This window comes from Wolffia australiana, chromosome 3, assembly GCF_029677425.1.
Source record: "Wolffia australiana isolate 7733 chromosome 3, ASM2967742v1".
Classification (NCBI taxonomy): domain Eukaryota; kingdom Viridiplantae; phylum Streptophyta; class Magnoliopsida; order Alismatales; family Araceae; genus Wolffia; species Wolffia australiana.
The window spans coordinates 9,494,426-9,566,110 of NC_135837.1; the positions used below are offsets into that span (position 1 = coordinate 9,494,426).

The 71,685-nt window shown below is 41.8% G+C and overlaps 4 protein-coding genes and 1 long non-coding RNA gene across 6 annotated transcripts; 4 read left to right on the forward strand and 1 right to left on the reverse strand.

The window, feature by feature from the left end:
- The first annotated feature begins 2,173 nt into the window (after window positions 1-2,173).
- On the forward strand, window positions 2,174-3,468 carry LOC144700879 (calcium-binding protein PBP1-like). Its single transcript, XM_078572444.1, has one exon. It carries the CDS (start codon window positions 2,308-2,310, stop codon window positions 2,668-2,670), a length of 363 nt encoding a protein of 120 aa, XP_078428570.1. The 5' UTR covers window positions 2,174-2,307; the 3' UTR covers window positions 2,671-3,468.
- Window positions 3,469-5,672: 2,204 nt separating this feature from the next.
- On the reverse strand, window positions 5,673-9,915 carry PSB29 (photosystem II reaction center PSB29 protein). The gene is made up of 5 exons (XM_078572442.1): window positions 9,596-9,915; window positions 8,069-8,339; window positions 6,793-7,009; window positions 6,132-6,247; window positions 5,673-5,934 (listed from the first exon to the last, which is right to left on the reverse strand). Exons 1-5 carry the CDS (start codon window positions 9,768-9,770, stop codon window positions 5,847-5,849), a joined length of 867 nt encoding a protein of 288 aa, XP_078428568.1. The 5' UTR covers window positions 9,771-9,915; the 3' UTR covers window positions 5,673-5,846.
- A 13,477-nt stretch (window positions 9,916-23,392) lies between these two features.
- LOC144700880 (Protein kinase superfamily protein) lies at window positions 23,393-29,050 on the forward strand. The gene is made up of 5 exons (XM_078572445.1): window positions 23,393-23,596; window positions 23,945-25,244; window positions 25,665-25,934; window positions 27,202-27,357; window positions 28,757-29,050. The coding sequence occupies exons 1-5, from the start codon at window positions 23,568-23,570 to the stop codon at window positions 28,874-28,876; spliced, it is 1,875 nt and encodes a 624-aa protein (XP_078428571.1). The 5' UTR covers window positions 23,393-23,567; the 3' UTR covers window positions 28,877-29,050.
- Window positions 29,051-32,372: 3,322 nt separating this feature from the next.
- LOC144701504 (uncharacterized) lies at window positions 32,373-33,779 on the forward strand. Of its 2 annotated transcripts, none has more exons than XR_013581013.1 (5): window positions 32,373-32,443; window positions 32,536-32,739; window positions 33,088-33,164; window positions 33,306-33,380; window positions 33,466-33,779. It is a non-coding gene; the product is annotated as an uncharacterized LOC144701504 (long non-coding RNA). The 2 variants fall into 2 exon arrangements; XR_013581012.1 differs by having other exon boundaries at window positions 33,108-33,164; window positions 33,466-33,772.
- A 13,150-nt stretch (window positions 33,780-46,929) lies between these two features.
- On the forward strand, window positions 46,930-50,086 carry LOC144700881 (putative GPI-anchored protein At4g28100). The gene is made up of 2 exons (XM_078572446.1): window positions 46,930-47,701; window positions 49,696-50,086. The coding sequence occupies exons 1-2, from the start codon at window positions 47,129-47,131 to the stop codon at window positions 50,059-50,061; spliced, it is 939 nt and encodes a 312-aa protein (XP_078428572.1). The 5' UTR covers window positions 46,930-47,128; the 3' UTR covers window positions 50,062-50,086.
- The last annotated feature ends 21,599 nt before the right edge of the window (window positions 50,087-71,685 follow it).

The window sequence follows — 71,685 nt, forward strand, 5'->3', positions numbered from 1 at the left end:
TTCATGAAAGCGCCAAGAGCTTCAGACCTTTTCTTCAGCAAGGCAACATAAATGGGTCGGCTAAAATCATTAAAAAATAGCACAAAGTTTTAATGTACTAATTTTTTAAAACTTTTTTTAATGTACTAAATAAGTTTTTTATTTAGAATTATTCAGTGTTTCCAATTATAAATTTATATTGAAGTTTCCAAAAATATTCTATAAATTTTGAGTAAATTAGGTTAAATGGGATTAATATTATATGACCTTCCTATGATTATTTTGAATTAATTTTTGCAAGTTTAATTTCATTAAATTATATTTAATTTATAAAATAAATATTAAAATTCAATAAAACAAAATTTAAAGTTAAATTTTTTGTATTCATTACTACTTCGCCGTGAATTCAACCTTTAATTTCCCTATTCTTAAATTTTGAATATTGTTACATAAGTCGTATGCCTTAAAAGAAATTTCTAACCCTAATGTCTGGCTCACTAGCAGTATGGCCCGAAAAGGTTCAAACACCAAAGTTGTGCCCTTACTCTATAAGGTCTATGTTTCATCATGTTGAGAAGAAATTTAAGGCCCTAATGATTTTACTTGCAAGAGGTTTATGTTCAAGCGTAATTTTGATCCTGTAGAAGCTTTCAATGGGAATGGTAAAATGTGAAGGAAGCTCCCACAAAAATCTGATTTTCAATTATTTTATCTTGCATGAGCTTAACTTAGAGTCATTATATATGATTTAATTGAAACTTGCTATTAATTGACTCACTTATCATTAAAGAGAGGGCAGTGTGAATGGATCAGAACAACATTTTAAACCATTGTCAAAGCTACATTGAGCTACAATATCCATTAAGTCAACGTTGAGAGCACCTATTTACTTTACCTAATGAAAATCACCCTTCAAGTTTTTTAACTCCTATAGAAGTGGTGTGCATCAAAGTCTCATGTCTAAAAAATGTATTATAGTGGAAGATTAATGCTTTGAAAAGACATCTATGGCCAAAGATTCCATATGCCTAAATGTGTGGTGAAAGCTTCTTAGGCTCATGGAAGGCTTGTATGTCCTCCTTTCTAGTTTAAATAAGAGTTACTAATTAGAGTCTAATATAGTAAACTATTATTATAGTTACTAAGTTGATACTTTGGTTGATTAGCAGTGGCCACAACTTAGTGCAACTTAGTACAAAACTCTGGATGAAACTCCCAGACCAACTTAACACAGACGAATTTCACAATATCCTTGGACCTTAATCAAAAGTTTTTCAAAAGATGTTTGTAGCGCAAGTGAGACCAACTTAGCCCACATGAAAACTTCTGATTAGGATCCAAGTAGTTTTTGTTTTTTGCTTGCGCTAAGTTAGTCCCTCTCTCTCTCTATCTGTTTATTTTTCTCTATCTATATATATATATATCTATTTATCTATATATCTCTCTCTGTCTATGTCTCTCTAAATTTATCTATCAATCTCTATGTTTCTCTATCTTCTTATCTATCTATTTATCTATATATGTCTATCTATCTATTTACCTATATCTGTCTATCTATTTATTTATCCATTTATATCCATCTTTCTATCTATCTGTGTCCATATTTTTATCTCTGTAAATCTATATATCTATCTTTATGTAGAGCTATGTATTTATCTCTCTGTCTCTCTATCTATTTAATCTCTCTTTATCTATCTATTTATGTATTTCTCTATATGTATCTCTCTATCTATTTATGTCTATCTATCGGTCTCTAACTATCTATTTATTTATATGTTAGGTATCTATATATTAATTTATCTATCTATGTCTCTGGCAATGGAAGAAGGCTTTGTTAAAGGACATGTATCACAGTAGTAGAAAGAGATCCAGATTTCCCTCGAGTCTTCCATCAGAGATGACTGTTACAGCCATGAACCAGTCAAAGGAACAACGCAAGCCTAAGAGGAGACAGTTGTCGAGCAAGATCAAAAAATAAAAAGCTTTGAAACGCGGCCATTAGCCGACTGGTCAGCGTTAGCTTAGCCGTCCTACTTAATCCCGAAGCATCTCCCGTTGAAAACCCATCAACTCCAGCAATTAAACTGTGGTATTTGATCTCATGAGTGACGTGATATCGACGAGACCGATGTGTTTCGTGGCTCCCAGCCTCCCACCGCTCCTTCCAGGAACTTGCATTTTAACAGCCTATTTTAACCCATCTCTTCCTCCTCTTTCTTCCTCCTCAATTCGGCTTAGTAGAGAAGCTCCTCAGCCCCCATCTCTTCCTCCTCTTTCTTCCTCCTCAATTTGGCTAAGTAGAGAAGTTCATCAGCCAAGGAAGAAGAGATGTCGAAGGAGGGAGCGGCGGTCTTTGAAGACCATCTACCGATCATGGCGGAGAGACTGGGAGGAGAAGGGCTGATAGAGGAGATGTGCGCTGGTTTCTGGGTCTTGGCGGACGCTGAGAAGGGGGTTATAACGTTGGAAAGCTTGAAGAAGAACGCGGGGGAGATGGGTCTTGGGGGGTTATCGGACGGGGAACTGGAGGCCATGCTCAGGGAAGGGGATATTGATAGGGATGGAGCTTTTAATATGATGGAGTTTTGCGTGCTCATGTTTCGGCTGAGTCCTGAGCTCATGGAAGAATCGCGCCGGGTCGTCGGCGAGGCCGTCCGGCTTGATTTCCTGGACCGGAAGGGCTTTGCTTGATCTCTCTCTCTCTCTCTCTCTCTCTCTCTCTCTCTCTCTCTCTCTCTCTCTCTCTCTCTCTCTCTCTCTCTCTCTCTCTCTCTCGATCTATCTATCTATCTATCTCTCTCTCTCGATCTATCTATCTATCTATCTATCTATCTCTCTCTATCTATATATCTATCTATCTTTCTCTCTCTATCTATATATCTATCTATCTCTCTCTCTCTATCTATATATCTATCTATCTCTCTCTCTCTATCTATATCTCTATCTATCTATCTCTCTATCTATATCCCTCTCTCTTTTCTTTCTTCCCTATCTCTCCCATCTTCCCCCTCTCTCCTCTCTCTTTCTCCCTTCTACCCTCTCTGTCTCTCCCTTACTCTCTCTCTCTCTCTCTCTTTCTTCCTCTCTATCTACCTATTTCTCCCCCACTCTTTATCTCTCTAAGTCTCTATATCTCTTTCTTTCCATCTATCTACGTATTTCTCCCCCGCTCTTTATCTCTCTATCTCTCTTTCTTTCTATCTATCTACCTATCTCTCCCCCACTCTCTGTCCATCTATCTATCTATCTACTTATCTCTCCCCCACTCTCTATCCATCTATCTATCCATCTACATATCTATCTATCTCTATCTCTATCTCTCTCTGGTTCAAACGGTGGTAATTTTTTTACCCGCTGGAGACGACATCCCGAGAGGGTGGTGGCACCATTCTTGCTGCAAAATTGACAATATATTTGTAGCTTACTTTTGTTTGTTCTTGAAAGTTAGCCATTCAATACAAACTAAAGAAACATTTATCTCTCTTTCTATATATGTACTCTTATGTGTAACGCATACATCTCTATGTTATATCAGTCTTTCTACTGACGAGGAAGGCGTAATATTCATAAAGATGGGCACAAAGAAAGGAGAAAGAGGGTATGCCTACAATTGGCGCCGAGAGAGATAGACTGAGGGCGAGATAAACAAGTGTCTCTCAATGGCTTAACTATGGAGAGAATATAATAAAGATTACTTAAAAGGGGATAAAGAGAGATATATATATACCACAAAATAACTCTGAAGTAAGTTATGGGCAAATCTTTTTAAAAAACCGGACTTTTTATGAAAATGGGTAGAAATATAAATATGCATAGAGAGAGATATGGAAATTGATATATATATGTATATTTATATTTTCCTATCTCCCTAGCTCTTTATCTCTATTTATCTCTCTATTATATATGATATACAGAGCTAGAGAGATAGAAATATATAAATATGTATACAAAGATACATAGATTCTCTATATACATATATAAAGAGCAAGAGAGATAGAAATATATAGAAATTATGGAGAGAGAGAGATAGGCAGAGTTATATCTTCATTAATTGGCGTCACAGTGACTTCATTTTCAAGAAAAATCAACGCGGGAACCCATAAAAATGAGGCTAGAATTCCTACTACGTGAAGATAACAATTATACATCTCTCTTTATATCGCAGGGCATTTAATTTTTTCCCAGTTGAAAAGTTTGATCCAAAATTAGAGGAGCGAGAGAGACACTTCAGAAGATAACTTCATCCATGGGTGCAACTACGGCCAAGCGATAACGATAGGGTTGAACATACAAGAAACCAAAAAGGCTACGTGTCGCTTTCTGGGTCACGGACAGGTTCTGAAAACCCTACTGTTTCCATGAAGCTCACCTGGACAACATATTTATGTAATTGTCTAAATTTTTTTTGATTATTTATACAGTTGCAAGATATATGATGAACACGTTGGATACATTTTATGAGTGATTGTGAGTTTTCATTCGTTCGACAAGGAATCATATGTCATAGAATTAACATTCATGTATTTTTACTTTCTTCATGAATTCACTAATAAATATATTTTAACTTAAATATGCACTAAAACTTTTATATGTTTCATTTCATTTGATGTATTTCATCTTTATTTAATGCCAATGTCCAAGTCAAAGATTTTTTTGTGATTCAATAATGTGTTTTCTATTCAGATGGAAAACCATTATCGTAGTTTGAACCTTACAAAGTTTTAACTGGTACTCATAAAATTTCTTCACTTTAAAATATGATAGACTTGGATATTTGTCATATTTTATTAACATCTATCAATTGTTTATGAAAAATAACCTTTCAAGCTATATGTTTTCAGTTATATTGAGTGACTTTTATTCTTCTGTCATGCGTTTGGAAGTAAAAACGGAATTCGTACAAATATTTCAAATAAAATTTTGGATCAATGAAAAAATAAGGGAAGTATTTCAACTAATGGCAAATCTATTTAGTTGCAAATCCATCTTTTGGTTCTAACCATCTTTGCATCATAAACTGTGCACGTACTGTACTCAATTTCCATAAGATATCTTCAATGTCAGTCTGTAGTTAAATTACAATTCTTCCCATGAAGATGTTAACCTATTTAGGTATCCCCTAAAGAACAATACAATGGAGATTCCTTTCTTAGACTGAGAGTCTCTATTCATTTATTTCTCATAATCAGCATAAAATATTTGTATGCTATCTTTCTTGCATAGCTTAATTTTTATTTTAAGACTAATCTGATTTGTGACTTCAAGATGGATGCATTCTCCATAAATGCTCCACATTAATATAGATATGTTAATTCTTATTTTCTTCTGCAGTAAATGGATTGCTAGTTCCTCTCAGAAGTCCACGTGGAAATTTTGATACCAACAAAACAAAAACAAAGTGCAAATATAAAATATCTAGAGAGCTGTATTGGTATGAATAGAGGAAGTGAGACTTGAAGAGACTCTAGAGAGCAAATATATCAGATGTTCATGTATTTTTGCTTCAAAGAAATCCCTCTGGCAGAATTAAGTTCCAAGTATCTTCTTTTGGGTTAAAATTGCGAGCAAAACTTGTCAGAATGGTGCTAACATGATGGTCGTTTCAGGTTAAAAGGTTTACCATAAGCACAAAACCATGAGCCCATTTCCTCTCTCTATCTCTATCTCTTGCTTTACATATCCTTGAATCCATGTTCTCAGATAAAATTCCAGCCGATTTCCCAAAAAGAGTAAGTACAGTAAACATGAGAGGGTGTAGGTAAAGAGGGAGAGAGAGAGGTCTAGCTGTATCTCTTCATTGTTTAGGGTATTTAAATACAAAGGTGGCAACAAATAATTGTACCATGTTGAATTGGCCTTCTGCTCATTCACAGAATGTCATCCAGGCTCAAGAACTTGGTGACAGCCTCATTTGCCTTTTGGGATCCTTCTCTTTCCTCTCTCTTCTTTTTCTCCCTGTAAGTAAATAAAATCAGTATTTTACGAGAATCAGCAGGATTCTATTCTTTCGAGAGAGATTAATAAATGATGTATGACAGAAAAAAAGATAAACAGGAGGAGAGGTAGATTAAAAGGTTGTTTAAGAAGAGACAGAGCTAAACTGATCATAGAAGAACATAAACTTGGAGATACTGAGAGGGGGAGGCTCATACCTGTCTACGTACTCCTTGAGAAGCTCCTTGGCCTGAACCAGTTTGGAGAGAAGGTTGCGGTAGACATCGAGATCTCTGTCCACGCTACGCTTATCTACATTCAGGGCAGCGCAAAGCTTTCCCATAAAAAAATAGCAAATATCAGAGACTACCCATCACCCTCCATGGATAATTCATTTATCTAATGAAAAATTAAAAAATATCACTAGAATATTTGAGACAATAAATAACAAGACAAAACATATGAAAATGATAACAGATATAGCTTTATATTAATCCATCAGGCAGCTGGGATGAGGACCCACCTCTTCATCTTTGCATTATATTAATCCGAACAAGATATAAGGAAGATGATAGAAAATTTGAGACAAAAGATAATAAAGATAAAATTAGCGACATATTCCAATCTATCATGCAACCCTGATGGTTACTAACTTGGACTAGTCCAGCCTAATGCAGCAGATCTGGAACAAGAAGTTCGGATTATCTAAAACTAGGTTGACTTTAGAGGAAAGAAAGTGATCATAACGGTAAATTTTAATTGACAATGCCAGACCATCTGAACATCAAAGTTCAACAGGATAGAAAATAAGAAATAGAGTGGGACAGAGAGAGACAGAAAGACAGAGAGACAAAGAAAGAGAGAGAGGGAGGTGAGTACCTTATCCAAGACAGCTGGTTCAGTGGCGCTTGCCAATTCTAGCAGACGGAAGAGGCCAACAGCGAAGAACCGACTGTAGGTGAAGCTACCTTTGTTGGATGCCCTTTGAGAAATTTCTTTTAAACTTCCCTCAATGTCCCCCTCTCTTGAAGGAAAATCAACCAAAGAAATCGAGTTCTGGGCACGGGCCCATTCTTCCATCTTCTTTGCATCAGATCTGTACCAGCCATGAGAAAGAAAATCAACAGACTTACATCATCCTATAACGGCAGTCTGATAATGCCTTCTATCAGAGATAGTCAATCAGAAATTCTACAAATTCGTCATTATCATTGTTATCCCCAAATGGCATCATCATCGTCCAGCTTGGAAAAATGATGATAACAATGACGACCACAAATTCAACAAATGACATAAAATGAGGATGATGCACATGATGCCCCATGAAAACTGGATGGCTATGATTGAATGATCTCTCTTAGCTTGGACACTGATGGACGATGATAATGATGATCATAACAATGCCGAATCTTGAAATCAGACAATGAAGATGACATTTTTTGAAAGAAAAGATAATGAAGATGATGATGCCAATTCGCCATCAACCTGAGGATGATTTGATAATAATGACGATGGCTCTTGAAAACCATGTAGTGATAATGATTCGCCATCTTCACTGTCATCATCCGTCATCACTTTTAAATCCAAACTCTATTCAAGATGTTATTTTTAATTTTATTACAGGTAATGAGAGAGGCAGTGATAGAGTTTCAAGTTCATTATATGTATCGTATCTATGCAGACGAACTCGTCCTACTCTATGAGATAAGAGAAAGATATAACAAAAACAGATAATATCAAAGAACTTATCTTCGCCCTGTGTTCGAAAATATCTGTGACTGAGCCCATAGCCAAGAGGGATTGAGAAGATTTGACCAACGATCAAAGGTAAAAGAAGAAGAGAAATTTAAAAAGGCTACAACACACCCATCCAAGTGATAATTTCATCATAATTCAAAAAATAATTGCATTATGACAACAATCAACATCCAAAAGAGGTAAAAAAATTCAAGGATTAAGACAAAAGAGCCATAGCATGGTGTCTTTTATACATGTTTTGATCAAAGCTGGAAAAATATTGTTCTCGCCTGCATTTCAGTGAATTATACCAATTTCATAAGGCAATCAAAACCAGAAAAATTTCAATAAGGCCTCGATGCTTCTATTGAAATCAGAGAAGTATAAGATGGTCCATTATTTAGACAATGCAAAATACCTGTAAACTTCAGGATCCTCGTTCAATGCTGCAATATATGCCTTGAAAATAGCGTCTCGATCATCATTGTATGGATATCCATCCATTAATTGATCATAGACAGTCACAAACCCAAGTGCAAAGACTGGATCATACTGATACGTCCTTTTGTATCTAATTAAATGTTGTTGAACGAGGAGTTCTTGCAAGACGGTGTTATAAATGCTGGGGATGGGCCGCTTGTATCCCTTGAGGAAGTTCAACTTGGTGTCCGACACAGTGGGTAAGGCATCTGGTGTTAGAAAAGAACAAATTAAATAAAGACACAAAAGGATAACGTTTTCTATGATGCAGATTTAAAGAATAAATCAAAGATACGGCACAAGGACAATGGTTTCTATGATACACTTTGAAAGAACACATAAAAAACATTGCTGAAAGAATATCGGTTTAGAGGATGCACTTTGCAAAGAGAAAGTGAAACATAATGATACAAGAACAATAGTTTCTATGATGGACTGCAACATGTCAGAGTTGTTGAAAAATGCAAACTTCTAAGCCAATTCACGGGACTGAAACAAAAATTGGCCATTAAACAAAAAAATCGGGAATAGTTGAGCAAAGTAACAACGAAAACTTTACAAACAAACTTGAAGGCATTTAAAAACAAGCGAATGGAACCACAATCATGAAACATAAAATTGAAAACCAAAATTTGAATTTAATCGTAGCGGATAAAGGCAAGGAGAAGAGATTAATCAAAAGTTCAAAACAAAAACTCAACCCAGTTTGCGCTAGGTACAAATGGATCGTTAAAAGTGAGAACGAGACCACAGTTAGAAGAAAATTAGAAGGCATTTAGAAAACAAAAAAAAGTGGAAAAAATAAAATAAGTATAAATGAAACGAAATCATAAAAGAAAGCTGAATCCTCAATTCTCAAAGTTTACGGATAAATCACCACTTTTACAGACATGAAATAGCTCAAAAATAAAATTGATTCGTTGAGGGTAAAGGCAAGAAGAAGAGATTAACGGGAAACCTCAAAACCAAACGTCATCCCATTTTCTTCAAGGTCCAAATGAACCATAAATGAGAGAAAACGTCTGAAGTTAGAAGCAAACATGAAGGCATTCTAAAAACAAGCGAATAAAAATTAAGATAAGTGATAACGAAGCGGAATCCTAAAAAAAGAAAAAAAAATCGTTGAGATTGACCGTGGAATAGCGCAAATTTTGAATTACTTCGTTGAGATCGACCTAACACCTCAAACGCGAAAGTGATTCAAATCTTTTTCGATGTATTCCACTCCATCATAGAAAAAAGAGAAGCAAAATCAAAGGCATTTGGGAAAAAAAAAAGCAAATGAAAAACAACTGATAAAAAAGAAAGATGGGTGCCCAAAATCTTCAATAACAATTTGAACCATGGAATAGCTCAAAACAGAGTTAATTCGTTGCGGATAAAGACGACAAGAGATAGACAGAAACCCTAAAAACCCAAAGCTCATCCCAAATTTTTCCAAGACACAAATGCAAAACAACTTCACCTCCGGAGGATGCGACGCACCGGACGACCATCTGAGGAGCGGACAACTCCACCTTCCCGCGAGATCCCGAAAAACTAACAAAAGAAAATCCGTAAGAGCGCGAACCCATCATGGGCAACCTCCTATCTGACACCTGGCCCATCGCCGTGAAGGGCAGAGACGAAATCGACGCCATTTTAAGCCTTCCAAAGCTTCTTCCGACGAACCCTCCACGATCAAGACGAGATCTTTCTCGTTACCGTCTTCGATTCGTCGCCGGCGGCGGAGATCTCGTCGGCAATCGCATTCCCGAGCTGCGTCTCGAGCGAGAGAGAGGCCAGAAAGAATGGTATTATCCGACCCGTCGAGGAAGAAGATTTATGAACTGGCCAATCAGGACTCGACACGTGGCAAATCCCAGGTGGGCCCATCTTTTCTATGGTTGTTTTCAGTGCCAGGCAAGCATCTCATCCTCTTCTGTACTTGGTCCATACCTGTACTGCCAGTTAGGAGTCAAAAATATTTTTCAAAAATCTACTAATTAACATACTTATCGCCGTTCTAGGGCAGGAAGCTCTTTTCTCTTTGCTGAGTTTAACCTAATAAGAAAAAAATACTAAAGTTTGTCGGTATACAAGCTGACTTTCTTACCTGGCAATGGGTTGAAAAAATTCATTCTTACTCACCATCCTAGAGTATATTCAGTTGATCAGGTTTTCCGGCTAAAATTCATATTAATTTCAAGATTCACTTACCTGGCAACGGGTTGAATAAATTCATTTTTACTCATCATCCTATAATATCTTCAGTTGATTAGGTTTTCATGCTAAAGTTCATAGTAATTTTAAGATTTACTTACCTGGCAATGGGCTGAATAAATTCATTTTTACACATCATCCTATAATATATTCAGTTTATTAGGTTTTCCTGCTAAAGTTCATAGTAATTTTAAGATTCACTTACCTGGCAATGGGTTGAATAGATTCATTTTTACTCATCATCCAATAATATATTCAGTTGATTAGGTTTTCCAGCTAACATTCATATTAATTTCAAGATTCACTTACCTGGCAATGGGTTGAATAAATTCGTTTAGACAACCTTTTTTGATAATTCTGAGATATTTTGGCATCTATATGATTCAGGCGCATAGAAATAAATAAATTTGTTCTTATTCGCCATCCTATAATATATTCAATTGATTAGGCTTTCCAGGTGAAATTCATATTAATTTAAGGTCAACACTTAGACAACCTTTTTTGGATAATTCTTAGATGTTATGGCATCTATTTATGATTCGGGTGCATAGAAATAAAAAAATTACAAGATTCATTTCTTTTGGCGTGTTCACATAATATATTTTACAATTGCATCACATAATAGACACTCCGATATTGGATCTTGTGACAGTTCTGTACTGTTTAGTAAGCCTATAGCTGATATGTACTCAAAGCCCTCCGACACTTTTATTGGGCACAGTTCAGAGGAATCACTGACTATTCTATCCCAACATTGGCATGTGTTTTACGCCCATGACCGGCTTACCCCAAATATGTTTTGATAAGCATGAATGTGCCTTGCATCCAAACATGAAAATGTCATATTTAGGGGATAATTCTTAGTGAAATCATGCAAACTAGGTTATCTTAAGATGAAATATGACATTTACACGAATTTTGAATCCTAAACCTATCATGCATTGTTTTGCACACTTTTATGCTTAATGTGTTAGACTAACCCCATTTTACCTCCCTGAAGTCAAATGGTTTAATTCTCGCACCATCCATGAGCATCCAAGGGAACATGAAAATGTTTTAGCTGTGGACACAACTATGCACACGAAGAGGAACATACATGGCATCGACCTCGAGGAAAAACCTAATCAGGATTTTAAAATTTTAATGGATCATCACTCTCTGCTTAGGATGATCCATACTTTTAGGAAGTTAAACTGGTTTAAATTTTCTATGCATGGGGAATTTGGACGGACTGTCGAGTTCTTCATGAATAGGGCTTGTTCTAAATAGAAATAATTCCCCATTTTCTTCTTGAGTTGGTTTTTTATGATTTAGAAATGTAGAGAATCAAAATCTTGTACCATTGGAGAAGGTTTGAAAGAAAAAAAAGATATAAATTGAGGGAGATATGGGGATTTTAAGGTACGGGGGCATGTTGGTAATTTGAGGATAAGCTTTCTCATTTCTTCCTCTTTCAATCTACATTTTCTCAGCTTTGATCTACTCTAGGAAGGATCAGTTACTCTAAAATGAAGCATTTTTACCCTTCTCAAACTAAGCAGCCTCTATAAGACCACTCATTTTATCTATCCTCAGTGCTTTTTGTTCCCCTCTTACAATCAGACTACTAGAAGAAAAAGGAGAGGATCCATACTGATTTTTGCATTTTTTGTGTTGAAGATCATCATGGTCCTCAGTTCATAAAGAGGAACATGATAGAGATGATTCCAGCATGGCCCAGACTAGGATTGGCACCACTAATGGGGTTTGTGTGAATGTTGGATAGGTTCCTTGGTTGTAATCTCCCCCGTTACTAGTTTAGATGTTATTCCTTCTTATTTTAGTTAGATTAAATCATTTCCAGCATAATCTTCTATCAATCACTCTGGCATCGGCTCTCGCCATTTATTTTCTCTATCACTACACCATTCAATAAAACCTTGAAACATTATCATATATGTAGCTAAGTATGTAGTGTTTCCAAGTCCACATCCTATGTTGTCAACTTGTTCATCAGTAAGATATCCATCATCCTCCTAAAATCATCTTCATTAAACCATAAGTGTCTCTCTCTCATTATATAGAAGTCATCCAATTTTGTCACCTAGGCTCCTTGAGGTTCGACCCTTATTATTGATTCACAACAATGATAAAAAACTCACCACAATCAGTTTTATAATGCTCCTACAGGACTGCTCTGCCACCCACTAACCCATGAAGCACACTACAGCCTACTCAATGACACACTGCATATATCTGATAAGCCCCTAAAGCATGAAAGAAATTTAATAAATCCTTAATATATGTACATATTCTGTCTTAAATAAATATTTTAAAGTAAAATCTATTTTTTTGGAAAAATCCTAGAAAAAATCAAAATAATTCAGGGAGAATATAATAGTAATTTTTTCATTAATTTTATGCATGATATTTATATTTAACTTTCATAAATTAATTTAAAAATAGGAAACTCCATGTTTATGGATGAATAATGATTATTTGTACCATTAAATAATTTCATGCACTATTTGACTAAATCACATCCATAATAAGATGATAAATGACATATAGACTCATGATTTGAATGAATGTTATCACAAACCCTGCATAAATCATCGCTTGACCCTATCAATGACAGTGTAATGAGAAGCTGCATTTGTTAAATGCCTCAAGAATATGATTTTAGAGGCATAAATATACCATCTAATGAACTTTGAGGTCTATGTTGAGTTTCAAGGGTACTTGGAACTCAAAGTGTCAACACATTCCGACATGTATATGGCCATTCACTTCATTATCATAATCAGGTATTTCTCTAGTCTACATTATAGTAGAAGTACAAATGGTAATAGTGAGTTCCCCAACTCAAGTCTAAATCAACAATCACCTTCTACTATGAAGAATGGTGAAAAATGTATGACCAATATCATTCCTTTTGCATAGAGCTACAAGGGGAACAACTAAAACACATGAGTGGAAACTTCTCAAAAAACTACAAGGATGAATACGAAAGAGGCCAAAAGATGTAGATTTTTTAACTTATTGTCACTTGGATTTTCTTTGACTATTTTTTGTTTCATTATTTGGGTTTTTCCTGTAGGGAACAAATGTTAGGTTAAGTGTGACTCCTTCATTGACGTTGTGCTCATTCCACCAAAAAGGTTTTGTATCCCATCATGGCTCAAGGAGCTCAGAGGTTCCTTTTGTAATCTCCGCCTCCTTGATCCACACATGATCCCTAACGCATGTTTGATGTGGGAAAAAAATATGCAAACTCAGAAGTTCAATATGTTTTTTGATGCCTTATTCGATGGAAATATATGTGGCCAAAAAGCCAATCACACATTCCATATCCCGTTCCATGTTCATTAATAGAACATATTCATTATAGTGCACATGTGATACTTATAATGAAGTCCATGAATACATGATCGGACTTAGTGAATTATGATGAGATCACAATACGGAGATGACTAGTCTTTAAGCATGTGTTCTAAATATTCCTATATAAAGGATCCTGGGGAAGAACTTCTAAGTATCATGATAGAATAACACTATTTAGCCGCACTCATATGATATGGTTGTTCATGCAGCCATTAGTGTAGAGACACTAATGATAGATAGTGGGTGCTCTTTAGTGGAAATAGTTTGCTGAATTGATTTGTACGAATCCCTTAATGGTATTATACTGAACTATCAACGATGACCATGATAGAGTCGTGTCATCGTGCTGTCCAGGGTAACCCTAGGACGAATTCCATACTGACATCGTCCCACGGACGCTTGGATACTAGTAGCGGGGTGTATAACTTGGTGCTCTTCAAGCACATGCGCGGCACTAGGTGACGATATTGCCAACGTAGCACTTCAGGCTTGGCACAATATAATTGATATTCTACTGTGGCTATGGTCTTGTCGCGGCCAATGTGTTCATTAAGTCCTCTAGCGTGACATTCCCAAGTTCAGAAGTCACGAAGTGACATGAGTAGCACACACAGCCTATTTCGAAGAACAGGTAACCGTCGGTGATGACGTAATCCTTAAACTCACGTGACGCCTTGCTAGATCTCCGTGACGATAGGCCCAAAATCAAGGCAGCAAGTGTATCCCTCTCGAATCCATTCAAAACCTAGAATCTTCATCTTCATGAATTTTAGCACGTGCGCTCGTCAACTGAGAGCACCAGTGACGACGTTGTCCTTTTTCTTCTTGTGTTTGATGACGAAGGTAAAATCCTGTAAATACTCGATCCATCTCGCGTGGCGATCGCTTAATTTCTATTAAGAATGAAGGTACTTGAGTGCCTCTTGATCTGAGAAGAGTACAAAATACTTTGAGAGGAGATAGTGCTGACAGTGCTTCAACGCCAAGACGACAAAATAGAACTCCTTGTCATAGGTCGAGTAGCAGAGTCTTGCATCGTTCAACTTCTCGCTTAAGAACTCTACAGGGTGCCCTTCTTGGCTAAGTACACCCCCGACTCTGACGCCATAAGCTTCACACGTAGCTTCGAAGACCTTCCTGGAGTCAAGCAGGCGGAGGACTGGCACCTAGGTCATCATGAGCTTCACTTGCTGGAAAGCTCAGCATGGTGTATGTGTCCAAGTGAACGGCTTCACCTTAAGGCAGTCGGTGATTAGAGGTGTGATAGAACTAAAGTTATGTATGAATTACGGATAGAATATGGCAAGTCCGATGAAACTTTGTATGTCATAGATGTCAGTCGGCAAAGGCCATGACGTCATGGCTAGGACCTTCTCCAAGTAGGCGGCGATGCCCTAGGATGAGACGATGAATCCTAGGAACGTCACTTCGGGGGGAAGGAAGCTACATTTCTTCGAGTGGGGGTATAATTGTTCTATGACATACAGACATGTTGGAGATGTTCGTCTCACATGTGGCTATATATGAGGATGTAGTCAAAGTAGACGACGACAAACTTTGCGATAAACGTGCAGAGTGCTTCATTCATGAGCAGCTGGAAGGTACTCGGTGCGTTGGAGAGGCCGAAGGGCCGAAGGGCATTCATTCGGCACGGCGCATTGGAAGGTACTCCATCATATTACCCGCCTTTAATTTTAAAGGTGGTCTTCCATTTGTCCTTGCGATGAATCCGAACCTGACGATATTCACTACGGAGATCTATCTTCAAGAAGATAGTGGATCCGGCCATCATGTTGAAGAGATCCAATATGCAGGGAATGTGAAAATGGTACTTGACCGTTATCTTGTTGATGGCTCGACTGTTGCAACACATTTGCCATGTGCCATCCTTCTTCGGGGCCAAAAGTACGGGGACCGCACATGGGCTGAGGCTCTCTTGGATGAGGCCTTTCGTAGCTCTTGGACTTTTTGTAGCAATTCCTCGTACTTCTATGGCTCCATTCGGTAATGGGGCAGATTTGGTAGTGACGCTCAGGGCACGAGATCAATCGTGTGCTGTATGTGATTCATTGGTAGTAGTTCACCGTGCAACTCTTCGGGGAATATGTCGCTGAACTCCGATATGAGGGCCTCGACTTCGGGTGGTTGGGGAGCTACGAGTGAATCTAGGGAAGCATCGAGAGTGACAGTAAGGCACACTGGCATGTCATAAATCTCGTGTCCCAAATCTCAAGCGAACAAGGTGCCACATACGACCACTAACCCTAAAGGGTTGGTCGGGACCGTCTTGTTTGCTAGTTTTATGGTATACGGGTACCATGTAACCTTTTGTCCCTGGTACATGAACGAACACGTGGTCGTCCTTTCGGCTCGAGTGACGTCATAGTCATATAACCAGGGGCAACCTAGGATAATGCTTCCTACTTTCATAGGAAGTACGTCACATAGGATGCTCTCATCATAGAAGCTCACCTTTAACAGGATGCGATATTGACATTTCACCGACAAGGATGAAGCGTCGATCCATGACACATCATGGGGAGTCGGGTGGGGTATAGCCGCCAACCCTAGTCAGGCAATCATCACATCAGAGATGACATTGATGCAATTCCCATTGTCCACAATCCACTTGCATACCTTGTCGTTGATCTTGACATAGGTATAGAATATCGAAGTGCAAAGGGTTGCATCGGCCATTGGGTCGGTCTGCTGCACAACAGGTGCAGGTCAAGTGGGTGGGGCGGCTCAAAGTGGTGGTTGTGTTCCACTACTGTCGTGGCAATCTACGGTGATGTTGGCCAACTATCGGCCAATGGGTTGGAGAGTAGGTAGTGGAGTTGCTCTCGGTTCTGTGATCTATATATACCAGACTCGTTTGTCGGGTTTTTCATACTCCAGCACAAACTCCTCATCCACACGGTATTTGTCTTCATGTAAGGGCTCCATATCACCCATCTGATTTAGGTTGACATCTCCAACGTCGATCAATATTACTGATGACGGCACTGGTTGACTCGGTGCACTTTCCCTTGACACTTAAATCATGTGATATGTGCTTGGTACACGATAGCACCATGGGTCGTGGTGTCAGTCGTGATGGCCCGAGCGGGTGGGGCGTTTCCTTCCCTTCGGCATTCTGTGAAGTCTAAGCGAATGCGGACGGAGTGGTTCGAGCGGGTGTGGCTCGATGTGGTGTTGGGGTAGCATGGGTAATGGTCTCCTCGCTCGGATGCTCTAAGTACTCTACGATGTGGTAGGCTTCGTCGTCCTCGGCAAGGTTGCACTTAAGCACCTCGCTGCACAAGGTTGGTCAAAGTGCATGAGCAAACAAGCTGATGATGATTCGTGGGTCCCCCATAGAATCAATGTATTCTATCACGGATTGTCGACCCTGTCGTAGGTCGAGCCATGAAAGAAATAATGTCATTTGGTACCGTGGCACGTACTTTCTCCTCAACTTCTGAGTCATCTCATTCCATGATGTGATGAGTCATTCTCGTCGCTCATTTGCGATGCGCTCGTTCTCCCAAAAAATCTTGGCATGTTCGCCAAGTCTCATCTTCACATATTCGATGAACAAGTCGTCGTCCATGCGCTACCATAAAAAATAGGAGTTCATACTTGACTCTCAGTCGATGAACTCCTTCGGCTTCCTCCACCCTTCAAAGATTTGCTCGTACACTCTTCGTGATCTTGGCGCGATGCTCCTCTCGTCGGCGCTCGTAGTCGTCCGGGCGTCGCTCGGGCACTAGGTGTCCTCCATATCATTGTCCGGCGTGTCGTGGGGCTGGGGTCGTGAGCGTTCGTGATCAACCCATCGTCGAGGTTGACCATCACGCGCGGTGGGTACTGAGGAACCTCGTCGGGTTTGTTGTACTAGAGATCATAGGGCCGAACATAGTCGTCACGAGGGCCGGTAGGTCAGCCTTGAACATATGATCGTAGTCGTCTCGTAGGTCCTGTCTATCCCGCGATGGATATTATGTGGCCGTCAAGCCAATCACACTACCATGTTTATTTAAGTTCATTGAATAAAATATTTGCGTTCATTATTATTCTGTGTGATGTTTATAATGAAGTCCATGAATAAATGCAATAACTTGGTGAATTATGATGAGATCATAATACAATGATCACTAGTATTTAAATATGTATTCCAAATATTTCTATTTGATGGATAGTCGAGACGGACATCAAATTATCCCAATAGAATAACACTAGCTGATCCTACCTATATGATAAGTATAGCTGATCCTGTGACTATTAGTGTGGCAAAACTAAGGATAGATAGTGGCTCTTAGAGTTCATTGAATTGATGCATATAAATCCCTGAATGGTATTATACCTAAACGCCAATCATGTTGATTCATGTCACGGTTGTATACGTCATTGATAACAACCTAAATTTGATATTTATTTCATGCTTTTAGTACAATTTCATGCATTTAAAGAGCTTTAAAGTGGGTCGTTATCATCCATTTACATCAAAATACTGTTTTCAAGTGATTTCTGATTTTTCTCTAATTTTCTGTTAATTCTATGAATTTAAAGGATTTATTTGAGCTCAAAATAACTATTTTTGAATGAAAATGGCAAGTTTAATATTTAATTTCAAGATTTATCAGCATGGGGATGAATCAATGAATTTTCTAGAATTTTCTAGAATTTTTAGGATTTTTCTGAGATTTATTTGAAGAGGAAATACATTTGTTCTAAGAAAAAAAGATATATTTATAAGAGAATAAAGAAGTATTGACATCATTTTCAAACTTTGAAGGGCCTTTTTGCAATTTTTTGTTGCAATGAGACCCTCAAAACAGCTCTCGGTCGTGATTGCAAGCGTAAAGATGCGATTTAAAATATTTCGGGGTTTTATTGCAATTCATTTATATTTTGTTTTAATGTTTTAGGAAAAAATCGGAGGAGAGAGAATACGCAAGGGGTATATCTATAATTATTTTTGGGCGGCGTTGGGCAGCAAATATTTGTTTTGCAAAGGACTTGTATGAAAATTTCAGAGCGATATCTGGGGGCGACGACGTGGCCTCATCACAGCCGTCGGATGAGAATCTGACGGGGGGCAGTGATGGAGGCCACCATGCGGTAAGATTACCGCTCGTGCAACACATGCGAAGCGCACGCACGGGCGGTGACGTGGCCGATTATCATTCGAAGAAGGCAACTCCAAGCGCACACATATGTGCGTATCGAAACTTATGCAATTCCTGACTTTTGAATTGTTTTTTTTGGTTTTATTTTCGCCAGGGGGGTACGTGGCGCAACAGGAAGAAGCTCGCCTGGAGAAGTTGAAAAGTCGCTGGCCAGTAGGAGGGCGACACATCAGCGCGTAGTTTAAAATATATATATATATATATATAAATGGATTTAAATCCAATGGCTAATATTGGTTTAAATTCATTTATTCATAACTTTTGATCCAGAAGTCCGATTGAGATGATTTTTTTATGGATTTGCTTGTATTGATCCCCTCTTTCTATCTGTATGGTTGGATCATTGAGATCAAGCCTACATTGATAGATATAAATTAATTAATAATTAGGGGTAAAATGGTAATTTTTTCCATTTTACCGAGGTATAAAAGCCGAATTTCGAGAGGAGGGGATCATTCTTGATGGTTCTCTATCACAGCTGCAAGACAGAGAGGAGCCCCAGCCTGGATCAACCTCTTTGGTACATTTCCCTTCATTGTAATTGAATTTTGGTGCATTTTGAATGAAATTAGTTCAATTTCTTGTTTGTTCTTTTTGATTCTGATCTGAAATTCTAAATCGCTTGGGTTGAGTGGCATGTACAAGCCCTGATCAGGATTGAGATGATAAATTGAGGGATTTAACTAGGCATTCAACTGCATTCCCAAAGAAAAACTAAAAAAATTAACTTTGAATTCTAGGGTATTAAAGCTTTAGTTTCTTTTATCTCTATTACATAGTATTGTAGTCAGTTCTGAATTATTGAATCTACAAAACAAACAAACCAAGTAAGAAAAACCTTCTTCTTAAGTCCCTCTAAAGTGAATTCCTTGATCCTCTCATTTGGATAAATTAATTCAGCTTAGAGTTCCCTAAATTCTTCTACTCTTCTCATCTCTTCTACCTTCCTCTCTCAATTATCTTTCCAATTAGGTCAAATCGCTCCTCATTGAAGATTAAGTTAGTCCTAATTATAGAAAATCATCGAATTGAACTCCTTACTAGCCTCCCTTGGATGATACCTTCACTCATCATGTGCATCTTAAGTGAGGTTTTATAAATTTTATTGTATGAGCTAAAATTGACAACGACAAGGGCTAAAACTGCACAATTTTTACCCCTATTTTTGGCTTATCAGTCATCCACCAACCTAAGACCCCAAGGACATCTCGTGAATGGACGACTACATTTTGACAACAACTTACGAGCCTCTAATCATGGGATTCAAACAAAACATAACTCAGATGTAGTAAGAAGCTCACAAAGATGATTGAGTGGTCAAGACGGGATCATCCGCCCTCCGTATAAGAGGAGATCGACTCAAGGAAGACGATGCAGAAAATCCCCTGGCCAGGTTAGTGAGGATATTGGAGATGGCATTCTCCAACGTTTGGCGTTACGCATCATTATTAAGCGAATGATGGATTAGGGTTTGACAATAAACCATACCCTAAATCATTCAAGAGTTTCGAGCGGATGATGGATTTTACATACACGATAACCGATGATGGTAAATGTTCCATAAGAGAGTTCAAGACTACTCGGTATCTTCTAGAGCACGAGGTTGAGCTTCGCACCCACAAGCTAGAAACTTAAACTATTGATTGGGTTAAATCGATCCTTATTTAATTAATCTATATGTTGATATAATTAATTAATAAGGTTGGTCAATAAATGTTATTGGACCCTTAAAGTTATTAATTAGAATGATACATGGGCGTAGAGGGTCATACGAATAAGGTCATAAGGGCATTGGTGGGTATATTTTACTTTGGAGGGTTTTTGAGAAAAACCTTAAGTGAAATATAAAGAGGGAAAGGGGTCTCATTTTAAGCACCCATGTAAGCCTGATTTGAGAGTGTCTCCCTTTCTCCACTCTCTTCTCCACTCATCCAAGAGTGTCTTCATGGTGAGGAGATCTTCTAAATTTTCAAGAAGAGTTGAAGAAGAAGACGTGGAGATTCAAGCACCGAGTGATCGCAAGGATACTTCTAGAGGCCCGACGCATGAACAACTTTAGAATGATCTTGGAGTGGCAATGTCAAGGGTGGAATAAGTTCCCCAAAAGGTACGTTCGATGTTTCATTTTAAAGGTCGATTGTGAATCAATCGACATGCTTCTGCATCCATGGAACCTGTTTTCCATGGCCGAACCAAGGCACCAAACCCAACATGAACGTGATATCGGAGGTCAGTGGCAAGGAGATGAGCTGGAAGAGGAGTACATCAGCATTGCTGTCATGCAATGACTAAACCAGTAAAGCAGCCATGTCGGTTGCTAGCCAAGTGTGGATCAACGAATGGCCTTGCGAGGACGTGGATCGGCCGGACAAATATCCAAAGTTGGCAGAGTTGTTCCACCTAAAGAGTCTTGGGTTATGTGGCTCTAGGTCCACAACACAATAGGGCCTTTCCTAATTGAGTAGATCAGGTTGTAGATCACACCGACGGTGTTTCTTCTCCGAGGACGCTAAGGTAAGTAGCCAGTAGAGAATGAAAATGATCGCACGATCAGGGTAGGCCAGTAAACGTCTTGGTGTTGACTGAATCAGCAGCACTTGGCGATGCCCTCGTCTGGCTACTCGACGGTCAATAGAGTCGTTCAATTTGCGGCGGGAATGGCCACACTAAACGGCGGCGATCGATCCAGGGAGTGTTCTTACCAAGGATCCCTGCATTAGTGCCACAAGATGGACGTTCCGTTAGAGTCGTGAGGAACAAACGCGGGCAGTCGTTGGGCAAGCCACCTATGAACTGATCGATCATGGTAGGCAGACGGTGGAATGATCGATCGGGCAGGCCGTCATGGGACGTGCAGGGACCGTATGTGACCCAATCGACGGGTGATTCTGGAAACTCGAACAGTTGGTACGAGGAAATAATCGCCGGGTAGCCGATCGGGCGGACGTTGACCTCCAATGGGATGTCACGAAGGTCGACTGGTGAGCCACGGAGGACAGTGAGCGATTCCTTTTTTTTAAGACTGTTGCAGACGGGATGAATAAGATTCCTGCTGCCTCTCTCCCTTCTCTTCTTCCCTCTCTTCTCCTTCCTCTCCTTCTTCCTCCTTTTTTCTTCAAGCGTGAGATCTGATACCTGAACCAAAATAACTTCCATGATGGCCTTATATAGGGCCATGATGGGTCCATTACAAATAGTCCACACAAGGGGCCCAACAAGGGGCCCCTTTTTTACAACACTTAAAATAAGACAAAGTGGAAATTTTAATACGACTTGGAATAAAACGACGGATAAAACGCAACGATACGGACGGGTCACGACGCGTACGCTGAACTCGTCGTGACGAATACAAAACATGAATTAGACAAACAAAAATGAAAAATTAATACACGAGCACGTGCGCGGACGTGCTCTACACGGGACGGGGTATTTAAAACTGGGCGTCTTCACGGATGCTTTGGCGTGCCGGTCGGGCTGGACAGAGACCGGTGGTGAAGCTGATGACGTCGAGGGCAGCTCTGATGACGTATCCTCGGTGTCATTTGGGCCTGCTCCGTCAGATAGTTATTTAGAGAGAGATAGAGATAGATAGAGACATAGAGATATATAGAGACAAAGAAAGATAGAGAGATAGAGATAGAGAGAGATAAATATTGATAGATAGAGATAGATAGATTTATATATAGATAAATAGAGAGATAGATATATAGTCAAATAGAGAGACATAAATAAATAGACATATATAGAGAGATAGAGAGAGAGGGGGAGAGAAGGAGAGAGAAAGAGGGAGAGAGAGATAGATTGATAGACAAATAGAGAGTAATAGATAGATGGATAGATAGATAGAGAGAGGGAGAGATAGATAGATAGAGAGAGAGGGAGAGAGATAGATCGAGATAGATAGAGGGAGAGAGTGAGAGACAGTGATAGAGAGTGATAGAGAGAGATAGATAGAGGGAGAGAGAGAGAGAGAGAGAGAGAGAGAGAAAGAGAGAGAGAGAGATAGAGAGGGAGATAGAGAGTGAGAGCTCGAGAGATAGAGAGAGAGAGAGAGAGAGAGAGAGAGAGAGAGAGAGAGAGAGATAGAGAGAGAGAGAGAGAGAGAGAGAGGGAGAGAGAGAGAGAGAGAGAGAGAGAGAGAGAGAGAGAGAGAGAGAGAGAGAGAGAGAGAGAGAGAGAGAGAGAGAGAGAGAGAGAGAGAGAGAGAGAGAGAGAGAGAGAGAGAGAGAGAGAGAGCGAGGGAGAGCGAGAGAGACAGAGAGAAAGAGAGAGAGCGAGAGAGAGCGAGAGAGAGAGAGAGAGAGAGAGAGAGAGAGAGAGAGAGAGAGAGAGAGAGAGAGAGAGAGAGAGACAGAGACAGAGAGAGAGAGAGAGAGAGACCCATTCACAGTGGATCTCAGGCCCAAGAATCCTCACTACTGGGCCCATGACGGGCGACGATTAAGCAGGAGGCAAAACCCTACTAAGACGACGAGGGCCGTCGGAGAACCAGTCTTCTTCAACCTCTCGTGGCGCCTGGTCGTCCGCGTCCCCGTCTCGCCGGCTCTCCCCTTCTCCCAACGCCGTCCCCGCCAAGATCTACGGTCGAGATTTCTCCACCCTCTCTCTTGTTCATGGTATCCATCTTCCTCCCCTTCTGCCTTTCGTCGACGGTTCGTCTGGTCCAGAGTCGTGCCAGCGGCCTATTATGAGGAGATTCCGATGCTTCGCGCGCTAGCTATCAACGAGAGGTGAGTTTTTTTTTGTCAGTCTGAAGCTTTTGAATATGGCTTGGAGGCTAATCTGATGCGTAAACGCCTCTCGGTTTGCCTCTCTTCGCGACTTTCAGAAAAAAAATTGATTTTAATATCTGGGTCGGGCTTAGTCACATCTATTCAGTATCTTTTTTTCCATTGTGATCAAACTTTTAATCATGGCAAGGACATTGATCTTATGGGAGGACCCATGTCGGTTATCATCCGTTTTCAATTTGAAGAGCATTTGGGCGTAATTTCACGATCTGGGTCGTTCATATCTTCGCAATATCCTGCGATGGAATCTCAAAATTTTCAGTGCTGTTTTCTCGCATTTTTTGGCAGGCTGTCAGCGCTGAGAAGAGCTATAAAATCTTGTCACGGGCAGAAGGCCATCTTTACACCATCGAAGAATCATGGCTCGTCGCCGAGTAATGGAATTTCTGCCTCCATAGGACAAGTCTTTTCCTGCTCCAAGATTCCTGGAAGATGGTATTCTCCAAGAACCAAAGAATCCTTTCTCCACCGCAAGAACTTGAGGAACTTCTCCATTTTCCTGACCAAAGAATCAACAGCCCATCAGGCCCAACACGCATGGAAGCAGCTTTCTCTCTCTGGTTGTGGCTTCCCAAGGTTAAACAGAGTCGCATTTGCTGTGAGCTTTGGCCTGTCAAAATCTCCAATTATACCTGGAATTCTAGCTCTGATCCTCGGGCAGGCTGCGTGGACGGAGACAACTTTTGCAGATGGAGAGTACTACCCAACAAGAGAAAATCTCTATGCTATGGCTCAAGATGGGCACCTCTACCTTACCTCCTTTGTTTATTCTCTTATTGAGGGCATCATATTGTTATTTAGAGTGATCTACTTGGCCATACTCTTCTCCCCGGCGCTCTCCATGGCTCCGTTTGCCGACAGCTTCGGGCCCCAATTTAGAAAGAGATGGCTGCGGGTTGTGCATTCTACTCTTGAAAGAGCTGGCCCTGCATTCATCAAGTGGGGTCAATGGGCAGCCACGAGACCCGATCTCTTCCCAAGTGACCTCTGCACTGAGCTCACTAAACTTCACACGAAAGCCCCTGCCCACAGCTTCTCCCACACAAAGAAGACGGTCGAGAAGGCGTTCAACCGCAAGCTGTCGGAGATTTTTTCAGAATTTGAGGAGGTTCCTGTGGCTTCTGGAAGCATTGCTCAGATCCACCGGGCCTCGCTGAAGTACAGATACAGAGGGAAGGAAATCAAGCCAGTACTTGTTGCCGTCAAGGTGCGGCATCCCGGCGTCGGCGAAGCCATCAGGCGGGACTTTGTCATTGTCAATCTTGCGGCAAAAGCATCAAAATTTGTTCCTGCTCTGAACTGGCTGAGGCTTGATGAGAGCGCGGCGCAGTTTGCTGTCTACATGATGTCGCAGGTCGATCTTGCAAGGGAAGCAGCACAGTTGAGCCGATTCATCTACAATTTCCGACGGTGGAAAGACGTCTCCTTTCCTCGGCCTCTGTACCCGCTTGTGCACCCAGCTGTTCTGGTGGAGACTTATGAGAAGGGGGAGTGTGTTTCTCACTACATTGACCATCTCGAGGGCAACAACCGGATAAAGAGTACACTGGCTCACATCGGCACCCATGCGCTTCTCAAAATGCTACTGGTATGATTTCAGATGCCAAAGTAATCATTAAACATGGTTGTTCTGTTCTGTTCGTTTGAAATGAACAAAAAATTTGCACAAAAGAACCGCACAGGGCCTTGTTCTTTGTTCTGTTCTTTTTTTTCCAAAAACGAACAAAATTTGCACTATCACACAAATTTGCGCAATCGTACACAAATAGAACAAAATTTGCACAAAGCAAACAAAAGAACCGCACACGGGTCTGTGCGATGTTCTGTTCGAATTCGTTTTTGTTCTGTTCGAAAAACCGAACAGAATGAACAATTCGCACAAAAAGAACAGAACGACCACGTCTAGTAATCATAATCATTTTAAGTATTATTGGTGAATGATTCTATTGTGTTGTCTGAACATCGATATGATCTTCTTCGCTAAATAGTGTCTCATTTTTTCTTTCAGGTGGACAACTTTATTCATGCAGATATGCATCCGGGAAATATTCTGGTTAGAGTGACTCAGCCAAGGTCTCCGAGAAAGAACATCTTCAAATCTCGTCCGCATATTGTGTTCTTAGATGTGGGGATGACCGCCGAGCTTTCAAGGAATGACCGACTCAATTTGCTAGAGTTTTTCAAAGCTGTTGCAACTCGTGATGGCCGTACTGCTGCAGCGTGCACGCTGAAGCTGTCAAAAAATCAGCACTGCCCAAACCCGGAAGCTTTTGCGGCGGTAATACATTATATACATCTCTGAGGAGGTTACTATGGTCAGCTTGCGTTTGTTGTTCTCATTGAAAGATTGGCTGACTAGAAAATTCGTGTGTAAATAGATGCATGCATTCTTTTAGAGATAGAAAGAGATGGAAAATGAGACTATCTTATCAGACAGCTGTTGGTACCTGTCAATCCATGAATTTGAGTTCTTGGGAAAGAATCCAATTAAAACCTCTTTTATTCACTCCCAATCTAGTAAAAATATGTTTTTTCTCTCATGGTTCATACCAAAAAAAACGGCCAACCAAAGAAAAGACTTTCATCAAGTAGGAATTCGTACAGAGAAATCATTTCTGGTGGGTTGTGCGGAGAGTTCACAGAGAAAAAAGAAAGAGAAAGGCATCAAGTAGACCGCAACCAGATATGATTTCTCTGTACGATTCCTACTTGACGAACGTCTTTTCTTTGGTTGGTTGTTTTTTTTCTATGAACCATGAGAGAATAATTGATATTCAGGCTATACCATGGATAGGAATTGAGACAAAAGGATGGAGGTTTTAGAGAAAGAAAGAGAGTGTGTCAGAGATTGTGGATTGACTGGATCTGTGTAAATTGTTGGGTGAGTCCAAATTCTGGGGAGAAGAAAAATTAAGGATTCAATATGGGGCGTTATTTCTTTTCTTTGATTACTCACAGCTAATCAGACACTTTTTGGTCAGTTTGAAGATTTTGTGACACCTACATATCATCTTTGCCATCGTTATCCATGAATGATGAGGGGATGTTGACGATGACAAACTCGTCACCGATGGTCAGATGATTAATATAAAGAAGATGAAAAAATTGTCATCAGTATCATTAGTTCACTCCTTATCATCTTCTGTGACGCCCAAACCCTATTCTGAATAAAACTCCCCTCTTCTGGATTATGAACTCATCAGTCATCAAGAAACTTTGCCATCCTCTTCCATTTTTAGCTTGAACAAATGACAATGGCGAAGCTGAATTTGTCATCGACCGCTGGACTTCATCAATGTCTTCTTTGTCATCACTCACTTGTTCTCATTACCTTTGATGCCAAACCCTACTTTTTAGAGATTAATATACCAGTGTTATACCTTTCTAGTTTTGAATTCTAAACTTTTTTGGAATTTCTGCCCGGTGAGATGAAAGTTTTTTTAGGTGATAAAAAGGATGTGGGCTTTTTTAGGAGAAGAGAGTTTCATGCTTTTCTGTCTTCTTGTAATCTACAACTCATTGACTCTGGGTCATGCTGGATACAGGAGCTCGAGAAGACTTTTTCCTTTTGGGGTACGCCGGAAGGTGATGTATATCATCCTGCTGAGTGCATGCACCAGCTACTGGAGCAGGTCCGCCGCCACAAGGTCAATATTGACGGCAATATTTGCACTGTGATGGTGACTATTCTTGTTCTTGAGGTAAAAAACTTTGCCCTTCTCCTTCTAATTGCATTGGATTTCTGATTTAGTCCCTGGTTGAGGATCTACCCGAACCAAAACTTATACTACATGTGAATGAGGTGGAGGTGCAGAAAGTCTGGGGCTCGAATTGTGATCGTCATCATGTGTGAATAATCCCTATGACTTATTCGTCATCCTAGTGTCATTATACCATCATCGGGTAATGGGTTTGCCCCTCCTTTTTCATGATTATGGAAACAGTAATCGTATACGATGATGGTAAGGACATTATGTCAACCATACTGGTCGACAAACGATATCATTACCATATACTGTTGTCTTATACTTCTATCATTGTCATAGTCACTATCAGTTTCTTGATCGGTGGATGCTGCAGATAATACCTAATATTGATAATGGATATCAGTGGGCAATATCTAAATGCCTGATCATTGTCTTTTCATTCGTCTCCGGTCAGTTTTTCTTCGAACGCCAACTGAGCCTGAGTTGGTACTGGCAAGCCCCAGAGAGGATTTCCCATCGACGTTTTTCCTGTTCATACATTCTACCTTATGACCTTATATAGATACCCTAGACCTAATGACCGGCATGTCCATATTGGGCAAAGCCCATTGAATAGCCCACCTAGGTTCCAACCAGTTTATGGATTCAGTTAAATAGACAGGCGCTCTGGACCTTCTAATGCCTTTAATTAATTGGAAAACGACCTGGGTTGACGTGTTGCTCAAAGATTAGCTGTTTTTTGGGCACTTCATCGCATTTTCCCTTGTATGATTTAATTTTGAATCTCAATTTTGTAACTTTTGAAGAACATGTATTTGAATTTCAATTGTAACCATTGTCCAAATAGTTATCATTATTCAAAATCTTGCTCGAAAGTTATTTTTATCATTCAAAATGGCTTTTATTTTTTCATCTAAAGGATGACCTACATGCTCTGGCTTGATTACATAAATACGTGGTCAACTTTTCATTCTATGTTTTTTATTCCTTGATTTGTTGACCCATCAAGAGTAGGGTCTAATATTTTTTAGAAACTGTTACATTTTATGATTTCTTAATTTTCTTCATCTTTGGTTAGATTGGTTATTTCTCAATAATGTATTTGTCTCTTCATTCGTTACAATTTAATGGCCTGTTTCTGCTTACTTTGGCCTTCATTGTTCTTTTTTTACAAGACTCATTAATATCTAACCAATTAAAGATGGCTGCCGTGTGCTTATCTTCACCTCTGTAATTATCAAATATTTCGTGACCTCACTTTTCTCCCCTCATAGTCAAGATCTTTTTAGAATATTCACATCTTTCAACAAATTGAAATATGCTCTTGGCAGGATTTCAGTATTAATTTTTCTCTAAATTTTTATTGAGGGTACATTTTATTTATTTATTGCAGGGATGGCAGAGGAAACTAGACCCAGAGTACAATGTAATGCACACGCTGCAGACTCTGCTGTTCAAGGCGGACTGGGCCAAGTCCTTGTCTTACACCATAGAAGGCCTGATGGCGCCCTGAAGAAAGAGAGAAGCTCCAAAAATTATAAATAAATAATCAACGAATAAATTATCTCACGAATTTTCATTTTTTCTCTTTAAAATTTTGTCGCAATATATTTTTTTGCCTCTCATATCAGGCAGCAGCTGAAACCAAATGGGTTTAAAGTTCCTACTCTCTCTAGTTTTCTGTTTCTCCCTACTTTGTTGTCTTGGAGTTTTGGATGCAACTGAAATAGAGGGAAAGAGAAACCAAGGTTTAGACAGAAGGTACTTTGTAGGATCCTAAATATCAGTTAATATGAAACCTCAGATTAAGTAATGGATGATACATTGTCATCAACCTGATGCAGGACAGATGTCGTCGACGTCCTGCGGCGGGAGCGTGGTCCGTTCGTCCTTCTCTGAGGACAGTGATCTTTGACGGCACTTCCCGCTCTAGGTGGGTGTCCCGGAAAGGTCCTGCGCGGGGTCCTCAATTCGTTGGGGCCGAAGGGTGTCTCTATCTTCGTGGGGTCGACGCTCCACGGATAGTCGTCGAGGCGCTGGTGGGCCCGACTACCGGTGGGCGGGTAGGTTCAGCTGGCTGGATGATGAATACGGCGGCAAACAGTGCAGCGGCAGCGTCAAGCGGTGGCGGCGTCGAGCAGCGGTGGCATCGTCAGTGAGCGGCGTCGGCGAACGGCAGCGGCGGCGGCGTCGGGCGACGGCGGCGGCGAGCGGCGGCGGCGTTGAGCGGTGGCGGCGGCATCAAGCGGCGGCGGCGGCGGTGTCGAGCGGCGGCAGCGGCGTCGGGTGGCGGCGGCGGCGTCTAGCGGCGGCGGTGTCAAGCGGCGGCGGCGGTGGCGGCGGCGGTGGCAGCCGGGGTGGGCCGCGGCTGGCCGAGGCTAGGGCCGCGGCTGGGCCGTGGCTTGGGCCGCGGTCTAGGCCGCAATGATGGGCCAGAAGGCCCGATGGGCCGGTGGCGGCCCGATAGCGAAGGCCCACATGGGCTAGGTCTGACGTGGCCGCCTCGGGAAGTGTGTTCGACGGCTAAGGGTAAACGGTGCCTCGGGGCGCGGTTAGCGGTGCCTCGGGGCGTGGTGCCGGCGGCTGGGCCTGATGGGCCCGGCTGGCTGGTGCCGGCCCATTGGGCCGGTCAGTTGAGCGTGGGCACGCAGTGGCGCGGCGTGGCTCAGCGACTGGGAGCGGCGCAGCGCGGCTGGGCGCGGCTGGGCGGCGCGGGCGGCAGGGCGGTGCGGGCGCGCGCGGCGCGGCGCGAGCGGCGCGGGGCGATGCGAGGCAGCGCGGCGGCGGGCGGCGGAACTAGCGGCGGCTCGGGCGCGCGGCAGCGCGGCGGCGCGGCGATGCGGCGGCGCCTCGCGAAGCGCACTGGCGGCATTTAGGCGGCACAGCGCGCGCGCAGCGCGGCGAGGTGGGCGGAAGGTGCCAGCGGCGGAGCCGCCTTCTTCTAGGTCTCTCTGACCTCTCTTCTTCTTCGAAAAATTTAATTTTCTCAAAGGGAAAAATCTGTCGTTCTAGTACATAGGGGTTCCTTATATAGGACCCATGAGGAAAATTAAAGGAAAATTCTAACCTAAAAATGAAAAGTTAACTATACCTAAGGAAAAAAAAATAGACGTAGATAGCTTGAGGGCTTCGCCGTCACAACCTCTACTGGGAGGTAATCCACGGACACTGACGGCGTAGCCTTAGCCGTCAATTTTGGAGTGGTAGCATATGTGGACTCCATTACTCTACCAAATTAATTGACAAGATGCAATCATTCGTACATTGCGTGTGACGCGCAATTTTCATGAAATGCTAGAGTTGCATTCAAATACAAAAAATAAGGGGTTATATCACGGTGTGGCCCGAACTTTTTCGAAAATTCGAGTTACAGCCCTTACTTTTTTTTTGCCGCGACACAGCCCGAAGTCCCATTTGGTCCGCAGCCTGTGACGTGGAGTCTACGTGGCTGCCAGGTGGAGTTCCGGCGGAGTCCACCTAGGCGGAATCCACGTGGCAGCCGCGTGGATTCCACGTCACTGCGCGATTTGAAAAAAGAAAGATTTTAGCCCGCCCAATGTGAGTCACCCGGGAGAGAGCTGAGAAAGGCGACGGAGGAGAAGGAGACGGTGGAGAAGGAGGAAGAAAGGGCGCGAGGGAGAAGGGGCTTCCGCGCTGATCAACGTCGTTGGTGCCAGAATCGTTGCGAGCACGCCCTCGCCCTTGCCCTCCTCGATCGGCTGAAGCGGCCGCCCTACTCTGTCGCGTCGACGGTCCTCACCTACAACACCGTCATCAACGCCTGCTCTCGGGCCACGGAGGGGCCCTGGGATAAAGAGGAGATGGGCGAGCTAAATTCATGCTCTTCCATACCCATTCGTTCATTTGCGCTTGCTGTTCTAGGGTTCATTGAAATTTGATCTTCAATTCTTCTTCCTCGCCGATTCTTTTTTGCTTTGGGAAGAACACTAACTTCCGATAATGATGTCAAAGTGGCATCATCTGTTGATAATTTTGTTAGTAGCAGCGAAGAACCTAGAGACATTTCAGAAATGACAAGGACATCATCTGACGAATCTGATCCCAAAGAGCCAATGCTCCCCAACAAGATAAGGAGATCTATGACCAAGATAACTCAAATGTTGGCCAAGATAACTTGGAGGTGGATCAGGGGAAAAAAGAAAGCGTCTGGAAAGGGAAGGATAATGATCATGCGTCTGAGCCGGTGGATACTTCAGGCACCAATAAGATACATGACCATAAAAGTGACAGAATGCCTGAGAAATTGCTTGAACAACTTGTCGAGGTTCGTTTATCTCTTTCTGTTTGTCGGCATTGGAATTTGAATGATTAAATGAATTCATGGATGATTCTAAAAGGAACTTTAAATTGTATTTAAAATGCTGTTATTCGATTCTAGATTCAAAGCCAAATACTTTGGAAAATTGGCTTTGATTCACAAGAATCACTAGCATAGTTTTCTAACATTGTTTAGCACAGAATAAGAAACATTTTATCCAACGTATTGACTTTGATGAATTTGAGCCTTTTGCTGCTAAACAATGATTTTTCTTGTTGTCAGGCACAGTTTCTGGTAAAAAGTGCAGTCTCTACTGGTCAATCAAAATAAGCAAGACTAGCAAGGGTGAGTTGGTTGTGTACTCTTAACCTTTTATCGACTTGTTTCTTGTTTTCCCTTGTACATTTCTAGACTAAATCCAAAAATTTTCATTTGTTGGTTGAGTGTGCGTCCTCTACTTTTGATATCTTCTGTGCATAATATAATGCCAATGCCACCCGGTAGGGAACATTGCTGAAAAAATATCTTCAGTCTCAGCTCAGTTCTTTCTTTTATCTTCAGCATATTATTTTCCTATCCTCTTCCCCAAATTTTCGCACCTTATTTTAGGAGCCAGCCCTTCGTTTTTACGTTCTGACCATAGTTATTTCCATTTATTTTATTCATTTAACGTCACAATGTCAGTCTTCTCACCTTGATGTCCTAACTAATGCTTGGAAACAGGTTTGTGCCGGGCTATCATCTCGGCTTCAGGAGTACAAGGCTGAGAACGCTCAATTGGAAGAAGTCCTCATGAGAGAGGTAGATTCTTCAACGACGGATTTGCTTCCATACTTGCGCAAATGTAGATTCTTCAAATAACTTCTTTTTACTTTTTATCTGCTGTTTATCAGCGAGGACGCAGTAGTTCATATGAAGCTTCCATCAAACAGCTAGAACAAGATTTATTATTGGCCCAAATGGAAATGAGTAAAGTGGAGTCAAGTATGGGTGATGCGCTGACCGCTAAAAATGCATAAATCGAGAAGCTTGTTGGTTCTATAGACGCTTTCAAGAAACAAGCATCAACAGCAGAAGGAAAACTTGTGTCCTTACAGGTTTCCTGTCTTTACTCTTTTTCCTTTGTAGCTTATGAATTACATTTTAAGACGGCTCCACCATCCAAGAGACATCTATACCTTTTCTGTCAACTGCCTCCACAGGTTTTGTGGAGCACTTTTGAATGAACTTTTCCCCATATTAAATATGAACCTCGGATGCAACATATGGACTCACTTGATAGAGTGCTCCTTGATATTAAACTAACTCCACTCTTAGATTACACTAGTGTCTCCCTTTGTAGGACTGTTCTTTGGCTTTGGCTCAACTGATTGAAACAATTATCGTTCATTTTAGTGCGTTCTTCTAATAATTCATGTAATGATTGGAAAAGATCTCATTTGCAGAACTTCCCATTTTGAACCAGGCAAATATGGATGCTTTGATGAGAGGCCGTGAACTTAGTGAGACAAGGGTGATACAGGTAGTTCACTGCCTCTATTATTTGCTAAACTATACTTGAGACTAACGATATTTTTTGAACTGCAAAATATTCTTTGACTCTTCTGTTCGTCATATTTCTCGTCTTCTCTTTCTTCTCTGACAATCTTATTTTATTCGCCAGGCGCTTCGTGAAGAGCTCGCTGCAGCTGAGCGCAGAGCAGAAGAAGAGAGGATAGCGCATAATGCCACCAAGATGGTCTAAGCAACATCTATGAGAATGTCTTCTGTTCAATTCTTTGTTTCTGTTTCTTGGTTTAATTTTACACATTTTATTTTTGAAGGCAGCCGTAGAAAGAGAAGTTGAATTGGAACACAGCTGTGGAGGCCTCAAATGCACTTGTAAGAATGCAGGTACGTCGTTCTGATATTCCATTTGAAGGTATCTAGGTGTATGTACTGATGAAGTGGCCACCGCTCTTGTATAATGTGAATTCTCTTTGGGTCATTCTGACCATTTTGCTCTGCGCATTCAAAATTCTTCCACGTCTCAATGTTTCTCTAGTGTGCCCATTGTAACTAGTAAGCAGTTAAGTTGACATAATAATTGATATTACAAGTTTCGAGAATGCCTAATATAAATATGCATTATAATATCTGTGATTATTGTGGTGCTTTACAGCCAGGTTATGCATATATGATCAATTATAATAAATTTACTTAAATTATAATGCACGTGATGCATTCATTGGGTCTGATTCAGCTAGAAGAAGGGGGGGGGGGGGGGGGAAGAATAAGCAGGAGAGATTGTGTAGAGGGCTGGCCAATATGGGAGAGGCTCCATATGCATGGGCCTGGTCAATACCGTAGAAGCTTCCTAGGAAGTATTCAGGCGTTGATACGGCCACTGCATTCTGTGCCAGGTGAGACGAACAACTATATTGCACCATGCGTTTATTATTAATAAACAGCATTTCAATAAAGTTAAACATTATTCTTGATTGGCAATTTGAATTTAAAATATGTTCTTGCTGGGTGAGAGCAGGGGACGATGAAGGAGGCATTGAAATGACGGGGAGCATGCAGCTTATCAGCTTATCAGAGAGCTAATGACGGGGAGCATGCAGCTCGACCATGCCTGGAGGTTGACCTAGCACGGACCGGAGGTGGCCCGGAGGTGGACTGCTTGGCTCGACCCTTCCCGCCCCCTTTGATGTGCCCCGGGCGTTCAATGAGGCCATATCAATTTTGCCGACATCTCGCAAGCATGATGGATCACTTGTATCGAATTGTGAATGAGGACATATCATTTTCGCAGACTTGTGAATTATATTCTATTCTGTGACTCAATTTTGAGGTCGCGAGGAACATAATGAAATATGTTTTATTGGAAGACAATTTCTTGGTTTATTGGAGAATACGTACTATAAGTAGGCATGACATTGGCCGATTTAGTTCGTAAGAACCTATTGTTTTACTGTGAAAACATGGGCCACGACGAAGAAGAAGGGCGAACAGGAAGGACGAATAAGTACCGAAATGCATGGATTAATCAACGGCGATTCAGAACGGCGAACATGAACGAGAATTCTGTGGAATTGGATAACAAAGTTTGTATTATCAACCGAGAACTGAATCCTGTTCTACAAATGTTTGTTTAGGGCGAGCGATTAATAAGCTTGAGCGCGTTGTGTTTCATAGCCGAATTGCAACTTCATCGTCGATGGTCTTCGACAATTGGCAGCTATGTAGCTTCCTGAGATCCTTACATGATTAGTGAAACAAGTTAATTGGTTAACATTCGGAAAAAAACGATGACACATGTAAACAAAGTTAGACATAAAATTGAAACTGTACCTGGCCTCCAGCTTCCATTTTCGGTTGGGTACATGTCTTCCGATTATGCCCAACTTGGTGGCAAAGGGAGCACGTCATGTGCAGGCCTCTCCTCGACAATCTATGTACCGTGGGTTCTTTCTCAGCGACGTCAATCCTCCTCTTCAGCTTGGGCCTTCCAGGTTGTCTCCTCACAAGAGGAGGGAATACATAGCTCCCATCAACTTCACTCCATAGGTTTTTGCCATTCATTGGCGGGATACCATAAGTGTAAGCTAGTTGGTATACGTCTTTCTTGAACCATTCACTGACAAAAATGACGGGGTCCTCCTTGACCCAATGAATGCAACATATAGCATGGGCGCATGGAATGCCCCTTAACTCCCAATATCTGCAACTACATGTTCTGTGAAGTACATCGACCACAAACCTGCTTCCCAAGTCTGTGACCTCGAATTGATACTTCCCTGCATGCCTAAGAGTGCATCTCCTGGACTTCTTCTTGTTCTCTTCGACCACCTCCCTTATCCGAGGGCATAACGTATCAGTTCTATTTGAAAATAACTCCTTTTTTTCTACCTCTGCATTATTGCACCTCTGACTTCCTCCAGCATGTCGATGATTGGCTTAGACCTGGCATGCATGATGTAGTTGTTGAAGCACTCGCAAATGTTGTTGTCGATCACCTCACACCTTCTGTCCTCATTAATGTACGCCCTGCAAAACTTCTTTATACCTATATCTTCGAAGTCTTGAGCGGCTTGTGGGTTCACACTGCTCATCTCCCTCATCAGCCGTTGGAAATCTTCGTGCGTGGTGGCCTTCGCAGCTTTCCAGAATAAGTTCTTCAAAAATGCCGTGGAATGTCCTTTCTTCTTCCAATTCGCGTAGATATGCCGAGCACAATTCCTATGCTCCGCATTGGGCAATAAGGAGGACACTGCGTTCTCCAGTCCCTGCACAATGTTAGACGGTACGCATCTATTAATGTACTACACGTGTCTAACAGTAAGCGATAAGAGTCCAAAGAAATAAATTAAGTACCTTCTGCTGATCGCTAATAATCGTCCAGCCATTTCCGTCCACCATTCCTAGATCATTCATCAGTAGCTGAATAAACCACGTCCACGAAGATTGATTTTCACCTTCAACTACCGCCCAGGCGATGGGGAACATTTGATTATTCCCGTCCTTGCCGACAGCACTCAATAGTTGGCCTTTCAGTTCGGTCTTCAAAAAACATCCGTCCATTCCAATGACTCGTCTACAGCCTTCAAGGAACCCTCTTGCTATCGAATCGAAACATATGTAGAGCCTCTTAAACCTAACCAAGGAATCTGGGGTCGCTCTATCGAGAACCAACTCAAAAGTACCACGCCTATTTACCCTCTTTAACTCGGCAACATATGCGGGAAGCATGTGGTAATGGTCGTCCAATGTTCCTAGAAGCTTCGTGCGCGCCTCGGCTCTGGCTCTATAGCATGTTTGTTTTGAAACAGTGATTCCGAACAGATCATTTATTTCCCGCATCATATCTGTCACCTTCATATCCAAATTCATTCGAATTTTCTCCAAGAAGTGTTTCGCAACCCAGTGATAATCAGCTTGGCTATTCCTCGGCGTCCTGCTGCACATATGAGTATCATTAAGCGTTTTCACAACAAACGCCTCTCTCCTAGCATCCAAACTAGCATATATCCTCCACGGACAGTTTCCCTTGCAGACGACCTCCACTTTCCGGTCACCGGACCTCGGAAAAGTGATGTTGAATCCGTTCCAAATAGCGTGGTCCTTCACAGCTGCCCTAAATTGCGACGCCGATTCAAACTTCATGCCCACTTGAAATATAAAACTCTCATTGGGGCATCTCGGATCATACGTATTGCCCCTGTATCTGTACCTTCGATTTTCATCATCGTCATCGGTACTATCGGGGGTTAACATATCATCCTCTGAATCGTCATACTCGCTATGATCTACCAATTCGTCATTCCATTCCTCACTGGAATATTCGTCTGGTGCACTTAAATACACGTCACTTTCCTCAACTTCCTTACAGATATCATATTCTGAGTCATCATCGCTATTATACTCAAAACCGAACACCTTGCACTTGTCATCGGCCCTGTTAAGTGACGGATGGTAAATAGTAATAGAACATGCATTAACACCATAAATTTTCATCATGCAGGTTTTATAAAAAGATTATACAACCCACGGACATATTTATAACTCTGCAGAGAGTTCAACGCCAAAAAAAGTACATTACCAATTTTAAAAATAATTTGAATCATCAACGCAAAGAGGGTTAGTATTGCGATGTGCAAATATATCTCAAATAACATTGGAAATAATTAAAAATTAAAATTATAAGACGTGCAGGACAAATAGAGATAATAAAATCTTACATTACTTGAATCCAAGCATCCACTGTCGAAGAAGAGAAGAACGCCTAAAAGCGCAAAAAATAGATGACTATGATGAGAAGAGGACAACTCTTCATATTTTTCATAACATAAAGCAAAACAAATTCAAAATAAATTAAATAGGGATCACACTTCTTGTTCTCACCAATAAGTATGAGAAAGAAACACCATATCCTCCGTGATCAATAGAGAAACACCAACATCTTTGTCATGAAAATAATCTTATTCATCCAAGAGATATAAAGAGAGAGAGAGAGAATAATGATACACATAATAAGAGAGAATTGCACGAGTGAACTCAAAACATTTATACCAAGCGAGAGAAAGGAAATGCGGGAGAGATAACTTATACGAATGCAAGAGAGAGAACGACACAAATTTAAAAAATAAACATGGTAAGATGAAAAGAAGAGAGAGAAAGTTAACTTTTACACCGAGTCAAAAAACGCAGCTCACCGTAAACATCATTTATGGCAGAGAGGAACTGAAATTTTGAAATGCCATTGTATGAGATGTTTAAACTGATAGAGAAAGTTACATGAGTGGAGTGTGAAAGTTCTACATGAAGGCAAAAGTAACAGTCATAAATAATCTTCAATGAAGAGAGAGAGACTAAAATTATCCAAATGTCATTGAACAAGATGTCAAAACTGATAGAGAAATTTAAACGAATGTAGTCTGCAAGTTTTACACGGAGACAAAAAACAACAGCCCAAGCGAATCTTCATTTAAGAGAGAGACTGCAATTTCCCAATGTCTTGTTAATCAAAAGAGCAACTCAAGGAAATCTTCCTTTAAGAGAGAAAGAGATCGTAAAATTTTCAACTGTCATTAAACAAGATGTGAAAAATGAGAGAAAGCTGCAAGAATGGAGTTTGAAAGTTTTACATAGAGACAACCAAACAGCCCAAGGTAGTCTTCATTAAAGGGAGAGAGACTGCACAGCTTTCCAAATGTTACTGAACAGAATGCTAAAAATTAATAGCAGCCCTGGGTAATCTTTATTTAAGAGAGGGACAGAGATAAGAACTTTCAAAAGTCATTGAACAAGATCTTAAAATTGACAGAGAAAGTTACATATGGGCTTCAAGAGAAAGAGAGAAGATCATCGGTATTTTGAGAAGCAGTAATGCATGTCCATCTGGAGAGAGAGAAAGAAACCCACATGTAGCTAAAGAATGCGGTAAACCATGAAATCTAGAGGGAGACACAGAAAGTTACATGAATCGAAGAGAGAATGGGCTTCAAGATAAAGATAGAAGATCATCGGTATTTTGAGAAGCAGTAATGTATGTCCATCTAGAGAGAGAGAGAAAGCAACCCACACGTAGCTAAAAAAGCAGTAAACCATGAAATCTAGAGAGAGATAGAGAAAGTTACACATAGCTAAAAAAGCAGTAAACCCTACCTCGTGGAACTCCCGTAGCCAGGAAGAAGCTCGCAACGATTCCCGTAGCCAAGAAGAAGCCCCTTCTCCCTCGCGCCCTTTCTTCCTCCTTCTCCACCGTCTCCTTCTCCTTCGTCGCCTTTCTCAGCTCTCTCCCGGGTGACTCACATTGGGCGGGCTAAAATCTTTCTTTCTTCAAATCGCGCAGTGACGTGGAATCCACGCGGCTGCCACGTGGATTCTGCCTAGGTGGACTCCGCCGGAACTCCACCTGGCAGCCACGTAGACTCCACGTCACAGGCTGCGGACCAAATGGGACTTCGGGCTGTGTCGCGGAAAAAAAAAACGTAAGGGCTGTAACTCGAATTTTCGAAAAAGTTCGGGCCACACCGTGATATAACCCCAAAAAATAATGGAGATTTAAATAATTTCTTTCCAAACTCTAAGTTCACAAAATTAAAAATCACATAAAATAATGATGTTATATTGCACAACCACGTGAAAGAAAATTATATCAATCGGATCAAACCATTTATCAATGAGATTTTCTCCTAGACTGATCGAATCCTAGTCCAATGAGTAGAATGGACTGATGGATCCACTACAATAGTGCATATGACAAGGAAGATGGGTGGGAAGAACCCATTTATTCTTCTCTATATTCTCAATCCACATACTGATGACCATTGATAATCAAGCAAAAGTTTTTGACCGATTGAACTAACTATAGATCAATGTGTCCAAAAAAATTCTGACCGACTCTTACACATTAATCACATAACACATACGACAAAAAATGATATATATGTAATTAACACATTGTACCTCTTTTGGTCGACGACAAAGACGGACAATATCAGGTGCCTACGCTCGAGTTATATTTCAACCTGCTCAGTAGTGGTGGTAGTGGCATGCTCAGTGATGCCGCACGGACTTCTCTAAAATCCAAGAAAGTTGAGGTAAAATTAGATATATGGACAATTCCAGTCATATTGAGAAAGATAGAAAGCAAGAGAGAGAGAAATTGAGTGAGATGAAGAGTGAGAGAAGGAAAGATTGAGAAAATTTGGTGAGATAAAAATCAAGATAATGAGAGATTGGAATCAATTGAGAGTGAGATAAGGAAAGATTGAGGGATTGAGAAATATAGAAGGCAAGAGATAGAGATTGAGAGAGATGGAGAGTGAGGGCATGAAATAACGAGAAATTCAGAGAGATGGCAAGCAAGATAATGAGATATTGAGATCTTACGAGCAATGGAGAGGGAGCGAGGGGGAGAGGAAAAGAGTGATTGGGCGAGATGGAGAGTTTAGAGCAGGAACGATTGAGAAAATTTGGAGAAATAACAATCAAGAGAATGAGAGATTGGAATCAATTTAGAGTGAGATAAGGAAAGATTGAGAGATTGAGAAATATAGAAGGCAAGAGATAGAGGTAGCAAGAAAGATAATGAGAGATTGAGGTATTGAGAGAGATGGAGAGTGAGAGAAGGACAAATTGAGAAAATTCGGGGACGTAGAAAGAAAGAGAACGAGAGATTAAGATATTGAGATAAATGGAGGGTGGGATAAAGAAAGATTAAGAAAATTAGATGAGATAGAAAGTAAGAGAACAAAATATTGAGAGATTGGGAGATATGGGGAGTGAGTACATGAGATGTTGAGGAAATTCCGAGAGGTAGAAAGCACAGAAAGAGATATTGATATATTGGGACAGATGGAGATTGAGGAAAGGTGGTGGCGACGACGTCAACGCATCGACACCGGACGCGTCACCACCGTCATCTGAAGTCAACATGACCGCTGAAGACATGCCGCCATCGTCACCGGATCAAGTCAACACGCCAGCATCAGGCACGTCTCCACCCACGCATGCCCCCTCACGCATCCTGACACGTCGCCAACGGCAGATCCAGAACTGCCCCCTGACGTGACGCAAAACCACGTTGCTCGTCACGTCGCTCGTCTTTATTTTATTTCTTTTAACTGTATTTTTTATTTCCTCCAAGGCCTATATGTATAGGCCAATGTTTCAAGAAACAGTTAGGCAAGTCATAATTCAAGAATTGAGTTTTTGTTAGACTCTTCTTGGAGGACTTGCCCTAGCCTCCCCTATCCCCTTCTCCGTCTGATCTCCGCCACCGCCGCCGCTTGTTGCCGCCGGCTCCCGCCTCTCTCTCTCTTTCTCGCTGTCCCTCTTCCCTTCTTATTTCTTTTTCCTTCTCCCTCTTTATCCATCCCACCCTTCTATCTCGTCAGCCCAAGGCCGCCGCCCTGGGCCGCCCAAGACAACCCGCCCTAGGCCGCCCAAGGCAACCCGCCCTAGGCTGCCCAAGGCCACCTGCCCTAGGCTGCCCAAAGGCCACCCACCCTAGGCCGCCCAAGGCTGCCCGCCCCCGACACCCCAGGCCACCCGCCCAGGGCCGCCCAAGGCAGCCTGCCCTAGGCCGCCCAAGGTTGCCGCCCAGGACAACCCAAGGCCGCCGCCCAAGACCGCCCAAGGCCGCCGCCCAGGGCCGTACAACGCCCAGAACGCCCAGAATCGCCCAGTCTCATCACGATCAGAATTCCTCGCAACCTCTTCACGCACTACGGTGCTGATGTACGCCTGAACTCTTTGGTGTCGAAGTGTTCTTCATCTAGGGTTCCGCGAGAATTCTCCACCGCTGGCAGATTTGATTTGATTTGGAATTTCCTAAAATTCTCTCTATCGTGAGTTTTCCTCGTGACATGAATTCGAGTATTGGATTTGGTGCTTTGGCATCATCGCAGTGGTTGAAGACAATACTCCCGCCCTCGACGAGGAACGGGGCTGCACCACCATCATTTCCTCGGTTTTTAGGTTTTCAAAGTCTATCGTGTGAATTTTGTGCCTGTTTATTTCCTCTACCCAACCCGTCCATCATTCTCCACTGTCACTGTCATTCTCGTCACCTGAATCGTCCTCCCCTTGATCAACTTACGTCATCCATCCCTCGTCGTCACTCCCGTCTTCCGTAGTTGTCCTGCATCAAAAAGAAATATTGAGAAAATACAAAGAAGTAAGAAGTAAAAAGAGGTATTTATATATTACGACAGATGGAGAGTGAGAGAAGGAAATATTTAGAAAATCTGAACAAACAACACAAGAGAGAGATATTGATATATTGGGACAGATGGTCTGTGAGAGAAACAAGTAGTGAGAAAACATGAAGAGGTAAGAAGCAAGAGAAAGAGAGATTAAGAGAAATGAAGAGTGAGATAAGGAAAGAGTGAGAAGATTCAGAGAGGTCAAAAGCGGGATAACAAGAGTTTACAATATTTGGAGGGATGGAGAGTAAAAGATGGAAGGATTGAGTGATTTAAGAAAGATAGGAAGCAAGAGAGAGATATATATAGAGCGATGGAGAGTGAATGAAGCAATGATTAAAAAAAATCATGGTGCTAGAAAGCAAAAGAAAGACACTATTGAGAGATGGGAAGAAATGGAGAATAAGCAAAGAAAAGAGTGAGAGATCAAGAAAAATAGAAATGCACATGTCAGCGTATCAGAATGAATGTGAGAATCATAGCAGAATGTGAGAATGAACATACCTCAGCCGTCTTCGAGGCGTCTGTTGGTGAAGCGATCTCCGACGATGAGGATGGGTGCGGAGGGTGTCGGGGAAACAAAGTCCACCGACGAGGGCCTCCCCTGGTAGCTTGGTAGCACTGGAGAGGGTGGAAGAGGGTGTCTGGGAATGCTGCCGGCCTTGTTCTTCCTTCAAAAAGGAAGAAACAACTAGGGTGGGCGTCCCTTGTTGTTTCGAAAGAAAGAGTTATTAAATTAATAAAAAATAACCAGTTTTTTTGTCTGGGACAAGGGACGGCATGGTTTTTTTCTTGGACGAGACAAAAAATCATCTTGGGTGGACTGAATGGGACGGTTTTTGAATTGTCAGACGAAAAAACCATCCCGTCCGTCATCCCTGAACTGACTCCAGACATCGGACGGGACTAAATTCATCCCGAACCGTCCATCGTCCACATCCAGGATGATCGGGAACTATAGACAGGGTGCTAGTTCTAAGGTAGTGGGATACCTTGAGGCGATACAAAGCAACAAACTAGGGCTATGGTTGAACTGATTACTGCCTCCCCATGGACATCATTACCAAAATATCTGGTGCCAAGCGGAACCGTCAAGAGCTTACATATCATTGGGGCGACATTTAAGTGAAAAAAGTTAAGAGTACATATGATGTGGTGGGCTGCTAGTACATAAAGGCACAGTGCTAAAAGAAATATGGGTTTATCAAGTAAGAAACAAAAGCAACAAACTAGGGCTATGGTTGAGTTGATTACACCACTAACCTATTAGTAAGTGGAACCTTAAGTGCTCACGGTCCAGGAGCAGCCACTGACAAACAATCGGCGGCTAGGAAAACCGGACAATAATCTATCGTCGAAGGAGGACCTTTGACACGTGGCAGCTCTCTATTGAACCTTCATCTTGACACATGGCATCTCTCTATTGAACCTTCATGTTGAAACATGGCACCTCTCTATTGAACCTTCATGTTGACACGTGGCAGTTATATACTGGACTAACATGGACTTTTAACTGTAATATTCAGATCTCTAGTGGAATCAAAAGGCAATCACTCTCAACCACTTTCTGTCTAATTTGGTTAGAGAGAGGTTTAGAGAACATGGGCCGAAATTTGATGAAACGGGATATAAACATGGGTGAGACTAGTTTTATTCCAAGTTGGTACTTTCTCCCACTATACTGGGTTTCTCTCTTTATTTCTACATATCCCTCTAAACGGCAGACAGTATATAGGGTGTTTTAGCTGCACTGAAATTGTGGAGAGAGAAGTAGACATGAGATTGACAAAGTTAAAGTCAAGAGAACTGTTCTTCAAAGTTGGTTCTTCTACTCTACCTATTCTTTCTCTCCCTACTCTTCTTTTCTCTCTCCTCGTATGAAGAGCAACCTTGGCAACTTCAACAGTACCCGTTTTTAGAAATAGAGAGAGATTTCTATGTCCCATTCGAATGCACGCAGAAAAGATATGAAACTGAATGAAAAGAAGGTTGCTCTTCATCTCTACTGTCACTCTCTCTGTAATTTTCTTCTTGTGGAGAGAGAAATCTGACAACGTTTGGGAGTACTCGGTTTAGACATAGAAACAAATAGAGAGAGATTTTCCATGTCCCATCCGATTGCATGCAGAAAAGAAGTGAAACTGGATGAAAACTACTCCTGTTCAGGCTTTATCCCTCTCTTTCTACTATCCTTTTCGCTGTCTCTCTCTACTGTAGTCTGCAAGCTTTACCAGTGTCCTTTCTAGAGAGAGATCATTTCGTAACACCAAAGGGAGAAAAAAATATTGAGGTCAAGACAGACACGGACTTCGAAATTGGCGGATTCTCCGCTCTCTTTCTATCTCTTTCTCTCTCGCTCTTCTCCGAGGGGAACCTGAGGAGCGTGGGCGGAGATGAGTAGCTGATCTTAGGGAAAGAGATAAATTAGGGAGATACTGCGAACAGATAAACGAGTAGCTGATATTGCGGAGAGAGAGAGAGAGGAAATGGGAGTGAGAGAGGAAGGAGAGAGATAGAGAAAGGAAAAGGGAGTGAGAGAGGAAGGAGAGAGAAAGGGAGAAAGAAGGACAGAGTAAGAGAGATAGAGAGAGGAAGAGGGAGAAGGAGAGGGAGAAGGAGAACGAGAATACCAGAGGGGGGAAGAGAGATAGAGAAAGGAAAAGGGAGTGAGGAAGGAGAGAGATAAAGAAAGGACAGGAGGAAAGAGAGAGGAAGAGGAAGATGGAGAAGGAGACTAGGAGAGGAGAGGGAGAGGGAGATAGGGAGAGGAAGAGGAAGAAAAAGAGGGAGAGGAAGAGAGAGATAGAGAGAGGAAGAGTGAGAAGGAGAGGGAGAGGGAGACAGATAGAGGGAAAGAGAGAGAGAGGTAGAGAGGAAAAGAGAGGAGGGAGAGGGAGAGAGAGAGGAAAAGAGAGAGAGAGAGAGAGGAGAGAGGGAGAGAGATAGAGGGAAAGAGAGAGAGAGAGGGAGAGAGGGAGAGAGAGGAAGAGAGAGAGAGAGAGGGAGAGAGAGAGAGAGAGAGAGGAAAAGAGAGAGGGAGAGAGGGAGAGATATAGAGGAAAAGAGAGAGAGAGGGGGAGAGGGAGAGAGATAGAGGAAAAGAGAGAGAGAGGGGGAGAGGGAGAGAGAGAGAGGAAAAGAGAGAGAGAGAGAGAGGGAGAGAGATAGAGGAAAAGAGAGAGAGAGGGGAGAGGGAGAGAGATAGAGGAAAAGAGAGAGAGAAAGAGAGGGAGAGATATAGAGGAAAAGAGAGAGAGAGAGGGAGAGAGGGAGAGATATAGAGGAAAAGAGAGAGAGAGGGGGAGAGGGAGAGAGATAGAGGAAAAGAGAGAGAGAAAGAGAGGGAGAGATATAGAGGAAAAGAGAGAGAGAGAGGGAGAGGGAGAGAGATAGAGATGAAGAGAGAGAGAGAGAGGGAGAGGGAGAAAGATACAGAGGACGAGAAGAAGTTGTAAATAGTCTGGACAAATTCTCTCCCCGTGATGGACTCCACCACCTTTCTTCGTCCTCTTCCTCTCCACCCGGTCAATAACAAGAATGAAAGCGAAACATCCTAATTTAGTATATATCCCTGCATATTTACAACTTATCAAATAAATAATAATAAGACGAAGAAACAAATATAACTAGAAAAAATGTCCTTTTCGCTCAAATCTTCTAAACACACTAGATTACACAAACCGATTTCCACATTTTCTCTCTCTTTGGGTTCAATTTGAAGTTTCAGAAAAAAAACTGAAGAGGATTGTAACAATGGAAAAGAAGCAATAGAAGTAATATTTCTACGAATATTTTACTTTGGAATAAATAATAACAAAAAGAATCTCGGCCAAGATTTCTCGGGAACTGATCCCAGCCGTTCGTTCAACTCGCGGATCGATGATCTGAGGCTGACAGCCGCTGATTTTTGTCGGCGCTTAGAAATCGACAAAAAACCCCTGGCAGGGGCATAAATGCAATAAGTCCGCGACTTTCAAACTTGGGTCTAACACTGTTCTAAGAAGTCTTCATAGGAGTTTTTCTGATATTATGTTACGACGTTCTTCCCTGTTCCTACAGTGGTGCAGTGCAATCCATCTTACTCTCAGAGATTTAGAGAGAGAAAGAGACATAGTTAGAGAGAGAGAGACGGGCTGACAGGCAAAGAGACAAAGCGGCGCCAACTGTGGCATCGGCAACATAGAGAGAGAAAGCGATAGAGAGAGAAAGAGATAAGGAGAGAAAGAGATAGAGAGAGAGAGAGAGGAGATAAGCTATGTTTTAGGGTTTTATTCCTCCCTTTGCTTCAATCTTCTTCTTCTTCTTCAAGTTATGGTTTTCTAGAGTAGAGAGAGAAAGTGAATGTCTGCTCTCTTCCCAGTGTCCCATCCCTGTTTTAATGTTTATTTTCTTTCTCTCCACCTTTCCAGGGTTTTCCTGTATGAACCCTCCTTCACATGCTTTTCTTATGGGAGAAGAATTCTAGAAATAGAGAGAGAAAGAGTTAGAGAGAAAGAGACTGGTGCTCGCCCAACCTCGCTCAGAGGCTGCCAAGGAAGAAGACCCATTTTGGGATTGTCTTCCTTTCTCCTCAGTCCTCACATCATTTCAGACTAGAGAGAGAGATAGAGAGTTTTAGAGAGAGAGAGAGAGAGAGAGTGAGTTTAGCTGGGCTCAACCTTGCTTAGACCCACCTCTGTTTCATCCTTTTTCATCCCCCCTCTGCCGCCATCTTCCCCCTCATAGCACGTCAAGACTAGAGAGAGAGAGAGTGAGAGAGAGAGATAGAGAGAGTTTTTCTGCTGCTCGCTCGACCTCGCTTAGACCACCCACTTCTGCTTCATCCTTTCCCACTTCCCTCTACCGCCATCTTCCTCCTATATTTCTATGCATGAGAGAGAGTGTTAGAGAGAGTTTATCTGCAGCTCTCCCAACCTCGTTTAGACCCACCCACCGCAGTTTCAGCCTTTCTCACTCTTCTCTACCGCCATCTTCCTCGCACAGCACGTCAAGACAAGAGAGAGAGAGAGAGAGAAAGAGAGAGAGAGGAGAGGCTCTCAGCTCTCTTTACCCCACCCACCCCCACCCACTTTCCTCAGTTCACTTCTCTTCTCTACCGCCATCTTCCTCGCACAGCACGTCAAGACAAGAGAGAGAGAGAGAGAGAAAGAGAGTTAGAGAGAGAGTTTACCTGCAGCTCTCCCAACCTCGCTTAGACCCACCCACCACTGTTTCAGCCTTTCTCACTCCTCTCCACCGCCATCAAGACAAGAGAGAGAAAGAGAGAGAGGAAGAGAGAACTAGAGAGAGAATGCTCTGTTTCGTCATCCTAGTCCTGCTCGGCGTCTCCGTCGTGGACGGGGGATCAACGGGGGGAAGCTTCGTCCCGGCGCTGCCGGCCGTCCCGGCGGAGCCAATGCGGGGCTGCCAGCTGGACCTCTCCGACGAGTTCTTCGGCGGCGTGGCGGAGGCCTGCGGGCAGGGCCCGGACCGGGCCCGGTGCTGCCCCGTGCTGGCCGCCTGGCTCTTCGCGGCTCACGCCAGGTCGGCCCTGGTGGCTCGGCCGCCGCCGGTCGGGTCGGAGGGGCTGGGCTCGGACGGGCCGGTCGGGCCGGACGACGCGCAGAGCTGCGCGGACTCGCTGCAGAGCGAGCTGCAGAGGAGGAAGATAGCGCTGGCGAAGGTGAACGAAAGCTGCGATCTTGTGCTGTGTTATTGCGGGATTCGGCTGCACCAGATCGGCTCGCTGAGCTGCCCGGCCGGGTTTAACGTGTCGACGGCGGGCGGCGCCGCCGCGCCCACCGCCGCCGTCCGCCGGCTCGAGAGGAATTGCCGCAACGCTTCTTACTCTGGCTGCTCGCTCTGCCTCAGATCCCTTAACTCGGTATCCCTCTCTCTCTCTCTCTTTCTCTTCCTGCGTCTTTGTTTCTCAGTTTCTCTCTCTCTCTCTCTGCGTCGTTGATTCTCTCTCTTTCTCTCTAGCTCTCTCCGTCTGCCTCTTCCTCTCCTCTCCCTATCCCTGTTTCTCTCTCCGTCTGTCTCTTCCTCTCCCTCTCTCTCTCTCTCTGAGTCTTGTTTCTCTCTCTATCTGTCTGTCTCTTCCTCTCCCTCTCTCTTTCTCTGAGTCTTGTTTCTCTCTCTCTCTCTCTCTCTCTAAGTCTTGTTTCTCTCTCTCTCTCTAAGTTTTGTTTCTCCCTCTCTCGTTCTCTCTGAGTCCTGTTTCTTCCTCTCTCTCTCCAAGTTTTGTTTCTCCCTCTCTCTTTCTCTCTGAGCTTTGTTTCTCTCTCTCTCTCTCTCTAAGTTTTGTTTCTCCCTCTCTCGTTCTCTCTGAGTCCTGTTTCTCCCTCTCTCTCTCCAAGTTTTGTTTCTCCCTCTCTCTTTCTCTCTGAGTCTTGTTTCTCCCTCTCTCTTTCTCTCTAAGTTTTATTTCTCCCTCTCTCGTTCACTGTGAGTCCTGTTTCTCCCTCTCTCTCTCCAAGTTTTGTTTCTCCCCCTCTCTTTCTCTCTGAGTCTTGTTTCTCCCTCTCTTTCTCTCTAAGTTTTGTTTCTCCCTCTCTCTTTCTCTCTGAGACCTGTTTCTCCCTCTCTCTCTCCTTAAGTTTTGTTTCTCTCCCCTCTTTCTCTCTGAGTCTTGTTTCTCCCTCTCTTTCTCTCTAAGTTTTGTTTCTCCCTCTCTCTTTCTCTCTGAGTCCTGTTTCTCCCCCCCCCTTTCTCTCTGAGTCTTGTTTCTCCCCCTCCCTTTCTCTCTGAGTCCTGTTTCTCCCTCTCTCTTTCTCTCTGAGTCTTGTTTCTCCCTCTCGCTTTCTCTCTGAGTCCTGTTTCTCCCTCTCGCTTTCTCTCTGAGCCCTGTTTCTCCCTCTCTCTTTCTCTCTGAGTCTTGTTTCTCCCTCTCGGTTTCTATCTCTCTATTCTTCAACATCTCTTACCCTCTCTCGTACTCTGTCCCTGTTTCTCTCCCTCTGCCTCTCTCTCTCTCTTGCCCACTTTGGTACTCTATCCCTATTCTCCAACCGCCTCTTCCTCTCTCTCTTCCTCCCTCTTACCGCTTTCGTACTCTCTCTCTCCCTGCTTCTGCCTGTCACTCTCACTCTTTCTCCCTTTTACCTCTCTTGTACTGTCCCCTACTCCCCCGTCTCCTCCTCGCTGTTGCCTCTCTTTCTCTCTCTCTCTCTATTCCTCACTGTTTCCTCTCTTACTCTCTCTCTCTTCCTCGCTGTTGCCTCTCTTTCTCTCTCTCTCTCTCTCTCTCTCTATTCCTCACTGTTTCCTCTCTTACTCTCTCTCTTCCTCCCTGTTCCCATTCTTACCCTCGCTCTTCCTCGCTGTTCGCTCTCTCTCTTCCCGCTGTTCCCTCTCTCACTCTCTCTCTCTTTCTCGCTGTTCGCTCTCGCTCTCTTCCTCGTTGTTCCCTCTCTTAATCTCTCCATCTTTTCCTCGCTATTATTCTCTCTTCCTCGCTGTTCCCCATATTAATCTCTTTATCTTTTCCTCGCTATTATTCTCTCTTACTCTTTATCTTCCTCTATCTTTTCCTCGCTATTATTCTCTCTTACTCTTTATCTTCCTCTATCTTTTCCTCGCTATTATTCTCTCTTACTCTTTATCTTCCTCTATCTTTTCCTCGCTATTATTCTCTCTTCCTCGCTGTTCCCTCTCTTACTCTCTCTCTCTTTCTCGTTATTATTCTCTCTTCCTCGCTGTTCCCTCTCGTAATCTCTCTCCCTTCCTCGTTATTATTCTCTCTTCCTCGCTGTTATTCTCTCTCTTCCTCGCTGTTATTCTCTTTTCTCTCTCCCCCTCTCTATAGTCTATATATATTCGCCATTATTGCGATCTAAGAATGTTCCGAAAATCTGGGAACTTGAACGACGCGCGCAGCTGGGCGGCCGCGGCGGCGGCGCCGCCAGCGAAACGGAGCGGGCGAAGAAGATGTTCGGGAGGGACTGCCAGCTCATGGGGCTGACGTGGCTGCTCTCCCGAAACCGCACCGCCTACATCGCCACCGTCTCCGCCGTGCTCCGCGCCATGCTATACGCTCCCCGCCCTCCACGTGGCAGCGGCGCCGCCAACCCGCCGCCGCCCTATCGTTGCAGCGCTGACCACGATAACATGCCTCTCGCCGTTGACTCCCAACGCTTGGAGAAACGAGTGACCGGCGCCGCCGCCGTTCCCTCCGCCGCTGCCGCCATCTCTTTTGCCACGTTTCTTCTTCTGATTGGCATGTTTGATTATCACTTCACGTGATGTTATTATGCTGGGTTATTTTTTCCCCGCTCTCTTATTCTTTTTTTTCTTTCCAATTATTTCTCTCTCTCTCTATCTCTCGATTTTCCCTTTTCTTCTCTTGTTTTTATGTAAAAAAGATTTGACCTTCACGTAAAATGTTTGATTATCACTTTACGTGATGTTATATGCCGGGTTATTTTTTCCCCTCTCTTATTCTTTTTTTGTTTCCAATTATTTCTCTCTCTCTCTTTCTATCTCTCGATTTTTCTTTTTCTTCTCTTGTTTTTATGTAAAAAAGATTTGACCGTCGCGTAAAATGTTTTATTATCACTTTACGTGATGTTATTATGCTGGGTTATTTTTTCCCCTCTCTTATTATTTTTTTTTCTCTCCAATTATTTCTCCCTCTCTGTCTCTAGATATCTCGATTTTTCGTTTTCTTCTCTTGTTTTTATGTCAAAAAGATTTGGCCGTCACGTAAAATGTTTGATAATCTCTTTACGTGATGTTATCCTGCGTTCTTTTTTCCCTCCTATTCTTTTTTTCTTTAGAAATATTTCTCCTTTTTTCTCGCGATTTTGACCGTCACGTAAAATGTTTGACAATCAATTTACGTGATGTTATCTTGCGGTTTTTTTCCCCTCCTATTCTCTTTTTCTTTCCAATTATTTCTCCTTTTTTCTCTCGATTTTTTCTCTTCTCTTGTTTTTTTTGTAAAAACGATTAGACCATCACGTAAAATAGTTTGATTATCACTTTACGCGATGTTATCCTGCGTTATTTTTCTTCTCTTATTCTTTTTTTTCTTTCCAATAATTTCTCCTTTTTTCTCTTGATTTTCCTTTTCTTCACTTGTTTTTATGTAAAAAGATTCGACCATTTGTTCCCCATTATTTCTCTCCTTTTTCTCAATTTCTTTTTCCTCCTTCGTTGTCTTGCTTCTTTTCTTCTCATGTATCTATGCTATAATGTTATTATAATTACCTTTTCATTTCCGGCTTCCTCTTTGTCATTATCTTTTTTTTATTCTCCTTAGCCTGTTAATACATTTAGCCTTTTCTTTCCAGCTATTTCTTTCTTTCTTTGACTTAATTTCCTTTCATTGTCATCTTCCTCTCAATTTCATTTTTCCTTCTGCCTTCCTCTTTTCACATTATCTTACACTTTCTTCTTTACTCAAGTATCTATGTTGAGAAATTTGGCCATTTCTTTTCCAACTATTTATTTCTTTCTCTCTCACTTCGTTTATCTTTTAAGTGTTCTTCCTTTGCTATTTTCTTCTTATTGTATCCCCCTTTATTTTTTTCACTTTCTTTCAATGACTTTTCCGTTTCTTATTCTTTCTCATTTTCTTTGACTTACCTTGTTTTTCTTTCTTCCCTCCAATTTCTTTCCGTGTCTTTCTCTCTTTCTTTCTCTTGTTCAAGTTTTACACATATCTTCGTATTTGTAACTCTTTTTTTTTTTTGTATTTGTAACTCTTTTATTAGTCTTTATTTCGTTTCCTTTACTTCTATTTTATAGAGAAGGAAGGAGTAGAAATTAGGGACCCTAAAATCCATTAAAAATATGATTTCTTTTACAAATTCAATGCATCTCATAGGTTTATTGTAACCATCAGAGTAACTTCTTTATGCTCTTAGAAATTATTGAAAGGTAAAATATGAAATTAATAAATGAGAAATCAACGATGATTCCATTTTAGTAATGGAAAACTTAACTGAAATTCTTTTACACTTGTGCGATGAATATTTTATTCAAAATATTCAGGTTTGAAATTTGACTATTGAATGTTTAAATTAGACATGATATAAGTAAATTTGAAGGTATGTATTCCCATATCTCCTGATACTTTTATAATTACCATGGAATTTGATATTTTTCTGTTAATTTTCTTGGACAGATTGAAGTTATTATTTTGGTCACCTAGATGTACATAGAGATCCTGAACTGCCAAATAGGCCCAACCTTGTAGGCAACCATTGATGTCATTTTCTAAAACATTTTTTGTTTTGCTTAATAACGGAGAGTATGCACATTTTTATTGAAACTAAGCAAATGAAAAAAGAGAGTAGGTTGTGATGACATCATGAGTATAATAGATAAAGAACTAGAACAATAAAACCTTTTAAATAGTGAAAAAATAATAACATTATCATTATTAATGTTTTTATCACTTCATAACTTCACTCTAAAAACTCACTTTTATTTTAAATATCAAAAGTACAAGTTGATTTGGATATCTGATTGACATATATCTGAAACTAAATAAAGAACCAATTTATCAGAAGAACTTGAAGCCTCTTATCATCCAGAAAATATTTCATTGAACTTTTTATGGAAAAATTAATTTATTTTCAATTAATTTTTTTTAAATCACGTTTTGTCAAGAAATTTAGAGAACTATTGTGTAAGAATGGCAAAGGTATATCTTTTGTAATACAACTTTTGTGGGAATGGAATTCCAAAATGTTGACTATAACACAGATACAATAAATAATGTATATTCTCTTGCTTCTGGGAAAAAAATAATTGATCTTGTCCTAAAGTTTTCTCATTGAGATTTTCGAGGATGAGTGAGAAATAAAGCAAATAAACCATGGAATTTGGGCTATATTTGATGTAAGAAATACAATATTTCCAAATAAATAAAATTGTATTTTTTATCTGGAAAGTTATTTTTCTGGATTATGTGGCCTGGGTATTACCTAAGAAGTGAGATTGAGTAAGCTATTCGAAAATTTTACTCTCTAATACATAATTTTTTTGTCTTATTAGTAAGTGTGATCATACATAGTGACCTAGACACAAGATAGCGATGCCCATGGGTGTGAAATCCTCACCAGTACATGAGGCACCAACCTATCCAAGTCACTTCGTATCATGAAGATTTAATGGGCTATCAACAAAATCAAAAGCCAATGTAGCCGTGAAATCCTCAACCTCCAAATTTGTCTACCGAAGATCATAATGTGCATCCTCCAAGTTGCATCATCCAAGTTGCCTCCAACACATTCTCCTGGTCCACCCTCAACACCTTCCCTTAGATGGCCTCCAAAGCCTTCTCATGCTGGCCCTTGATAACTTGAAAATTAAAATGATTAAATGATGAATTTTACATTATATTTATGTGTTTTAATGACCATATTTGCATGTTATCATATAAAAATGAAGATAAATCACTTACACTTTGATTTTTGTATTATTTCTAATTTTTATTATTTTTACATGGTATTTAACCGCATTTCATTGAAGAAATATTTTTACAGGGCTTTAAATACTTGGCTAAAGGTTGTTAAGGGATTTCCTAATTTTTCTGGAATTTTTCCATATTTTTATATAATTTTCTGACCAATATTTAGTTAAGAAATGAATTGTTCGTATTTAAATAACATATATTCTATTTTTTTGGCATTTTATAATATATTTATATATATATCAAGGGGCATCCACGTCATTCGCCCGATATTTGGGCGAATAAGTGGATCAATATTATTTAATCATTAGGAAAGAGAAATAATGGGCCAATCATTAGTTTGGACTTTGGAATTTACGACGTGGCGCGGTCAGCGAGAAAGGTATGTTTTGATTTTTTTTAATAAATACCACGTCGGTTAGCCGCGTGCATTAAATGCATGTGGCAATCGACACACGTGCTTTTTCTTTGCACGTAAATCGGTTAGCCGCGTGCATTTAATGCACGCGCTAACCGACACACATGATTAAAGACGCATGCGGCGTCAATTCGCCGTATGCATTTAATGCACGTGACAACTGACACACGTGGGTTGAAATAGTCAAATATTGCAGCTTATTTTGTCCTTTTGTGCTTTTTTTTAGAAAAAATAAGAGACAGGCGAAGTGGCTTCTTCCTGGCCGTTTAAAAAGAACGAATATTCTCCAATGATTGTGGGCGGTGGACGCGGACAACCATGTGTCAGATCGCGATCCAAGATGTGGGAAAACAAGGAATAATGTGGCAGACAATCAAAAAGCACCATTTCCTAACCTACTGGAGGAGAGATAAATTAAATCCAACTGCTAGGATTAACCCTCAGTAAAATGGCGATATCTTGAGATCTAGCTGTCCGATTGGGCTAAAATTTTGAAGGCATATTTGCCTTTCCCCCCTCTACATTCCCTATGGTTGGATCTTAGAATAGAGGTCTGGAAAATGGCAAAATTCATTTTTGAAGCTTTCTCCAAGGATTTGGCCAGGAAGGACACAAGAGTTGCTTTGGAAGTCGACAGTTCTCGATTCTGCATTCAAATTTGTAATTTTCTGATTTGTATTTCAAACTTCTTCTTGAACGATTCTAAAACGCCAAGGCATGGGCGAAATGTACATGCCCTAGAAAAGGTTTTGAATGAAAGTAGCACTGCATTTTGATTCTGATTCAAGATCTGTTTTTCAATCTTTAATTCTACATCAATTTTGAACATTTCTGCATTATTAGATTTTTAATTTAGGGTCGTATTTCACCTTTTCTTCAATTTCTTGACTTTCTCTCTCTAGGTTAATTTGTCTAGTTTCTCTCTCTATATTTCAATTTTTATTGTTTAGAAATTTAATTTAATATATAAAAAGCCTAAAAACAAAATTTGATTCGAAAATTCCTTCATCTTGAAGTCCAATTTAAAAATCCCTTTCTTGATTATTAAATTCCCAATTTTAATTCATAAAAATTGTCTTAAATTTTTATAATAATTGGGAAATTAATAATCCGAATTAGTCTGATCTTATAATTCAAATTATTCTATCTTGAGCTTTTTGACCGAAATAATTAAAATCAAAATTAATTTTTTTACTTGACTTTGATTAATTAAAAACATTATTAAGCATAATTAAGGTTTATTAATTGCAAAATTAATTCATCTTTGAATTAATTCATTAAAATTGGATAAAAATTCTTATTTTCTGCCTCCCTGTGGTTCGACCCCTTGCTTGCTCTATATTCTGTATTTAGTGATTAAGGGTATTTATAAATTTTATTGTATAAGTCTAAATGTCAAATCAACGACATATTTACACTCATTTTTAGGCTTATCAGCCCTCAAAGCTGTCTCCAAGCAAGCCCCCAAAGCCTTGAAGGAATCTCTCGGATTATATCTACTGATATTCTTAAACTATGCACACTATTTACGAAATGTTAATCATAATAAATATTCAAAGGAATTCAAAGTTTAAGTAATTCTCAATCACAGTAATAATTCTGAAATAGCTGTAAAACTTTGGAGGGAATTCATTTCTCACAAACATTCCTTTGGAGAGAGTTTATTTTTCAAGTGTTTATTTAGAAAATATTCAAAATAAATTTTAAAGAATCTCGATTCAACCTCCCTACACCACTAATTCAGAAGGAATTATATCCTCATAATTCCAATTATAATATTTCAAAATACCTCCCTTTATTTATCATTTTTTCTCCGTTTGGTCTCTCTTTTCTCAAAACAATTTCTGGAATATCTCTGACACAGAAGACATGATTTCGAATCCTACTGATTTGATTTTTCTTATACGAAAACTTTGTTTTCGGTTAGAAACACAAAACTGTAGGGTGGATGTGGACAAACACTGATGGACCATACTAGAAAACTTCAGAATCAAACCTTCTAATATTGGACGCAGATGACACAATTTCCATTAGCCAATTTCATTTCACCTGTAACTCTACAAAACTATAAATAAACAGGATTATAAATCCTACGAATCTATTTCTTTTTGGAATCATTTTTGTGTTAAAACACACTAAAAAATATGCAAGTATAAATCTTCATTAGGTAACATTCTAGTGTGAGTAAAACACAATTTGTAGAAGAAAAAACATTGCTTGATATCAAACATCATGAAACCTGCACCAAAAAACACAACTCATGAATTTTATTGAAGTTTATTTATGTTAAAAACAACCTTCATGTTGAAAACACTAGAGATTGTCTTGCTTATAGCTTCTGTAGAAGATGTTTCTTTATTGGTGAATGTGAGGCCAATTTGAAAGGTCAGGGGTGGGAAATATGTGGAATTTTAAGAGAGAACTCTTAGAATCAAAATAAAAGAGGCAGATTGAGAGTGTGCACATGTAAAATTTAAAGTATATTAAATTATCAAAATGTTCGGTCCAAAACTTCCACCAGTGGGACGTATAATTTTTACTTTCATAGTCCTTTATTTGGCCCATTAACATCATCAAAGTTCACCTTTTCAGATAGAGGAATGTGTGAACGTTGGACTTCTTAGGAGTTAAATCATATTTGAATTCTTCTTACTTGGTTTAAGTCATATACAGTAATGATACATGTTTTCATGGATGATCACGATTTTACTATATTTAAAGAGAGTTGACTAAGGGTTGGGAAACCATTCACAGATTTTTTCAGCTTTAATTTTTAAAAAATTATAATTCATTTTAGACCAAATTCCATCACCTTTTATCTTTACTTTTATTATTAAGAATAATAATAATCTCCTGGATCCTATATTATTGATCCTCAAATGTTTTGATATAACACTGAAGTGGATTCAAATATATGTTTTAGCTTTCATAAGTGTACATTAACTCTTATATGACTCTTAGTTAACCATATCTGGAGGAAAAATACTATCATAACTAGACAGTTTTAGGTTAGGTTTATGTTTTGTTTTCTAAGTATACGAAGACATTTGTTTAATTGCTATCTGATGTGATGAGTAGCCATCACTTATTCTTCTTTGTGCAATTACGTAACACTTTGTTTCGTTTATCAATTATGGAAAGATAAATAAAAAAATATTCTAGAATATTGTGGGTTTCTCTTGTACTATGCATGATTGAAATTTAAGATCGAATAACTCATCAGCTAACAGTCTAGAGAGATTGTGGATGATATGTATTTAAATGACATTTAGAACATTTATGATATCTCTTTATATGCCATTTCTCATATAATTTACTTTCCTTCCTGATTCAAAATACCACCAACAATGCAGTGATGAAAAAAGTTAAAACAATGAAGAAAACATATTTGTAAGAGAAATACTTAAATGATTAATTAAATTAAAGTATATGGGAATTTGGACATACATGATGAAAGAAGAGGTCTCCAAAGTGGTGCATGATGTTTTAGACAAAGTTGTACAAAAACTTTGAGTGATTTTTTCCCAGAGGAGACTGAAAATAAATATGATTAATAAGGAAACTGATAATTTTGAAATATGTAGAAACATATGAAAACAATAAGGAAAAGGTGGAGACGCTAACGAGGTGGGAATATGAGGTAGAAGTATTTTTAGAGCATTTTAAATAAATAAGTGCTTGACAAGATTGATAAAAAATTACTCATGGCAAAGTTGAGTGGAACCTGGTTGACAATTTTGCTAAATATGTAAGTTTTTGGTGGCCACCAACTTATTTAGTGAATCAATTTCCTAAAGCCAAAAACTACAACTTGCGTATTAGTTGCATGCTAAAAATGGAATCCCCAAAGCATCCTTTTTTTTTTAAATGACAAAAACACATTGCCGGGTACGGCCAACCTTCCGGTTGTGCCGGTAGACCGATCCATCCGTGCCCTGGATGCCACCCAGGGGGGTTTTTATATGTAAGTGGAGTATTTATAAGTGTTTATAGGCGTGGAACGAGTATAAATATCCCAATTACACTCGGATCCCACTCGTCTACGCCCATGTTCAGAAAAGGAAAAGATACATAAATTATACATGGGAGGTGCTCGAATATGTGCCCGCGACGACGTCCCACCGGGTCCCCCTGCGATAACGATGATGGAGCAGTATTGAAGATGTCCTCGTCTCCGTTAAGTGGTATCGATAAAGTGCAGTGCGAGGTCTTCATTCGAGGTGGGCACAGTCCATCCCTTTGGTTTGAGATGATCAATGGACTAGGCTGGAGGGTGAGCACTCCCACCTTGAGTGCTCCACGCGATCCTCCATTCCTGTGGGGCCCCCTTCGAGAATGTCCGACACGTGTGGAGGGTCGACAAGTCGAGATGGTCGACACGATAGCATCCCCATGGTGTCGAAGGGAGCGCCTGCCAAGAAAGAAAAAGAGTAGAAGGGAGTCGTGTGTGTACCGCATGGTTGGCAAGAGCATTTGCTGTCTGATTGCCTTCTCGCAGCTGGTGTCGAACGCTAGTTGTGCGAGAGTGGCACCGCATGATGTCCTGCCATACCCGTTGTAGTCGCCACTGGGAGCATGTACCTACACGAATCATGTCGACTAACACCTGTGAGCCCTTTCCATATCTCCCATAGTAAATAAGCTATGGTGATGTGTAGGATGGGGCTTCGTTTAGAGCAAGTTGGCGAGAGAAATACCTTGCCAAAACACTCGAGCGGGGTCAGTGTAGTGTGAAGGAGTGGACGCAAATGGTGTGTGATTTGGCGCCAGCAGTTGAGGGCTGTCTCACTATGGAAAAAAAGATGTTCCATGGTCTCAGTATGTGGGGAAGTGGGACAGCAGTGGCAACGAGAACTGAGATAGTGACCTATACGGGTAACGCGATTATCGGTTTGAAGGCCACGATGTAAGAGCCTCTAGAGGAAAAAGGAGACTCGAGGAAAGATCGCCGGATGCCAGATGCGGTGACCCCAGTGCTGGATGGGGGATTTCTCACAGAAATGCTCCCAAGAAGATTTGCACGAGTAGGCGCCGTCGAGTGTGAGCGACCAAATGGCACAATCAGGACTAGACCTGATTGGGATACTCTGGACCTCGGCTAACGTGGATGAAGGGAGGCCATGCTCCTCCAATAGGTGTTGCGTGTTGTCCCTAAGAAGTTAGGCCACTGTAAGTTGCACTCGATGTGGTACAAATTGTGGGTGGCGAGCAAACGGCTCGTTAGTCTGCCATCTCTGATGACCCCGGATATAAATCTCTCGACGGGCCCACTCGCCATACTTGGCAGAAATAAAGCTACCCAATGGAGATTGTGTGGTGCGCATACGCCACACTAGCTTCTTTTGGAGCATGTCTTGGACATCCGTGAGGTGTCTGATCCCTAGACCCCCCTTGGCCATCGGCCGACATGCTTTCTCCCAAGAAACCCAATGGTGGCGACACTCTCCCTCAGGGTGACCAGACCATAAGAAACGTGTGCATAATCGTTCCACTAAGCGGAGGGCTTTGAGAGATAGTGAGTGGACCGCAAGGGTGTGCAGCGGGATACTCATGCGGACATGTCGAATAAGTTGGATATGTCCACCAGGGGATAGGAAACGAAGCTTCCATCCCTCTAGTTTCTTTCTAAGTTTGCCCAACAAAGCATCAAAGTAATGATGCCTAGTAGGTCCTAGAAAGATAGGGCATCCAAGATAGTTGAACGGAAGACTTCCTCATGAGTAGCGGGTGTAGTGCTGAACTATATGAGAGCGCATTGTAGTGGTGGAAGGACCAACTATAAAGCTACTCTTCGAGGCGTTAACAAGCTGGCCCGAAGCTTTCTCGTATGCTGTGAGGACACTCATAAATTCCTTAATGGATTTTTAGATCCATTGAGAAAGAGGATGGCATCATCTGCAAATAGAGAATGTGAGAGGATCGGACAGCCCCTTTTTGTGAAATACGGTTGGATAAGACTGTGGTTGATCGCACGTGTTAGCGATCGGCTAAAGACATCCTCCATCAATATAAAAAGGGTGGGTGAGATAGGATCACCTTGCCGTAGACCTCTCGTGGCCGCGAAGAAGCCAATGGAATTTCCATCCATCAGGAGAGAGAAATAATTCTCTCTAATGCAAGCATCGATGAGGTCGATGAACGCAGTGGTGAACCCAAAGTGACGTAGCACTTGGATAAGGAAATTCCACTCGACTCGATCAAAAGCCTTCTCCATATCTAGTTTGATGATGACATTTGAGCCCCGAATATGAGTGTCTAAGGACTGGGCTAGCTCTTAAACGAGCATGATATTGTCATGGATCTGTAGACCCTTGACAAAAACCACACTATTCAGGCGAGATAAGTCGATCAAGGAAGTTCCCTAGTCTATTTGTAATGATTTTGAATGCAACTTTGTAGCATACATTACAAAGACTGATGGGGCGAAAGTCTCTGAACGTAGTTGGAGTGTCCACTTTTGGGATGAGCGCCAAAAAAGTGGATTTCCAACTTCGAGGGAAGACTTTGCATGTGAACACCTCCTCGATAGTAAGCACCAAATCTGTGTCTACGATATCCCAAGCATCAAACATGCGGTATAGAATTATGTAGAGAATCCATCCGGTCCCGGGGCCTTGTTCCTAGCCAAGGAGAAGACGACCTCCTTGATCTCTGCTCGAGTAGGATGGGCTGTGAGGAGGGCGCTTTCTTGGTCGGTCACCAAGTGGGGGATAGAGGTGAGAAGATCCTCGCTCACTATAGTTGGTTGTGAGGAGAGGAGCGAACAATAAAACGCCACTCCTGCTCTTGCTAGCTAGGCGGGGTCCTAACCATACGTCTCTAGTAGGATCGTATAATTAGGACGGGCTCAGTGACGCATCGAGGCGTGAAAGAAACGTGTGTTTCTATCACCTTCCCTCAGCCGTTGAACATGCGATTTCTGGATATAGAAAATCTCCTGACGTTGCATAGCGTCCTCAAGCTGCTCTCTAAGTCGAAGCTGATGCTCTCCCATGTCGTCTGTCCAAACATCTTGCAATTGTCGCTCGACATCAGCGAGTTCCATCTTGATTGCTTCCACTGATGCATGTAGGTCACCGAAGACATGTCGATTCCACCATTTCAGGTGGAACTTGAGATTCCTCACATGGCTTGGAAGCGGAATGGAGGACATCGGACTCGATTAGTCGAGTCCGGGAGTAGGAGGATCGGTGAGCGATCCGAGTAATATCTCGGTAGGATCTCAATCTTGATGGTGCAATGCATCAGTGCAGTGCTATTAGTGAAACATCGGTCGATCCGCTCGTACATACGTACATCTGCCTGACGTCCATTACACCAAGTCCACTTCTCACTAATAGCAGGAGGCTCCACAAGGGATGTCTGGTTAATAAAGTCGTTGAACGCTTGCATGGAGCGTGCCCTAGGTGGGCGACCTCCTTGGAGTTCTCTGACTGCCCGTACGCAGTTAAAATCCCCAGCTATAAACCAGGGGAGATCAAGAAGACGTGAGTGGGAATGTATATGTAAGGCGAGTTCCTCCAAGAGGGCCGCCCACACTAGTCTATGTTAGGCATAAACTACAGTAAGGATGTAGGGCTTTAGGGAGTACGGTACGTCAAAAGTGGCGTACTGAGTTCCTTCGGCTCGTAGTACCAATGAATAATCCCGCTTCCAAAAAAGCCAGAGCTTATTAGAGGGATGACAATAAAAATGATCCATTCTGAGTTTCCTCGCAATGGAATGGGAGCAATCCGATGCAATTATCGGCTCAATAAGTCCAACTATTCCTAAGCTGTGCTTATTGATTAGGGAGAGGAGATGTGATTGAGTTAAAGGGTTGCCGATCCCTCTACAATTCCAAACAAGACTTGTGATCATAAAACTATCGACTCGCATGGCGCACCCTCGATCGGGTGTTGTAGATGCGACGTGTATGCGGAGTATCCGAGTGATGACCTAGAGGGGGGGTGTCCAAGTCCGACTCCTCGGAGATGGAGGCGTCATCATCCTCTTCGTCTGTGGGAGCGTGACCACTAGTATCTCCACATGTAGCCTCTGAACTAGGGAATGGGGCTTGACGGTGAGTCTAGCAATCCTCCCACTCAAAGGGGATATGTGATGGGTGGAGATCGGGCAGGGAGGTGAGTATATCGAGGGGGGAGGGGTGTGGCGAGGGTGGGGCGGTAAGCTAGGGATGGGGATGGGTGGTGAGCGAGGGGGGGAGGGTGAGCGGGGAGGAGGGGATGGAAGAGGAGAGGGAGGTGAGGCTGGTGGAGGGGAGCGGGGCGTAGGGGAAGGGTGGGATGTAGGTGGAGGGGAGCGGGGCGTAGGGGACAGGTGGGATGTGGGTGGAGATGAGCGAAGTGGAGGGGAGCAAGGTGGTGGGGATGATGAAGATGGAGGCCGGTGTACGAATGAGGGGCGAGAGGGTGTAGAACGAGGAGGCAACACGGAATGGGGGACTAGTGTGGGACGGGTGGGTGTATGGCCGGAAGTGCTGGGGATACTCAAGCAACTCTGCCCAACCTCCACGTAGTCTCCATCAGGGCTGTCTAGGACAACCAAGAGGGCAAAAGTATTGGAGATACTTGTGGGTGCCCACACATCCTTACCCTTACCCGATACGTCTGAAGGACGGGGTAGGGTTTGTGGGCGCTTATCAGCCCCCTTCTTCACCCATTGTGAAGCTGAAGATGTAGGCTTGGCCGAGACAAGCCTAGCCGACATAGGGTCCCTAGGTGGGAGAGGGGTGGTGGTAGATGCCCCCTGTGGTGTGGGGCGTGAACTCAGAGCCGTTCTCTGGGTGGGGTGGCGCCCTTGAGAAGTAGACTTTGCTTCTATGATGTAGTCGTTATAAGGCAAAGGTGGGAGGTACTCCTCGGAGGGGGTCAAGATAGTCTGCAACACCCTTTGGCGACACGTATGAAATGTGTGACCCAAAAGGGTACAATGTGTACAGAACTGCGGAAGGTTCTCATACACAATAGGTTGGGGAATCAGCTCATCCCCATTACGAATGAGGATCATGCAATGAATGGGCTCTAATAGGTCTATCTCTACACAGACCCTCGCATATCCAGGCTGGTTGAACAGATGTACGTCTTTATCAAGACGTATAAATATTCTGACAGCACTGGCTAGAGACTCCAGAGCCGTGGGCGTGAAGAGATGTGGCCGGAGTCCTGGGAAGCCTATCCATACCGGAACCGTATGGGGGCATTGTTCTCGTGAGATGCTTGTCTACTCCGCAGTCCATCTATAAGTATGCGTCACAGAACCGCTAATTGTCGACGTGGTATGGCTCCATGCCTTCCTAAAGTCAGCTTTGGAAGTGAATGAAAACACTCCGATGGTTACGTGCTCCAATAACCACCTGTCCGGTCAAGTGCCCTGGCATTAAATATACCCACATGATATCATCGATAAGTGGACACTTTGTAGCTAATCGCCCGATCAATGTGTATGCGAATGGTGCAGCCATTCGCGAGACCTCCTCTTTGGAGAAGACAATCATTCTCACCCCCTCCGAATCTGTAAAACCCTGCTTTGAGGTCATGTCATCATAAAGGGGGGGGGAGTGTAGGCTTGGGGAGTGGTTGAGTAGTCATCGTGTGCGTAGGTCCTGCCACTTTCGCCGCCCAAGTTGTTGGTGGTGCGCGTTCAACGTGTTGCCTCTCAAGTGCATGTCCTTGTTTCTGCGATGCGTTCTACTCCTCCGTGCTATGTGCCGGGTCGCCGATGATGGGGAGTCTGTATGTTTGACTTGGTCAGGATTAACCGAGTCGACCGGTTGCACTCGGTCAGAATTGACTGAGTTGACCAGCTCGACTCTGTTGGGGATGGCCGATACGTCTAGGGCAGTGTTGACCGAGTCGACAGGTGTGACTCTATCATCGATGACCAAGTCAATTGGTTCTTGTCGGTCAAGGTTGACCGAGTCGACTCTTGTGACTCCGCTAGCGTGTCCGGGTTGACCAAGTTGACCAGTTCAACTCGGTCAAGGTTTACCGAGACAACTGTTTTGTCATGGTCCTGGTTGACCAAGTCGGCCGTTTGAACTCCGGCTGCGTTGACCAAGTCAACCTGTCCGATTCGGTCAGGGTTGACCAAGACGACCGGTATGACTCCATCATTGTTGACCGAGTCAATCGTCATGATTCTGTCAAGAGTGACCGAATCAGCCGATTCGTCTCGATCGGGCTCAACACGGTCAAGGTTGACCAAGTCAACTTAGTCTGGGTTGACCGAATCAACCGGGTTGACTTGGTCGGAGGTGACCGAGTCAACTGAGTCGACCAAGTCAACTTGTTCTGAGTGGGCCGAGTCGACCAGATCGACTCGGTCCAAGTGGGCTGAGTCGACCCAGTCGATTCGGTCCTGGTCGACCGGGTTGACTCGATGGAGACCAGCCGAGTCGATCAGGTCGACTCGGCCGTTGTTGGCATGTTCGACTCGGTACGAGTCTTCCGAGTCGACCAGGTCGACTCGGAATGACTCTGCCGAGTCGACCCAGCCAGGCAGCGCCACGTCAGCGGTATCCATGGGATGCTGAGGTGGCGGCTGCGTGGAGGACTCAGAACTGTCCGATTGATGGACCACAAGAGCATCCAAAGGCAGCGATGAGGTAGAAAAGTCAGCAATGGTGTGCGGCCGAGGGGGTGAACTTACCGGTAACGCAGTAATTGCATTGCCGGCGCCATTATGGTAGGCGGGGGCTGATGTGTCCGATCAGACGGTTGGCATTGGATCGATCTTAAGAGAAAATCCAATTGTAGCCATCGGATCTGACGTGGCAATGGCTCATTTTTTTGAATCGTTGAGTGGTCCACTGGGAGTCCATCGTTGGAGCCGTTGCGATCGCGACACGTGGTCATCGCAACGGTCCAGATGGACTCCGTGGTTGCCTACTCGGCAGCATTTAATGCTGCTGAGATTCCAGTATGCGGTTTTTTTTTTTACTTTTCCATTTTTTTGTCATTTTTGATATTTAAAAAGCCATTAGAGGCATCCACGCTGGCGGAGCCGACAGCGTGGACGCTTCTGCTGGCCGATGTGGCCTGAATCAGGTCCACGATGTCGTGACAGCCGACAATAGTCGACCTGATTTCAGCCCCCACGTGGGCGATCGGGCCCCGCTATCCCTTCGACGTGGCATCCACGTCTAAAGGTCCCCTAGTTGACTCGGCAACCCGCATTGGATTGCGGGCTGCGAGTTTTCTTTCACGGCCAAGCAGACTTTCAACTCAAATTTTGGGATTAATATGGAAATTTCATAGCAATTGCATAATATAAAACGATTCGTTTCCTCAAGACGAACAGAAAGAGTATAGATTCTATTTATTTAGATCATATGTATCGTCGCATTTACCAATTTAAAAAATCGGATGAAAAACTTACCTCTCAGGTTCAAAAGCCTCCAATCATAGCTATAGACTCTGTTTTTGACGTTCTGGTAGTCGATTCCTATAGATTGAAGCCTTCTGAATCCAATGAGATAAAAATCACCACAATCCGAGCTCTGTAGCCAAAGTTATGACGAAATCACCAAATTCGGAGGAGAGAGAAGTGGATGAAGGAGAAGGAAGCGGTCAAGTTCGACCACGATCCGATATTGTTCCCCAAAGCATCCTTGCATTGTGACAGTCATAAAGTTGAAAAATATGAGTACATTATTAATCAGAACTTTGATCTAGTTATAAATGCAGCCTTGATGCATCCACTAAGTTCTATGGTACTTCTGCATCCTCTTGTCAGTTGCAAGACATGAAAATAAAATATGAGAAGAAACATGGATACTTGGTGGAAATTAAGGATGATAATAATAATAATATACTTTTTTGAGCATGATATGATTGACATATCAAAACTCATGCATATATATTATAATTTAAAGATTATATTTTGTCTAAAACATTGACTTTTGATACATAGGTCTAGGTTAATTATAAATAGATTCTATTCCATGCATTAAACTACATATTATACAAAAAATTCTTGTTTTTCATGAATTTAGCATGATTAAGACAATGAATATAACCTTTACATTTTAATTGTATTGTATTTTTTTAATTTTTCTGGTAGGATAGTGCTAAGAAAAAAGAATAAGATAACATAGAAAACAGAGTTTTTGAAGTAGCCACATGCTAGCAGCCAAGGCAGCTGCAGCTGCGTGCATCCATAGGCGTCAAGGTAGCCACCGCTGTGAGCAGCCACATGCATCAAGGTAGCGACACGCAGCAGCCACTCAGGGAAAACACAACGTCACATCGGTCCTTCACGAGCAGGATATGTTATTTCAAATTTGAGTTTTATTCATGTTAGCATTTACATAGGCCTTCAACTTTTGTTTTTCTTCCATATGGAATAACTCTTGTTACAATTTCAAAGAAGTGCATGTTTAGATGTGGGCCAAGGGAATGCAGTTGGTAGGTTATCTCATGAAGGAAAAGAGGATTAGAAGAAAATGGCTCATCGACCACTTGGCGTTTATCTCATTTTTAAACTATTTTTTTTGAAATTTGAATCCATATTTTTAATTCCACAAAATCTACAAGATTACCTAATTATCTAATAATAGACTGATAATATCAGTCTACCAATTTTTAACTTCTAATAAAGTAAAAGGAATTTCATTTCACAAATATAAATAAATACACACACTCACTCTCATTTTAGACATTTATGCAAACACCTAGGGAGCTCACGAATTACCTTCAGATTTCAATTTATTCTATCTTCCATGAAAATTATTTTCTTATGTAATTAGCTCTTCATCTTTTATCTAGACATCTATAAATATCTGTTCGAACATTTCCTTATCTGGTATTTAATAATGATAATAATACTAATAATAACAATTCCTTACTTTAAGTATCATTTTAATATATCTTTTTCCTATAATCTACCTCTAAGTGCAAATCCCTAGAAATGACCTTGCTCTCTGATTTGCGTCGTTGAGTGAGACTAAAAATTTATAAATATTATTTCACTGAAATAAAATTAATAACAACACCAAATCAATACCCCTAAATTTGCTTCAATTATGAATTAGAGAATAAATAATAAATGTGTAAATTGCCTAAATGTATCCATACATTGGATATTTATATACGAAGTTAAGAATAATTCACCAATACATATATCAATGACAAACCATTTCATTAGTTAATAAATAGGCCACTTGGGTTCCCCAATACTTGTTGTCTTAGAGAAGGATATCTCTCCCAAAAGTTGCATTTCCCAAAACTTCTATGCCTCTCATGTAGAAAATTTTTATTACATAAAATAGGTCTTCCCTTAAGGGTAGATAATAGTAGTTGCTATTGCACGGTTTTCCTTTTATGTTTAAAAATATTTTGAATTTAGTTATGTTTTAAGTTTTTTTCTTAAATCTATTACATTTTATCATATAATGTTGAAATTTTAGTTCACATAAGAACGTAGATAGCAAAATATCATTTAATAAGTTAAATGTTTCTGGTATGTATTGTTTGTTTTTTTTGGATATATACTTAAGTGAGAAACAAATAAAATAAAATTCATGGATTTGGTGAAAATGTAGTTTTACTTGAGGTGTATTGGGTTCTGCGAGCTTGATTGACTATCCAAAATAAGTATTTTGCACCATGAATGTACAAACTGAATCAGAATTAACTATACATGAAAGGATTATCATTTGATCTTATTTGGAGCAGATTACACTACCATCTGGTTTATTAGAAGACTTCATTCAAGCTGTTCACATATTGGGCCTCTAGGTGTATCATTACGATGGCTTAAATGATCCCTACCTCTTGGATCTTGTTAAAAACTAAAAAATAAAATATATATTCTCACCATCCAGACACACTATAATGATATAGGTTTTTAAGAGGAAGTGAGGAGGGGGGGGGGGGGGGGGGCAAACCTGGTATGCACGAGCAACTTAAAATATTGTCCCTTTTTATATTTTCTTGGATATTTTCATAAAGTCCTTATAATTTTGAGTATAAGCACCGATGTCCAAATATCTTATGCATGTGACCCTCTAGGCCCATGTATCATTCTAGTTAATAAGTTTAGCGCCCCAATAATATTTGTTGTCCAACCTTATTGATTATCAATATTAGGATTTATACATAAGAAAATAATACATTTGATGTGGGACGTTGTCTAGGACGTCGTCCGGTCGACACCAAATATGATGGTTCGGTGCCGATAAAGGATGATGGTATCAAACGTCGATGGCGTCATCGTCCGACCGATGCAACCCTAACGGGTTATGTAACTACGACGTGATGAATGGGTATCCTACATGTCATACGTGCAGGCTCCGACTCGACGGAGGCACCGAGCTCCAAGCCAGGACGGGGTCACCGGGTAGTGGCGACGGTGGCCTCTCGAACCTCGTCGGAGCGACCGGACGGAATCTGTCTACGACCGGACAGAATCTCTCTGTAGGATTCGCACGTAACAGACGGTCTCGTTCGTACCAATAAGACACTCAATTTGTTGTAGTTATCTCAATTATTCCTTTCTCACCTACCTTGCCACAGCGTGGTGGAGTCACCCCAAGTGGTAATTAAGCGAGCGATGGGAGAGGACGACGTACCTCGTCGGCGTGTGGTCTGTCGTGCAGGATCGTAGACGATCTACGGCAGTCAGAGGGGGTATGGCAGGAGGCACCAGAGAGTTAACGACGGCTCAACTGGCGTAGCGCAGGAGCGGTCGGGTTGAAGGAGGGGTCTGAGGAGGAGTGGCGTGAGGCAAAGCTTTAGCTCAAGAGGGAGAGGAAGCCGGCTAGCTCGTCTGTATGGGACGGGTGCCGACGAGGTCCAATGGCAGACACGAGCAATGGAGTCGTCTCAGCGGCGGAATGTCACGAGAGGCTGAGTGGTTTGGTGGAGGCATGGACACGCCCCGGGCGTTGGCACGTTGTTGACCAGCGTCGGTCTGGCTGGCATCAATCTGACCAGCAATGGCTCGATCAGGGCAAATTGACCGCCGATGGCAGATCGGCTTTGGACTGGACGACAGCGACTTAGGCCGGAGTCGGTGGGCCAGCGTGGACTTGGCTGGTGTCGAGTGTTCGCATTCTGGCCTGATCTGCATCGGCGTATCTGGCGAGGTCAATGCCCGGCAGCAACTCGATCAATCTCGGCCTGCCCGTCGAAACCAATTCTGGCGGTCAGGGTAGGGGTACGTCCAAACCAATTCCAGCGGCGTGGGAATGACAACTGCCGTCAGCAAATTCACGGCCAAAAGCACCAACTGGATGTTGGTCCGTGACGTCGAGATCAGATCCGTCCGTCTTCTTGAACAACCGATGCGGCCGTTAGAAGATGCCACGATGAATCGAGTCTGGGAGTTGGCTGAGCGAGCGCGTCCGGAGAGGGGGGGAAGGCAGAAATCTGTGCGTGATCCACTCGCGATGATCGATCAATTCACGATCGCTCGTCGTTGGGCGGTCGTGCTGGCCTGAACCCGCGGGAGCCGGCGACTGAATATGCAAAGGGCGGTCTGCGAATGGTGACAGATTCAAGGCGGTACTGGAGGCGAAGATCACTGCATGGAAGGGTTCAGAATGTCGATCCAAAAGCAATCGAACTCGAATCCGCAGAATTTCTTGAAACGTCGTGTTCTTCCTTCTTCTTGATCTTCCTCATACGTCCCTTCTTCCTTCTGGTTTTGGGCGAGACCAAGTAAAACGAAAAAAAAAACTCCCAAAACAATATTACCTGGTCTGAGGAGCTAGGGCGCCCCCTCTTCCCTTATAAAGGGGAAGAGGTCAATTGGGCCCCCTTTGTTGGGTCAACAAGAGGGAAAAAGGTCCATTAAGGGGGCCCTTATATAATGGACCCCCTCATTACAAAATAGAAGGGAAAATAGAAATGAAAAGAAAAGAAAAAGAAGAAGCAAGGGCACAAGGGAAGGGGTCCAAAATGACTAAGGATACCTCCCTGTGTCGACGACGAAGAACCTACGGACACATCGCGAATGCGACGAAAACACAACGACGAGACGGGAAAACATAAAAGAGGAGAGAAATAACAATGAAAACGAAAAGCGATAATGGAACAATTTTCATCCGAGCTTCGACGACGGTGGCGGGCAGCACGGACAACAGCGTCAACGATCTTTGGTGGCGTGCATCATCAAATAAGTTTAGCACCCCAATAATATTTGTTGTCCAACCTTATTGATTATCAATATTAGGATTTATACATTTGTTAATCGATGATTGATTGAACCCAATTTGATAGCTTCACTTTCCAGCTTGTGGGTTGATTATATGAATTTTCTCATGCATTATGTAATGTCATCGATTACCATACACATATACTTCATTTGTAGAAGACATTGAAATCGTTTTGAAGTCCAGAAAATTGAAAATATCATCTTAAATATATATTATTATAATCCATGAATACTTGGCTATATAAATCATTAAAAAGTAATCATGTGATTTATTGTCCCATTTGGGTACATAATCAAGGGCAATAATACCTTTAACATGAGTATGAGATGAATCTCTCCATTTTATGAAAGGTGAACACAAAGGTAATTAATTATGTTATTCTTGGGAAAATTGTGACGACCCCTATCTTATCTCTCTTCAAATATTGAATCATTTTAGATCAAAGAAGATCAAAAAGCATATTGTTTTTCCAAGATCCACATTATTGCAATCAAAATTTTATTATCATCATTGAGAAATCTGGTGGAAGGAAAATGGATATTCTATACGTTGTATCCAAAAATAATATTTTGGTTTAAAGTATTTGATTTAGTCTTTATTTTTCTAACGATATTTTAAGTTTAGTATTATATTGTCAGTTATTTCTGTACCCTCTTTTGACATTGGCCTTTTGGATGAATTATCATTTCCATAACCAATCAGGATGATAACCTTAATTAATAAGAATAAGATGAATATTAATATAAGTGGCAGATAGGAGGACGTGATAACGAAGGTAGGGTAAATTAGAGGTGAACAACGGATTGGAGAGGCAATGATGAGATGAGGTGGATAAAGAGATAGAAGTAATAATATGTCAAAATTTAGTCAAGATGAGGTGACAAGGTGAGCAAAAGGTGACAGTTATGAGGGGGCAATGAATGTGGACTGAGTTGTGAAGATAAAAAGAGGTGGATTGAACCTAACGATGGGGATGGAGACAAGACAATATAAGGTGAAAGAACTTACCTTAGATTCATACAATCTGCTAGTACAACATCGATTTCTTAATGCATCTCCAAATCCTGTTTTTTCTGATGCATCTGTTATAAAAGCCTCTTTTTTCTCTCCTTTCCGGCTCCAAAAACCTCAAGACACCAACCAACTCTTGATGGATCTCCAAAGCTAACTATATTTCAATCAGTCTACCCAAGTAAAAAGACATATTAAATACAATTATTAAATTGAAGGCTCATCTTATAGATCCGACTATATGGATGAATAAAGGAGAGAGAGATGGAGCTGCCCTCAGAACTTCAGCTCGAATTGGCCTTTTGGATTATTAGATATTGAGCCCTGAAATTAGATTAATCATCATTAATTCAATGAATAATTTTTCTCTCCTCATCATGGCCCCTGCCCATGAATCCCACGTAGAGTTTTGTTCTGTAATGCCTCTAATATTATCTAATTATAGGCCTCAATTTCTCTCTTTTATTCTCGATTAATGGCTCCATTTTTGCCACGTGTCCCACTGAGAATAAAAAAAATCAAGATATTTAAATAATTATTATATTTATGACATGGTGATGCATCACCACGTGACACATCTACTTATGGGTCATAAAAGATTTTCTAAAAATGCATAAAATTGAAACACTTAAAATCACAAAGATAAACACTTTAATGTGATTAAACATATAAATATAGCAATATTAATCCAATAAGTGACATGTGATCAACTGCTTGAAGGTCCTAAAATTGTGCGGATCCATCGAGGGGCTGGACATGTGAATGACTCAAACAGAACTATCCATAGAACATAGTCGTCGTGGAATCTTTTTTCATCAATTGACCTTAAAAAGTCTAAAAGTGGTATCAAAGACAGTT

Coding starts and splice junctions, on each gene's coding strand:
- LOC144700879 (XM_078572444.1), top strand. CDS start 2,308: ATGTCGAAGGAGGGAGCGGCGGTCTTTGAAGACCATCTACCGATCATG.
- PSB29 (XM_078572442.1), bottom strand. CDS start 9,770: ATGGCGTCGATTTCGTCTCTGCCCTTCACGGCGATGGGCCAGGTGTCA. Junction 8,340..9,595: donor GTGCGTCGCATCCTCCGGAG/GTGAAGTTGTTT, acceptor TTCTAACACCAG/ATGCCTTACCCACTGTGTCG. Junction 6,248..6,792: donor AACCAGCTGTCTTGGATAAG/GTACTCACCTCC, acceptor TTTATGGGAAAG/CTTTGCGCTGCCCTGAATGT.
- LOC144700880 (XM_078572445.1), top strand. CDS start 23,568: ATGCTTCGCGCGCTAGCTATCAACGAGAG. Junction 25,245..25,664: donor CGCTTCTCAAAATGCTACTG/GTATGATTTCAG, acceptor TTTTTCTTTCAG/GTGGACAACTTTATTCATGC. Junction 25,935..27,201: donor ACCCGGAAGCTTTTGCGGCG/GTAATACATTAT, acceptor TGCTGGATACAG/GAGCTCGAGAAGACTTTTTC.
- LOC144700881 (XM_078572446.1), top strand. CDS start 47,129: ATGCTCTGTTTCGTCATCCTAGTCCTGCTCGGCGTCTCCGTCGTGGAC. Junction 47,702..49,695: donor GCCTCAGATCCCTTAACTCG/GTATCCCTCTCT, acceptor CGACGCGCGCAG/CTGGGCGGCCGCGGCGGCGG.